This window comes from Bos mutus, chromosome 14 (assembly GCF_027580195.1).
Source record: "Bos mutus isolate GX-2022 chromosome 14, NWIPB_WYAK_1.1, whole genome shotgun sequence".
NCBI lineage: Eukaryota > Metazoa > Chordata > Mammalia > Artiodactyla > Bovidae > Bos > Bos mutus.
Window position 1 is genome coordinate 37309409 of NC_091630.1, and position 72089 is coordinate 37381497.

General features: G+C 41.8%; 1 protein-coding gene across 1 annotated transcript; it reads left to right on the top strand.

Annotated features, from left to right (window-relative positions):
* Nucleotides 1-41870: 41870 nt before the first annotated feature.
* FABP12 (fatty acid binding protein 12) lies at nucleotides 41871-49706 on the top strand. Its single transcript, XM_005897259.3, has 4 exons — nucleotides 41871-41943; nucleotides 43777-43949; nucleotides 47393-47494; nucleotides 49632-49706. The coding sequence occupies exons 1-4, from the start codon at nucleotides 41871-41873 to the stop codon at nucleotides 49704-49706; spliced, it is 423 nt and encodes a 140-aa protein (XP_005897321.1).
* The last annotated feature ends 22383 nt before the right edge of the window (nucleotides 49707-72089 follow it).

Consider the following 72089-nt stretch of genomic DNA (forward strand, 5'->3'; position numbering starts at 1 on the left):
GCCATATCTTTTTCTTTCCTAATGGTGTGTATTTCCTTAACATCACCACCCTCCTCCATATGTGTCATACTTACTCTAGCCTCTATTTATCCCCCAGTAACAACCACTTTTCACCTGCCAATGTTGTTGTTGTTCAGTTGATAAGTTGGGTCCAATTCTTTGTGACCCCATGGACTGGCAGCATGTCAGACTTCTGTCCTTCACTATCTCCTGGAGTTTGCTCAAATTCATGTCCATTGAGTCAGTGATGCCATCCGATCATCTCATCCTATGTCATCCCCTTCTCTTTTGCCTTCAATCTTTCCCAGAATCAAGGTCTTTTCCAACGAGTCAGCTCTTGGCATCAGGTGGACAAAGTATTGGAGCTTCAGCTTCAGCTTCAGCATCAGTTCTTCCAATGAATATTCAGGGTTGATTTTCTTTAGGATTGACTAGTTTGATCTCCTTACTGTCCAAGGGGCTCTCAAGGGTCTTCTTCAGCAGCATAATTTCAATTCAGTGCCAAGTATCAGTTCTTGAGCATTCAGCCTTCTTTATGGTCCAACTCTCACATCCGTACATGACTACTGGAAAGTCCTCCCAGTTTCCACCTTCTTAGTCCAATGATTCTAAATGGTGTTAAGACAGAAGAGAAGGGAGCATGGCACAAACTTTAAAAGAATCACACAGCCTGAAGACATTATATAAAATGATTAGAACCAAATAGGTTCTAGAACCATTAGGTCCAAGATGGCAGATGAGTCAATTTCCACCAGACTTCGCGCCTCAGTATACTCTCATTGTAACATATTAACAGGCTATGTGACACACCCGCCAGTACCACCACAGTTCTGAGGCCACCATCAAAGACCAAAAAGTGGGCAGTGGCCCAATTCCTGGGAATCTCTGCTCCTTCCCCAAAACAGTTGGAATAATCCTTCCACTCATTAATCTATGAGATTACCCAGCCCATAAAAACTAACCACATCATATTTCAAGGCTGCTCTTGCCTTCCATGATGGTCCACACTCTGTCTATGGAGTGTGTTTCTTTCTAAATAATCCACTTCTTACCTATAACTTTGCCTCTCACTGAACTCTTTCTGCAGTTAGACACCAAGAACCTGAGCTTCACTGAGTCCTGAAACCAGGTGTGTGATCTCAGTTAAAAGACCATAGGTTCAAGTCCCATCTGAGTTGCACCATTTCTGTGTTGCCTATCAGAATCACTAGAAGCAGGCAAAGAATAGAATGGCTCAAACTTGTGGAAGTAAGATAACCTTGAGTATATGCACTTTACTGAATTCCACAGATTGTTTTGTTACACACCCAAGTTTGAGAACTGGACTAGAGTTTTGACTCTAGGCAAAAGCATACACTGCCTTCAAGTGCTTTTTTCTTAACTCCCTTCATTTGAGAAATTATACTTCCATGAACCCATGGGTATTAGTTTGCTAGGCTACCCTAAAAAATTCCACAGGCTGGGTGTCTTAAACAATGGAAATTAATTTTCTCCATAGTTCTGGAGGCCAGATGTCCAAGATCAAGGGGTCTGCAGAGTTGATTTCTCCAGATCACTTCAGTTCAGTTCAGTCGCTCAGTCGTGTCCAGAGGCCTCTCTTATTGGCTTGTGGATGGCTGCTTTCTTGCTGTGTCCTTGCATGGTCTCACCTCTGTGTTTGTATCTCTGTTTCTCTGTGTGCCCAAATGTCTTCTTTTTATAAAGACACTATTCAGATTGGACTAGAGTCCACCCTAATGACCTCATTTTAACTTAATTACCTCATTAAAAGCCCTATCTCCCAATACACCCACATTCTCAGATAGTGGGGTTTGAATTTTAAAATATGAGTTGGGGGGGTGCAATTTTGTGCATAACACCATCCCAACTCTAAAAGTAATTGTGTCTTTCATGAATTCCTTTACTTTAAATATGTATGATGTAATTTTAAATTTGCTTATGCATTACCTCAAAATTGTTTTCCAAGTGAGTTATATTTTTATACATTTATCTGTAACTTCTGTACAGTGTAAATTTTTTGAGGGTGGTGACCTCATATTCAGCATAAGCTAATAAATGAAAGATTCTCCATACTGGACTCACTCTTGAAATACTTGGTGAATTTTAAAGTATTTAAACTTGAGTTTTACTTCCAGAAATTACCAGGAGTAGACATTGGTTGCAGAGAGTCATATATGGCTGAGCCACTAACCCCCACACAGACACACACACACAGACACTGGTGCAGGTGTGTTTTAGAAGCTCTCCAGATGATCCTAGTGTGTTCTCAACCAGGGTTGAAGGCCACTGTTACAGTGGAAAGTGGTAGCAGGGAAGGACTTTTGTCTGTTTTGTATCATGATATATCCCAGGTAGTGCCAGACACTTGGTAAGTGGTACATAAATCTTTGATGGAAAAGGTGAATCTGGTTTTCATCACCTTTTAGCTGTATGAGCTCTGTGAAAGCTCTTTTATTTCTCTAAATGTGTTTGCCATCTTTAGAAAATGGGGATAATAATAACCATGGTTTTAGAGAATAAATTAAATGACAAAGTAAGTTATTGGGCCCAGAATAGCTGCTTGTCAATCAACGGTTAACGTTCTTCTCTTGAAAAGTTTGTGTTCTCACCTTGTTTCTGACACTGACAGAAATGCTACGAGCACAAGAACACAGTGCATGTGAAATATGTATTCAGTGAATGAGTGACACGTGGAAAACCAAATGACAGATACAGTACTGAGCGATTTAAACAGGGTCTCATTTCAAATGAGTCATGATGTCTCATTTGAGTTGTCCCACTCTGGGCAGAGATAAAATAGTAAGTGTTAATATCAGTATGTGTTGCAATTATTTATGCTCACTACTAAGTCACTTCAGTCGTGTACAGCTCTTGGTGACCCCATGGACTGTCAGATTCCTCTGTAAATGGGATTCTCCAGGCAAGAATAACGGAGCGGGTTACTATGCCCTTCCCCAGGGGATCTTCCTGACCCAGGGATTGAATCCAGGTCTCTTTTGTCTCCTGCAGGTAGGTTTTTTACCACTAGCACCACCACACTGTATTATTTCTGCTGAATGGAAAAATAGAGCAGTTATAATTTATGTGTATTTCCTCTCATTATAATTTATCCATAGTAATTAGGAAACTGGAATGTGATCAAATGAACTCATCTGTTCTGAAACCTTACTTGCAACAACATGTTTGATTTTCACTGAATCCCAGTGATCTTTGAGGTCACTGTGTAGTGGGAAGGCTGATGGAGGACAGGAGAAAGGAGGGAGGGGAGAGAGAAACACTTTTTTATCTGGTGGACATGGATTTTTTTTTTAATTGAGGTACGGTTGATTTACAAATTTATGTAAGTTTCAGGAATACAACACAATGGTTTACAATTTTTAAAGGTTATATTCCATTTAAAGTTATTATAAAATATTGGCTGTATTCCCTGTGCTGTACAATATATCCTTGCAACTTTTATTTTACACATAGGTAGTTTGCACTTCTTAAATTGTCCCTTCAGCGATCTATGGTGTGTATATGTGTGTGCGTGTGCATGCATGTTCACACACACACGCTTTGGTAACATGCTCTTCCCTGTTCACCAAGTTAAATTAGACCTGGTCCAGGAATCAGGACTTTGTGAGCCAGCAAAGGATGCCTTCTTTTCTAAATTGTTGCTAATTTTTCAAAGTCCACTTTTCTTCTCTCTAAATAGAAAGCATGGGAAGCCTGATTGTTTTTTTTCCTCTCCACATTTCTCAGCAAATCCGCCTAAAGGGAACAAGTGAGGTTTTGCAGATCACTCTTGTAAATCTGCTTGAGCAAGTAAAAATAGCGTCTAGAAAACGGCTGTATTCCAAAGGCCTCACTTCAAAAGAAATCTGAGCGTTCTGTGAGTCAATGAGGGCATGTGAAGACAGGCAGCAGTCCCTGTTAGGCTGGTCTGGTTCAGTAAGAGCTAAGAAGTGGAAGCAAATCACAGAGAAGAAAATATGTAAAGTTTACTTGTTGAAATTTTCTCATAGAAGTTAGCTTAGATGAAAAATCTGAGCTGGATTTTTGATACAAGAAAATCTGTGTACAGTGCCACTATATACATTACGCCTTAAGCTTTAGCCCTACTGGGAAATTTGTTTCAAGTTGTTAAAATTCAAGAACTCTTCTTGTGAGGAGAGTTTTTTCCCTGGATTACTTTGACATTTTATTTAAAATTTTCACTATAGATAGAAATGATTCTAGTTTGCTGGAAAATTGTCTCTCCCCGCCCCCAAAACACACACTCAAACACACACACACACACACACACCTCTGATCTGTGTATACTTTCTCTTGACAGGAGAGCAAGTTGATGTTGAATTCCTCAAATGCAGCTTTCACCCTGGACTCATTATAAGTGCAAAATGACATATTAAAAACATTAGGTCTTGAACTCAGAAATACCTGGTTCTGAGGTTTATCAAACCTGAGAAAGGTAAGATGAGACATGTTGTATTATGGGAACAATATCTTATAATCAAATCCAGTGTTTCTTCAGCAAAATGTGTTTATTCACTGTAAAGTGTGAATATTAAAAATGTCCTCCTGTTACTGAAGCGACTTAGCAGCAGCAGCAGCAGCATGTTAACTCAGGTTGGGCTCACCACCAAGTGACGTGCACCAGACTGTTGAGATTTGAAATCTCATGTGAGGGATTGTGAACTCTGTTTTCCCATGTCCCTTCTCGGCTTTCACTTCCTTTCAGCGGTGTTGCTCCTCGTCCATGTTCCCAAGCTGACGAGCCCAGAGATCATCATTGCTTCTGGCCTCTACTACAGTCCTCTTCCCTGTATCCCACGTGTTGCCCATTCCCACTGCTGTCCTGCTTTTTTATTTATTTATTTATTTATTTTTTGCCACACCACGCAGCATCTGGGATCCTAGTTCCCAGACTAAGAATTTAACTTGTGCCCCCCCCCTATTGGAAACACAGAGTCTTAACCACTGGATCATCAGGGAGGTCCTTCTAACCTTTATCTTTGGAAACCTGTGCTCAAAGTAGATCAATCTAAAGGCACAGAGCCCTAGGTGATTCTTTAAATTCTATGGTAACTAGCAGTCTTTTTTCTTTCCCCACACTGGACTCCCTTTAATGTTCCAGCTCTTGATTAGAGAGGGACACAAAAGTAAGGATAAAAGTCTGTGCACAGTCTCAGCACAAATTCTTGTTTACTCAGGCCATACCCTCTAGGGTCATCCAAACTTTCTTTCTCTAAACACTCCATAAGAACTTCCCAGCCTCCAAGCCACTGGTCATGAAGCCTCTTTCTGGAATTAAGCCTCCTCCTCAGCATTTTTTTTTTTTTTGGCCAGTTTCCATTTACACTCTTTGATTCTACAGAAAATTGCTTTTACCTCTAACTGGGCCTCCATCACTTTGAACATTTTTCTATTGTAGCACATAAACAGTGCAATCCAATTATTCTGAGAACACGCTGCTTTCCCACTGGCCTTCATAAAGTCTGGGATTGGACCTCATTCATCTTTGTATTTACACTGGAGAAGACAATGCCAAATGCATTTGGGGAAAGGTGTGTTACACAAAATTAAGCAGGTTTTTTTTTTTTTTCCCTAAGTGTAGGACTTATTGACTGACTCATACAAACAGATCCTTTTCCCCATAGTTTTTTTTTTTTTTTAATTCATTTTGCTGAAGTATAGTAAGTCCCCTACAGATGAATGTGTTCCATTTAGAGAGCTCGTTTGTAAGTTCAGTGTTTGTAAGTCCAACAAAGTTAGCTGAGGTAAATAACTAAAATAATCAGCTGTGTAATACTGTATTCTAATAGGCTTACAGTATTTCTCACACAAATAAAACACAAAAAATAAAGAAGACAATTTCTTTTAATCTTATGATATAGTATCTTGGAAAGTACAGTAGTTCAGTATGACAGCTGGAATACAGTGAGTGGGTAAGGGGCATCTAGTGAACAGGTAAGAGTTACCAACTGGAGGCGGGAGAGGAGGTGGGAGATGGTAGAGCTGAAGGGTCATTAGTAATAGGAGATGGAGGGCAAGCAGAGATTTCACTCATGCCTGACACTGATGGCACTGGTTCTGGGTCCCTGCTAGATTTAATTCTACCTACCTTAGAAATATCAATAACCTCAGATATGCAGATGACACCACCCTTATGGCAGAAAGTGAAGAGGAACTCAAAAGCCTCTTGATGAAAGTGAAAGTGGAGAGTGAAAAAGTTGGCTTAAAGCTCAACATTCAGAAAACGAAGATCATGGCATCTGGTCCCATCACTTCATGGCAAATAGATGGGGAAACAGTGGAAACAGTGACAGACTTTATCTTTTAGGGCTCCAAAATCACTGCAGATGGTGACTGAAGCCATGAAATTAAAAGATGCTTGCTCCTTGGAAGAAAAGCTATGACCAACCTAGACAGCATATTCAAAAGCAGAGACATTACTTGGCCAGGAAAGGTCCGTCTAGTCAAGGCTATGGTTTTTCCTGTGGTCATGTATGGATGTGAGAGTTGGACTGTGAAGAAAGCTGAGCACCAGAGAATTGATGCTTTTGGACTGTGGTGTTGGAGAAGACTCTTGAGAGTCCCTTGGACTGCAAGGAGATCCAACCAGTCCATTCTGAAGGAGATCAGCCCTGGGATTTCTTTGGAAGGAATGATGCTGAAGCTGAAACTCCAGTACTTTGAGAAGTACTGGCCATCTCATGAGAAGAGTTGACTCACTGGAAAAGACTCTGATGCTGGGAGGGATTGGGGGCAGGAGGAGAAGAGGATGACAGAGGATAAGATGGCTGGATGGCATCACTGACTCGATGGACGTTGAGTCTGAGTGAACTCCGGGATTTGGTGATGGACAGGGAGGCCTGGCGTGCTGCGATTCATGGGGTCGCAAAGAGTCAGACATGACTGAGCGACTGAACTGACTGACCCTCCTGAAAACATGATCCAGTGATGTCTGGGTAGTAGCTCTTCTGTCATAGATGATGCAGTAACACTGAATTGCCTTCTGAATGGCTGCTGCAACCTTTGTGTACTGTTCTACATTCAGGTTCTATGCTTCAAAAATTAACAACAATGAATGATGGTACTCAGTCGCTCAGTCGTTTCTTTTTGAGATCCCATGGACTGTAGCCCACCCGGTTCTCTAACCGTGGGATTTCCCAGGCAAGAATACTGCAGTGGGTTGCCATTTCCTTCTCCATGGGATCTTCCCAACCCTGAGATTGAGCCCATGTCTCTTGTGTATCCTACATTGGCAGGCGAATTCTTTAAACAGTGCCTCCTCAAATAAAGAAAATCCCCTTGCCATTGCCTGCATCATGAATCGCTTTGCTTCTTCAGCTACTTCTTCTTGTCTCTCTTTGTCCTTTCTCTGGGCATGCTCACATCTTTGAAAGCTCTAAACCTGAAAGTTCATATATACGGACTGTAGGGAAAGAGCAAACCAGCAAAGATGGTATGGTCAGGCTTTCTTGCCCCACGGCCTCTTACCCCATGTTTTATAAATAATGATTATGTAACAGCTGAGATCACTTACAGCACTGGGTATGTGCCTCACGAGGTACTTGTTTCATTACAGGCTACTTTGTGCAGTACGCCTATATAAGCACCATCTGAGGCTTTGCGGTGACCCTGAGGTTGTGTTATGATCACTGCTATGGCTGCTGCACCAGCCAGAAGAGAATAAACATGTCTGCAGTTTCTATGGCTCCTTGAGGTTTCCTCTACCGTCTTAGCTTACACCTTGTCTACCATGGTTTCAGCGAATAGTCCACACAATGAGGAACAGCGAGACAGTTGGTGCTATGAGCAGGATCTGCCAGATAGTGACTTACTGTGTAGTTAATTTGCGATGTGTTCATTTCTGCTGTACAACAAAGTGATTCAGTTTTATATATCTACATATATATATATTATTCTTCATATTCTTTTCCACTGTGGTTTGTCATCACAGGGCACTGAATATAGTTACTGTGCTATAAAGTAGGCCTGTTGTTTATCTACTCTAAATACAATAGTTTTCATCTGCTAATCTCTAAATCCCAACTCATCCTTCCCCACCCCCAAAGTTCTTATAATTTCCTGACCTTATTCATATAGTGGGTTGAATGGTAACTCCCCAAAAGATATCCACATCCTAACCCCTGGAACCAGGGGATGTAATATTATGTGGTAAAGGGGATTTTGCACATATAGTCAGGAATTTTTTGAGGTGAGATCAGCCTAGCTTATGAAGGTGAGCTCTAGATTAATGACAAATTTCCTTTGAAGAGATAGAAGAGGAAAAGGCACACACACAGAAGAAAAGGCAGTGTGAAGACAGAGGCAGAGATTGGAGTGACGCAGTCACTGGAGTGATGCAGTCACAAGTCACGAAATGCATAGAGACACCAGGAGTTTGAAGAAACAAGGAGTTTTTGCCAGAACCATTGGAGGGAGCATGTTCCAGCGACACCTGGATTTCAGATTTCAGGCCTTTAGAACTACGAGAGAATACATTTCTGTTGTTATAAGCTGCCTAGTTTGTGGTAATTTGTTACGGCAGCCCTAAGAAATAAGTACACTCCCTTTTTCTCAGTTACCCCACACACTGGTTGTTGTTACATGTTCATTTTTCATCTAGCCTGCATTTATCTTATTTTTTGTTCTAATCTAGGGTGAAAGTTACCCCACCCACTTCAGATCACTGCGTTTTCTTTTTTTCTTTCTAATCCAGATCTTTATGTCCTTTGCTCTAGATCTGTGTATCCAACTTTCTAAGGCAAACTTTAGACTGGTTTAGACACTGGCTCCTTAAGTTGAATTCATATCTTGTATCTCTTTTTCTTCTGCAAAACTGCTTCCCTTCCCGTACGCCCAACTTCTTGCATGGTGCCAGCATCAGGCAGGCACTTTGGGCTCATTTCTGACCTTAACTCCCATATCTTGACAGTGTCCCAAGTCCTTGTTGAATATACTTCATTTAAACATTTTAATCTTTTCATCATTGTTATTTTTACATATGGTCCTGTATTGTATTGTTCATTTTTAAAAAATGGTTTTATTTTTGACTACACTGCGTCTCCATTGCTGCACAATGTCTTTCTATAGCTGTGGTGAGCCAGGGCTACTCTTCCTTGTGGTATGTGGGCTTCTCATTGCTGTAGCATCTCTTGTTGCAGAGCACAGGCTTCCATAGTTGCAGACCATGGGCTTAGCTGCCCTGAGGCATGTGGGATCTTCCCCTGCCCCCTGCACTGGCAGGAGGATTCCTACCCTCTGGACCACTAGGGAGGTCCTGTACTATTCATTTTACTTTTTTTTTTAAGTTAAAAATTTTAAAGTAAAATTAAAATTTACCATTTTAATGGTAAATTATACATGTTTAAGTGTATAGGTCAGTGGTGTTTTGTATATTAACACTGCTGTGCACAGATCTCTAGATCTTTCTATCTTTGATGTTATGACACTGAAACTACCCCCTTCCCCTCCCCACAGCCCCTGAAAACTACCTTCCTACTTCCTGTTTCTATGATTTGACCACTTCAGATACTTCATATAAGTAGAATTATATATTATTCATATCATCATATCATGTAATCATATCTTTATTTGTCCTTTTGTTCTGTAATTTTTGAAAGGAATTTATTCTTTTAATTATTGAACAATTTCAGACAAACTGATATTATTGAGAAATGGGAAGAAATAGGTTAATTCCCATTGTCCTATCATTGAAGACACTCACTTTTAACTTAGTGCATCTCATTCCAGACATTTTACTATGATTTTTTTCTCATGCTTTTGATCAGAATATAAATAACTGTATATCTACAGATGAATGAATGGATCTCATTGCTTTTCAAAATTATTGGTGTTTTTTTTAAACATCCCTGAAGCTAATTTCTCATCTGTTATCAACAAAACCCTAAATTAATTTCAATATAGTATCTGCTTTTCAGCTTCACTTTGACTTCAGACACAGCCCAGAAACTAAACTCATTTTCCCCCTTATGGTCCTTCCCAGTGGAGCCATCATCATTAAAATAGCGTGAGATGATGTATTCCCTTATGACAGCCACTCTAAGTTGCCTGAACTTGCTGAAGAAGAATCATATGCAATTGTCCTTGGAATGTCATCATTCACTTTAGATTTCACAGGTGATATTAATGTGAGAAGAAAAAAATGACTCACATACTGCCTAGCCTACAGCTAATTGGTTTTGTAATGCAACTTAGGATCCCAAAGCCAAAGGAGTAAACCTCCTTCCTTCTATGACAATGTTTTTTCTTATTGGGTGTTTCATTGCAATTCTTAGATTCCAAGTGTCAAAATTTTAAACTTGAATATCTTAAATGGAGATGATGTTAAATTGTTCCAAAAGAGTGGAATTTCTTCCTAACGTTGATACGAAAGTCCACACTGTTCATCTCAGGGTGAGTTTGCCTCCTCCACTGCAGCCAGGGGTCAATGCCCTCAGGTAGCCTGGCTCCTTTCTTCCCCAGGTCTCCTGTTTCTCTGGATTGTGAAACTACTCTAGTCACTTATATTATGAAAGATAATACAAGTCTCCTGTCTATCCTGATCAAAATGTGAGAAAAATCTCTTCTCCCCTTAGTTGTTCAGCAGCAAGATTAGAGTTTTTCAAATGTTTAAATTAAAAGAAATTACACAAAAAGGTTGGAAATCGGTGCATTTGTGGGGTGGGATGTGTTGGTTCAAATGGGTATCTCCAGGTCACTGCAAACTGAGCACACTCAGTGCACCAGAGAGTTGCAAACTGGATGCTCATGAGCTATCTACCCGCTGCCGGCACATGGGCACTCCCACCCCAGTCCAGAGCTCTTCCACTGCTCAGACAGGTGTGGAATCCCGTGAGCCTCTCCCATGCCCCATTCACCAGGTTGGTGCTAACTTTAAGGTCGTTGCATGGTAGCCTCATCTGCTCTCAAGTTACTTGGCTACTGGTGCAACTCTTCCCTGCAGAGTTGGTCCAATTCACACAATATTTCCTGAGGATGATGCTTGCCAAGATGCCCCAAGACAGGGGCCCAGTGTTTCCCTGCAAAAACAAGAAGCCTGGTCTTCTTCTGGGTAGACTGGGCCAGGCATCTTTTCAAGGAGTCATTTCTCTTAACTTTTAAACTTCAGGAATTCACTGCAATCCTTTCCTCCAAGAGAAGAAAGTTAATGCTAACATGTTCAGGAAAAGTGTCCATGCTCACCATTCTGGCTGGATTTTACAATATCCATAAAAGCAAACTATCTTTATAAAATCAGTAGGTTCTTATTTCTGAGATTCAATGACACCAAAAGAAAAAATCTGGACGCAGAGAAAATTGTTTACCTCTCCGGTTTCATTCCTAGGCCTCTAGCTTTTATCTCAAATCCCAGATCCTGTTGAACCCAGTTTTAAACATTGGAATTTCTGGAAATCTTCCTCTTTTTGTTGAGCTATTTGATGGAGAAGCAAGCTCTGCACATGCCATCCTATCTCTAGATATTTACAGGCCTGGTTGAATCTGCAAATAGAGTATAACATCTGATGTTTTAGTGACAATAAGTGCAAATCCCAGTGCTATCAGCTCAAGAGGTGCATGGAACACTATGACCGGGTGCTTCGAGGAGGCAGCACCTAAAATACGAGCCATGTCAGCAAGAAGGAAGTCTGTAGCAGGCCCCAGGCAGGCTTAGGGATCAAAGGCAAGACTCCCACCTTTTAAGGAAGGAAATATCTCATAAATAAAAGGTAGGATCTGAGCCTTTGGGGAATGTTATAACACATAAGGACTGAGCCCCAAGGAGTAGCACAGAGCTTATTGATCTCAATCAGGTTGAAACAGAGCTTGGGTTTTAATAAATAGGCAGTGGCTCAAAATAGAAACTAGTATGTGTTTCAAGCTCAGACAAGGTTGAGCTGATGCTAAATCCCAGGCTTGTGGTAAAGAGCAGGGTTTTTCAACTTTTACTGTACATTGAATGATTGACCTGAGGATCTTCTGAAAAAAATGCACACTCTGATTCAGCCAGTCTGGAATGGGTTCTGATCATCTTCACTACTAACAAGCTTTCAAGTGGTGTAGATGCTGCTGATCTGTGGACCACACTTTTTTCCTCTATTTTTATGTTTTTGTTGACTTTTAAAAATATTTTTTGGCATACTCTTAGATTTACAGAGAAGTTCCAAAACATGCAAAGCGTTCCCATATACTGTTCGTCCCATTTCCTTAATGTCAGTATCTTACTTCATGGGATACATTTGTCAAAATTAAGAAATGAATGCTGGTGCAATACTAGTAACTAAACTTCAGACCTTATTCACATTTTTCTCCACTTTTCCCACTATTGTCCTTTTCTGTTCCAGGATGCAATTCAGGATCCTACATTTTATTCAATTGTCATGTCTCCTTAGTTTTCTCCAGTCTGACAGTTTCTCAGTTTTTCCTTGCTATTCAAGACCTTGATAGTCTTGAAGAGTATTTTGTAGAATATTCTTCAGTGCTTCTTCACATGTCTGGTCTTTCCTAATGATTAGATTTGGATTATGGTTCTGTAGGAAGAAGACCACGAGGGTGAAGGACATCATATCAGGAGGCACATGACACCAGCAAGATTTAACACGAAGGGTGTTAAACCTGGTCACCTGATTAAAGTGATGCTCACCAGGTTTTCGGAATTACTATTTTCCCCTTATCCAGACTTGGTTCTTTGGAAGTGAGTCTAAGTATGAGCAATGGTTCTCAAATTTGAGCCCTCATAGGAATCACCTGAAAGGCTTGTTAAACCACAGATAATTGGACTCCTTTCCCATTTCTGATTCAGCAAGCCTGAGATGGGGCCCAGGAATTTGCATTTCTAACAAGTTCCCGAGGGATGGTGATGATGCTGATTCAGGGACCACACTTAGAGAACTACTGGTCTAGCTTGTTTGTCCATCATCACTGAGTCATGCACTGGCATAGAATCACCTGGAGGAAATCTAAATTCATATTGCCAGGTCTGGGCCTGATAATTTGGATTGAGAAAATCTAGAGCAACACACATGAGTTGGCATTTTTACAAATGCATCTGAAGCTTGAGAACCACTGGGGTTTAGGCTGCTTTACGGGTGAATGTGGAACTGTGGCCTCAGGGCAATGCTAAGGCAGCAGGTGGGGTTCAAACAGCTCTGACTATGGGAAGAGAAGGGCAGGAGAGCCTGGGAACCCAGCAGGATCTGAATCATAGGCCTTCTGCCTGCCTGGTTCTGACCTGTCTCAATTCATCTCCACAGGAAGACTCTCCAGTGTTTTGATTTGTCCAACTCACATGATCACTCTGAAGTGGACAGCACTCAACCCAAAGTTAGCAGTCTGCTAAAATTCTGACAAAGGATAGTAACAACATAGTTCTCTTTTCTAAGATCAAGTAACTTATTTTGTTGTCTAAATCTTTTTAGACAACATGACCTTTTCCTCTGTCTCTGCATCTCAAATCTCTCTCTCTTTCCATTATGAAGACATCTGTCATTGGATTTAGGGTACACCCCAAATCCAGAATGATCTCATCTTGAAATCTTTAGTTTAAGGTTTAGATTTATTGTTTAAATCTTAAATCTTTCAGTGTTCCCCAAAAGAAGTCTTATGCTTCTGAATATTTCAAAAGAAAACTGGCAGGAGAGGGGAAGAGGATAAAAGACTAGAGAAATAAGAAAAATGTTTTGCTTCAGTTGAGTTGAGTTCAGTAGCTCAGTCGTGTCTGACTCTTTGCGACCCCGTGAATCGCAGCATGCCAGGCCTCCCTGTCCATCGCCAACTCCTGGAGTTCACTCAAATTCATGTCCATTGAGTCGGTGATACCATCCACCCATCTCATCCTCTGTCATCCCCTTCTCCTCCTGCCCCCAATCCCTCCCAGCATCAGAGTCTTTTCCAGTGAGTCAACGCTTCTCATGAGGTGGCCAAAGTACTGGAGTTTCAGCTTTAGCATCATTCCTTCCAAAGAATACCCAGGACTGATCTCCTTTAGAATGGACTGGTTGGATCTCCTTGCAGTCCAAGGGACTCTCAAGAGTCTTCTCCAATACCACAGTTCAAAAGCATCAATTCTTGGCGCTCAGCTTTCTTCCCAGTCCAACTCTCACATCCATACATGACCACTGGAAAAACCATAGCCTTGACTAGACGGACCTTTGTTGGCAAAGTAATGTCTCTGCTTTTCAGTATCTATGTTGGTCATAACTTTCCTTCCAAGGAGTAAATGTCTTTTAATTTCATGACTGCAATCACCATCTGCAGTGATTTTGGAGCCCCAGAAAATAAAGTCTGACACTTTCCACTGTTTCCCCATCTATTTCCCATGAAGTGATGGGACCAGATGCCAAGATCTTCATTTTCTGAATGTTGAGCTTTTTTTTTTTTTAATATTAGTCTACCCCCAGGCATCCCTTTAATTTTAACTTTCCTTTCTAGATCTAATGTCTTTTTTTTTTTTTTACATGTGTTCCCCATCCTGAACCCTCCTCCCTCCTCCCTCCCCATACCATCCCTCTGGGTCGTCCCAGTGCACCAGCCCCAAGCATCCAGCATCGTGCATTGAACCTGGACTGGCATCTCGTTTCATACATGACATTTCACATGTTTCAATGCCATTCTCCCAAATCTTTCCACCCTCTCCCTCTCCCACAGAGTCCATGAGCCTGTTCTATACATCAGTGTCTCTTTTGCTGTCTCGTATACAGGGTTATCGTTACCATCTTTCTAAATTCCATATATATGCGTTAGTATACTGTATTGGTGTTTTTCCTTCTGGCTTACTTCACTCTGTATAATAGGCTCCAGTTTCATCCACCTCATTAGAACTGATTCAAATGTATTCTTTTTAATGGCTGAGTAATACTCCATTGTGTATATGTACCACAGCTTTCTTATCCATTCATCTGCTGATGGACATCTAGGTTGCTTCCATGTCCTGGCTATTATAAACAGTGCTGCGATGAACATTGGGGTACACGTGTCTCTTTCCCTTCTGGTTTCCTCAGTGTGTATGCCCAGCAGTGGGATTTAAGCCAACTTTTTCACTCTCCACTTTCACTTTCATCAAGAGGCTTTTTAGTTCCTCTTCACTTTCTGCCATAAGGGTGGTGTCATCTGTATATCTGAGGTTATTGTTATTTCTCCCAGAAATCTTGATTACTTGAACTTAAAAGAAATAATTTATATAATTTTATTATATAATTATACCATTATTAATTACTTGTATTTAGCCTTTTATTCTATTTCAAAATTACACATGTGCTCAGTCTCGCAGTCATATCCAATACTTTTGTGACCCCATGGACTGTAGTCTTTTAGGCTCCTCTGTCCTTGGGATTTTCCAGGCAAGAATACTGGAGTGGGTTGCCATTTCCTTCTTCAGGAGATCTTCCCAACCCGGGGATCAAACCCATGTCTCCTGTATTGTAGGTGGCTTCTTTACCACTGAGCCACCAGGGAAGCCCCTATTTCAAAATTACCTAATAGTTATTATTATTTATATAAACTGACATCTCTCCTTGGTAAATATAACTTTAAATTGACCGAAAAACAAAATCCAATGAGATAGAGACAATTACTAATAATTTTAAATGTCTAATTTAAAATTAATTAATTTAATTTTAAATGAAATCCTTATTTTAAACATAAAGCATCTAAGACCTTTAAAAATTAGTTTCTCCCTTTACTAGTGTCCTGGGCTGCCATAACAAATCCTCACAAGCTGGTGGCTTAAAATGACAGAAATTTATTCTCTTACAGTTTTGAAGACCAGAAGTATGAAGTTAAGGGATTGACAGCATCCAGAGGCCCTAAGGAAGAATCCGCACCAGACCTCTCTCCCAGCTTCCTGTGGCTCCTCCGGGTAGTGCTCGGCTCATGGCTGTCTTCCAATTTCTGCCTCAGTTGATCTTTCCCCTGTCTCTGGGTCTCAAATCTATCTCTTCTTCCTTTATAAAGACATGTGTCCTTGGATTTAGGGCACACCCAAAACCTCAGCATGATCTCATCTTGAAGTCCTTAGTTTAAATGCAACGGCAAAGACCCTATTTTTAAACAAGTTCACATTCACAAGTACCAGGGTTAGGACTTAGACACACCTTTTTTTGGCAGGGGGGTGGGGGGGTACTTAATTCAACTCACTACACTTCTCAACCCTACTAAAAAATATTCTTCAGTGTGTGAAGAATACTGGCATGGAAGGGTGCCATTTGATTGCTTTCTTGGGTGTCCATGTGCTTTATTCCATTCAGTTCTGTCTGCTAGTCACTTTCATCTACTCTTCTGTACAGTATGAACATGAAGAAACACCTTTCTTCTTCTGTTGTCCTTGAGTAGTACACACTGAGGGGGTGACCAAAGAGGGCTGTGTTCCTGAGTTCCATTCAGTTCAGTTCAATTCAGTCGCTCAGTCGTGTCCAACTCTTTGCGACCCCATGAATTGCAGCACACCAGGCCTCCCTGTCCATCACCAACTCCCGGAGTTCACCCAAATTCATATGCATTGAGTCAACACCCCAATAAAGCCCAACTAATATGGAAATACAACTCTTTAGATCACCACTTTCTGTTTGCCACAAAACCTAAACTTTTGAAACAGACTTTCCCTATTGTCAATACGTTCTTCTTTGAAAATTATTAAAGATATTTTTCTTATTATACAGTTTTAACCTAAGGATCTTAGAAATGCATGAAAAATCTGAAGTCTCAACATTACTAAGGTCACTAAAAGGGTGGGGTATTCAGGGTTATTTCTGCAGAAAGCTTTCAAATTTAACAAAACCTTAGTTACTTCAGGTTAGACTTGGGGAGGCAGACAGCAGGAGTTTTTTATACTGTTATTTTTTCCTAATCAAAGAATTTTAAATACGTGTGTCCTTCTGTCCCATACCATTCAAAGCAATTTTTAAAATATTTTATTTGTATTTACTGATAACCATCTCTGTCTCACATGACTTTTGTAAAATGCCAGAGCTTGAATTCTTATATTAAATTGTCTATTGGCCTTATCTGTGACATAGTTATAAAAATGTGTTTTCTTGATGAAAAGGCTGTGGAAGGCAAATATTATCCACTATTCTTGTATCTCAAGCAATGAAATCTTCAGTCAGTTCAGTAGCTCAGTTGCAAATGACTCTTTGAGACCCCATGGACTGTAGCATGCCAGGCTTCCCTGTCCATCACCAACTCCCTGAGCTTGCTCAAACTCATGTCCATTGAGTTGATGATGCCATTCAAACATCTCATCCTTTATTCCTTTCTTCTCCTGCCTTCAATCTTTCCCAGCATCAGGCTCTTTTCTAAGGAGTCAGTCTTCACATCAGGTGGCCAAAGTATTGGAGTTTCAACTTCAGCATCTGTCCTTCCAGTGAATATTCACTACTGATTTGTTTTAGGATTGACTGGTTGGATCTCCTTGCAGTCCAAGGGACTCTCAAGAGTCTTCTCCAATACCACAGTTCAAAAGTATCAATGCTTCGGTACTCAGCTTTCTTTATAGTCCAACCTTCACATCCATACATGACTATTGGAAAAAGCATAGCTTTGACTAAATGGACCTTTGTTGGCAAACTAATGTCTCTGCTTTTTAATATGCTGTCTAGGTTGGTCATAGTTTTTCTGCCAAGGAGTAGCATCTTTTAATTTCATGGCTGCAATCACCATCTGTAGTGATTTTTCAGCCCCCCAAAATAGTGTTTCACAGTTTCCATTGTTCCACTATCTATTTGCCATGAAGTGATGGGACCAGACACCATGATCTTCATTTTTGAATGTTGAGTTTTAAGCCCACTTTTTCACTCTCCTCTTTCACTTTCATCAAGAGGCTCTTTAGTTCTTCTTCACTTTCTGCCATCAGGGTGGTATCATCTGCATATCTGAGGTTATTGATATTTCTCCTGGCAATGCTGATTCCAGCTTGTTTCATCCAGCCTGGGATTTCACATGACATACTCTGCATATAAGTTAAATAAGCAGGATGACAATATACAGCCTTGACATATTCCTTTCCCAAGTTAGAACCAGTCTCTTGTTCCCTGTCTGGTTCTAACTATTCCTTCTTGACCTGCATACAGATTTCTCAGGAGGTACATACAATGGTCTGGTGTTCCCATCTCTTGAAGAATTTCCCACAGTTTGTTGTGATAAACACAGCCAAAGGCTTTCACATAGTCAATAAAACAGAAATAGATATTTTCTGGAACTCTCTTGCTTTTTGATGATCCAACTGATGTTGGCAATTTGATCTCTGGTTCCTCTGCCTTTTCTAAAGCCAGCTTGAACATCTGGAAGTTTATGGTTCACATATTGCTGAAGCCTGGCTTGGAGAATTTTGAGCATTACTTTGCTAACGTGTGAGATGAGTGCAACTATGCGGTAGTTTGAGCATTCTTTGGCATTGCCTTTCTTTGGGATTGGAATGAAAACGGACTTTTTCCAGTCCTGTGGCCACTGCTGAGTTTTCCAAATTGGCTGGTATATTGAGTGAAGCACTTTCACAGCATCATCTTTCAGGATTTGAAATAGCTCAACTGGAATTCCATCACCTCCACTAGCTGTATTTGTAGTGATGCTTCCTAAGGCCCACTTGACTTCACATTCCAGGTAGTCTGGCTATAGGTGAGTGATCACACCATCGTGGTTATCTGGGTCATGAAGATCTTTTTTGTACAAGTCTGTGTATTCTTTCCACCTCTTCTTAATATCTTCTCCTTCTGTTAGATCTATACCATTTCTGTCCTTTATTACACCCATCTTTGCAAGATATGTTCCCTTGGTATCTCTAATTTCTTGAAGAGATCTCTAGTCTTTCCCATTCTATTGTTTTCCTCTATTTCTTTGCATTGATCACTGAGGAAGATTTTCTTATCTCTCCTTGCTAATCTTTGGAACTCTGCATTCAAATGGGTATATCTTTCCTTTTCTCCTTTGCTTTTCGCTTCTCTTCTTTTCACAGCTGTTTGTAAGGCCTCCTCAGACAGCCATTTTGCTTTTTTGCATTTCTTTTTCTTGGGAATGATCTTGATCACTGCCTCCTGTACAATGTCATGAACCTCTGTCCATAGTTCTTTAGGTACTCTGTCTATCAGATCTAATCCCTTGAATCTATTTGTCACTTCCACTGTATAATCATAAAGGATTTGATTAGGTCATACCTGAATGGTCTAGTGGTTTTCCCTGCTTTCTTCAATTTAAGTCTGAATTCGGCAATAAGGAGTTCATGATCTGAGCCACAGTCAGCTCCCGGTCTTGTTTTTGCTGACTGTATAGAGCTTCTCCATTTTGGCTGCAAAGAATATAATCAATCTGATTTCGGTGTTGACCATCTGGTGATGTCCATGTGTAGAGTCTTCTCTTGTGTTGTTGGAAGAGGGTGTTTGCTATGACCAGTGCGTTCTCTTGGCAAACTCTATTAGCCTTTGCCTTGCTTCATTCTGCACTCCAAGGCCAAATTTGCCTGTTACTCCAGGTATCTCTTGACTTCCTACTTTTGCATTCCAGTCTCCTATAATGAAAAGGACATCTTTTTTGGGTGTTAGTTCTAAGAATTCTTGTGGGTCTTCATAGAACAATTCAACTTCAGCTTCTTCAGCATTACTAGTTGGGTATAGACTTGGATTACTGTGATATTGAATGGCTTGCCTTGAAAATGAACAGAGATCATTTTTGAAACTGCACCCAAGTAATGCATTTCAGACTCTTTTGTTGTCTATGAGGGCTGCTCCATTTCTTCTAAGGGATTCTTGCCCACAATAGTAGATATAATGGTCATCTTAATTAAATTCACCCATTCAGTCCATTTTAGTTCGCTGATTCCTAGAATGTCGACATTCACTCTTTCCATCTCCTGTTTAATCACTTCTAATTTACCTTGATTCACGGACCTAACATTCCAGGTTCCTATGCAATATTTCTCTTTAAGCATTGAACTTTACTTCCATCACCAGTCACATCCATGATGGGGTGTTGTTTTCACTTTGGCTCCATCTCTTCATTCTTTCTGGAGTTATTTTTCCACTCTTCTCCAGTAGCATATTGGGTACATACCTACCTGGGGAGTTCATTTTTCAATGTCATATATTTTGCCTTTTCATACTGTTCATGGGGTTCTCCAGGCAAGAATACTTTAGTGGTTTGCCATTCCCTTCTCCAGTGGACCACGTTTTGTCAGAACTCTCCACCATGACCCATCCATCTTAGGTGACCCTACATGGCATGGCTCATAGTTTCATTGAGTTAGACAAAGCTGTGGTCCATGTGGTCAGTTTGATTAGTGTCATGCGAGTGTATGTTCCTCGATTCTTTGTCTCATCACAACAAAGATTTGGAGCGATAGACATTAAAGCCCTCAGTGTGTCACAGCTCTCAGGTCTTGGACAAACCGTGTTATAGCTCTTAGGCAAATCAGTGTTACAGCTCTATTTTATTTAGAAGATAGCAGGAGAGAGAGAGTGAGTGAGAAAGAGAGAGAGAGTGCTCGCACGTGGGAGAGAGAGAGTCCGTCAGAAAGCACTTTGGCTCCTCCTTTTATATGTTTTTTCCTCCACCTGGGCCTGCCCTATGCAAATTGGGCTTAGCCAGGAGTGTTGTTTGTTCTGCCTGAAGTCTTCACTCTGGTCCTCGGGCCTTCCTTTGACCTTCTTGTCTTTTAGCCACCGCCATTTTGGACTCCTTTTCCCTATTCTACCTACCTAACATTCCCCCCTCAAGAGATGGGAGGCCCAATTCTTTGGGAATAGGGGCGTCGAGGTCCTTCTGGCTACTTCCTGCTGAACTGGGATGGCGAGGGTATTGGGCCTCCCCTTTGCTAGTCTCAATCCTCAGAGTCCTTATAGTGGTGTCCAAGGGTGTGTGACAATTTCCTTGGTCGGCTGTAGTTTTATATCTTTGTTGAACCGGCACTGCATGTTGTAGCTGGTTGACCTGGGCAGAGACAAAACAGGTTAGATAATTGACAGTACATGGAATAATCATAAGCATCATCAATGTAGCATAACAAGGACTAGAAGGGACATTGGTCAATTTTAAATTCACATGGCCAGGATGGCTCAAGTCCCTCCTTGTTCAGGAATCAGAAGATCTATTTCCTGTCTGTCTTGGAGTACAGTCTCTGTCAAGCTGTGTTGGCTCCTTAGAGTTATCCTGAGAAATCTTATCCCCAGAAACCAGATTTTTGGGGTGTTCATTAGAATGGCACTCATTGGTAGTTCTGAATAGGTATCTGAGATCTCCCAGGGGCTCACAGGTATATCGAGTGTCCTCTTCTGTTTTCTTCCACAGCTTGACTCGTGAGTAGTGAATCCAGGAGTCATGTCCTGGTACCTTGACTGCTCTGGGGGTAGAAAGTATTACAGGGTAGGGGCCCTTCCATGTGGGCTGGAGTTGAGCCTTTGGGGACCCATTTTTCCAGACTTTAATTAGGACTTGAGTCCCTGGAGCATATCGTGGTGACTCTTTAGAATCTTTTGGGTCCTGGTTCATACCCCACAAGCGTATATCCTTTGGAATTGCCCAATGGCCATGGTATAAGACTGGAGGGTCTGAACCTCTGGATCTAGGAAGAGGTCATTGACATAAACAAAAGGTCTCCCATATAGCATCTCATAAGGACTAAGACCAACCTGTTCCTTAGGGGCAATGCAGGTGCGGAGGAGAGCTCTTGGTAAAGCCTCCTTCCATCCCAGGGAGGTCTCCTGGGTTATCTTTTTATTGCTGATTTTAATAATTGATTGGCTCTTTCTACTTTTCCTGAAGATTGAGGCCTCCAGGCACAATGGAGATAATAAGTAATGCCCAGTGCTTTCGGGACCCCTTGGGTGACCTTAGAAGTAAATGATGTCCCATTGTCACTTTGTAATGACCTGGCCAGACCAAATCTTGGAATGATTTCATGGAGCAGTTTTTTTACCACCTCCTCAGCCTTCTCAGTCCAGGTGGGAAAGCCTTCAATCCATCCTGTGAATGTATCTATCATAACTAATAAGTATTTATACCCATGAGAAACTGGCATCTGGGTGAAGTCCATCTGCCAGTCCTCTCCTGGGTAGGCTCCACGCCGTTGACGGGCTGGGCCAGCTGGGGTCTTCGAGCTCCTTGGGGGTTGTTTCATTGGCAAGTGGGACAAGAGAAGACCACCTGTCTTATAGTTGTTTGGAAGCCTGTTCCTCTGAAGGACCTTTCTAGTAATCTTTGGAGGGCCTTTTCTCCTAAATGAGTAGTGGCACATAAGGAGTTAACCAGCTTCCATTGGAGGTTCCCAGGCAGAAAAAGGAGCCCCTCCCTTTGGAACCACCCCATATGATCTTCTTGAAAGCCCTCACTCTTAGCTTTAAGAGTCTCACCTTCAGTATATGAAGGAGTTTCTGGCAAATTAGTCTGTGGAACTAAGGTGGCAATCCCTATTATGTTATGGTTCTGTAATGCTGCTCTCTTAGCTGCCTGATCAGCTGCTTGGTTCCCTTGTGCCACTTCCGTGTTCCCTTTTTGGTGTCCTTTACAGTGGGAGACTGAAACCTCAGTAGGCAGATGGACTGCCTCCAAGAGTCAAAGAATCTGATCACCATATTTGACTGGGGACCCTCGGGTGGTCAAGTGGCCCCTTTCTTTCCAAACAGCCGCATGTGCATGTAGCACCAGAAAGGCATACTTGGAGTCAGTGTAAATGGCTATTCTTTTTCCTTTTCCCAGCTCTACAGCTCGAGTTAGGGCTATGAGCTCAGCTAATTGGGCTGAAGCACCTGGTGGCAGAGGCTTAGCCTCTATGGTCTCAAAATTGGAGACTACTGCATACCCGGCTCTTCTTTTTCCATCCAAGACAAAGCTGCTTCCATCAGTATACCAGATTTCCTCAGGATTGGTCAGAGGATCTTCTGACAATCCCTCTCGGGGTTTTGTCCAGTGGTCCAAGGATTCTAGACAAGAGTGAAAGGGGAGGGAGCCCTCGGGGGGTAGGTAGGAGGGTGGCTGGGTTAAGAACCTCACAAGGGGATATAGTGAGGCCTGGATTTTCCATCAGCATTACTTGATATCTGAGGATTCTTTGATCAGACATCCATAAATGGCCTCTCCCATTTAGGAGTTGTTTTACTTGGTGGCTGGTAAAAATAGTTTGCTTCCAAAGAGAGTTTTAAAGCATCTTCTATCATGACTGCAATAGCTGCAAGATTTCAAAGGCAGGGGGGCCAACCTTGGGTAGTTGGATCGAGCCTCTTGGATAAGTAAGCTACAGGCTAGGGCTCAGATCCCAACCTTTGAGTTAACACTCCCAAGGCTATTCCCTCTCTTTCATGGACATAAAGTTGGAATGCTTTTTATGGGTCTGGCAACCTCAAGGCAGGTGCCTGAGTTAAGGCCTGTTTTAGTGTAGCCTCTGCCTTCTTTTGAGGAGTTCCCCACATCAGTGGGATTGAATCCTCTCATCCCTTTAAGCTTTCATATAAGGGCTGGGCAATTAGACCATAATTGGGTATCCAGATTCTACAATAACCAGTTAGCCCCAGGAAAGCTCGCAATTGTTTTTGAGTCGTGGGGGAGGGCAACTGGAGGATTCCTTGTACCTGATCAGAGGACAGCCTCCTGGGCCCGTGTGTAATCTGAACTCCCAGGTAAGTGACCTTTGTCTCGACCATCTGTGCCTTAGCACGGGAGACTTTATATCCCCTTTCTGCCAAGAAGTTTAGAACCTGAATTGCATGTTGTTGGGCACTTTTCTCATCTGGAGAGCAGGTTAGTAGGTCATCTACGTATTGTAATATTTTCCCATTAGGTCCCAGGTCCAGATCTAGGAGATCCTGGCTAAGGGCCTGTCCAAACAGGTGGGGGCTATCTCTGAACCCCTGAGATAATACTGTCCAAGTCATCTGTTGGTGTTTTTCTCCTGGGGCCTCCCACTCAAAGGCAAAAAGGTATTGGGATTCTTTAGCCAGTGGTATGCAAAAAAATGCATCTTTGAGATCCAAGACGTAAACCACTTGGCACTGGGTGGGATTTCTCCCAAGATTACATAGGGATTGGGTACTGTGGGATGGAGGGGGACTACAGCTTCATTTATGATCTAGAGATCTTGAACCATTCACCAGGTTCCGTCTTTTTTCTTTACTGAGAGGATTAGGGTGTTACATGGCGAACTGGTGGGGACCAATAGTCCACAAGCAAGGAATTTATTTATTAAAGGCTGTAGTCCCTCCCGAGCCTCTCTTTTGAGAGGGTATCGTTTCCGGTTAGGAAACCGAGTGGGATCTCGGAGGACAATGATGACCGGTTCAGCTTGGTGGGCTCGTCCAGGGATCCCCTGGTCCCACACCTGGGGGTTAATTTTGTCTTCCCACAGTTTTTGGTCCTTCTCTATTGAAGGTGTAATGGGTTCTTCAGTAGTAATCAGGAGCTGTAGAGCTCTAGGGGCTGAAAAACTTCCCATCACAAGGGTGGTCCCCAGTTTAGTGAGTATATCTCTCCCCAATAAGGGGGTAGGACACTCAGGGACGACCAGAAACTGGTGGGAAAATATTTGTCCATCCCAGCAACAAAGAAGTGCTCGGGTGAATCTTTTAGTAGTTGCTTTTCCTGTAGCACCCAAAATGGTACAGGTTTGGGAGGAGAAGGCTCCGGAGTAGGAGATCAAGACAGAGTAGGTAGCCCCTGTGTCAACCAAGAAATTCTCGGACCTACCTGCCACATCCAGTTGCACCCTTGGCTCCAGCCCCGTGATGGTTATCCATGACAGGCGGGCTGGCTGGAGCGGGCCACTTCAGTCCTCTTGAACCATTGTGAGGATAGGCTTGGCGCTTGACCTTGAGGCTCTTGGGTCCCAAGGGCAGAGTGCCGCCCAATGTCCCAGTTGATGGCATTTGTAGCAAGCCGTTCTAGGAGACTTGTCACGGTTTGGACTCTCTTTGGCCCAATGCCCCGCCTGTTTACAGATCAGGCATTTGTCTGGTGCCTTGTCCTTCAAGGACTTGGGGTTTGCCATAGGGCTTCTCTGGAGGGCGGCCAGCATCTGGGCATGCCTTGTCTCTTTCTTTCTCGCTCTTCTCCTGGGCCTTGGCCTCCTTCTCCTGTTCTCTGTTATAAAAGGTATTGGTGGCTGTCTGGACCATTTCATCTAAAGAGGCAGCAGGGTCCTGCTGTTGTAGCTGCTGTAACTTAATTCTGATATCTGATGCACATTGGGACAGGAATTTGTCCTTTAAAATCACCCATCCCTCATAAGAGTCTAAGTCCAGGTTGGTAAACTTTTGAGTGCTTCTTTTAGCCCTCTCCAGAAAGGCAATGGGGTTCTCATTGGGCTCCTGAGTTATTGCTGAGACTGGGTACAGTCCCACAAATAATAGGCTTCTTTATGTTTCCATGGGTGGACTTCCTTAGGGTGATTCTTTCTGAAGCTTATCCTACCCAGAACTGTTGCAACCTGAGAGCCAGGCGTCCCCAGGTCAGGGTGCAGATCCCCAGGCAGGTCGAGGCATGACGGCCTCCTGAGAATTGGGTCCCTGGGCAGGTTGAGGTGTGACGACCTCCTGGGACCCCTGGGACTGGAGTTTGGGCATCCCTAAGATCTCCAGTGTGACCAGTGCTGGGTGCAATAAAAGGTTTGTAACTCATTGCTAGTTTGCCCACTGTGGACGGGAATAGATATGATGTAAGTTCATCCTACCTAGTACTGTTGCAACCTGAGAGCCAGGCGTCCCTGGGTCAGGGTGCAGATCCCCAGGCAGCCTGAGGCGTGACAGCTTCCTAGAGATCGAATCCCCGGGCAGGTCAAGGCATGACGGCCTCCCAAGAATTGGGTCCCTGGGCAGGTAGAGGCGTGATGACCTCCTGGGACCCCGGGACTAGAGGATCCCCAAGCAGGTTGAGGTGTGACAACCTTTGAAGACCAATCCTAGGCAGGTCAGGCGTGATGACCTCCTGGGACTCCCGGACTGGAGTTTGGGCATCCCCAAGATCTCTAGTGTGACCAGTATTGGGTAGGATTAGGGGGTTGGATATTATAGAGTATTTCCCTCCCAAGGCCAGCTATTTTCTGGTTGTCTCTCCAGAAGATTGTACAGGCAATTGTGGGTCTGGATGGGGCTCAGGAAAAGAGCATGAAACAGGAGGGAAGGGGGCAGAGCACAACCTTTGAAAGAATGACATAGCACAATGGTATAATGTAAACCAATTAAAATCAATTGGGTCCAAGATGATTCAAGTAAACCTTAATCCCCAGTCTATAAGCCAACAGACACACCCAGAGGTGGCAGGACAGCTCCAAGGCACAAGGTCAGAAGAGGGAGGAGTGGGTGGTTCCCCAATGGCTGGGATGATCCTCTCACTCATTAGCATATGAATTCCACCCCCTCATAAAACCTATCCGGGCCTAATACCATGGCCCCAGCACACCCTGACCAGTGGCTTCTCTCTGGATCCTAACAAATCCACCTCTTATCGCTTTGTCTCTCAATGAATTTTTGCAATGAGACATCAGAGCCTGAGTTTCATTAGTTTTGGTGGGGCTTGAGTCCCGGGAGAGAGCTGAAGGACAGGAGGGAAAAGCAGTGGGGAAAACGTGCCAAGGAATCACCTTCATAGCCCGCCAGAAAATTTGCTAAATATCTGACCGGTGCTCACAGTTTCATTGGTCTGATCTTTGGCACAGAGAAGAGAAAGGACAGAAGAACTCCCACTGGCTTGTGTAACAGCTACTGGGGCTCAGCAGATAGCGCCTCTGGGACATGCTGAGGAGTAGCCTCTCCAGAGTCCCTCAGTTGTGCCCCTGCCACCCGCCTGTTCGCGGGAGGTTCGAGGAAACAAGAAACAAGAGATTGTAAAGGTCCCTCCAGCCATAGGAGCGAGGACCTCTTACCTTAACCGGAGGTCTTCTGGAATCTGAGACTGGGCCACGTGAGCTTTCTGCTGAGTTCATTTTTCGCTGTCCCGTTTTCCAGCATGATGGGCCTTCCCCTGCGTTGGGTTTCTTTGCCTTCTGCTTCTAGCACGGGAGCTTCACTGAGTTGGGCTCCTGCTGTGCTTGGCCTCTTCCGTGCGGAGGTTGTTTCAGCCAGGTTAAATCCGAGTCACAGCACCATAGATGTCATGCGAGTGTATGTTCCTCGGTTCTTTGTCTCATCACAACAAAGATTTGGAGTGACGGACATTAAAGCCCTCAGCGTGTCACAGCTCTCGGGTCTTGGACAAATCGTGTTATAGTTCTTGGGAAAATCAGTGTTCAGTCAGTTCAGTTCAGTTCAGTTGCTCAGTTGTGTCCGACTCTTTGCGACCCCATGAATCGCAGCACGCCAGGCCTCCCTGTCCATCACCAACTCCCAGAGTTCACTCAGACTTAACGTCCATCGAGTCAGTGATGCCATCCAGCCATCTCATCTCTGTCCCCCTTCTCCTTCTGCCCCCAATCCCTCCCAGCATCAGAGTCTTTTCCAATGAGTCAACTCTTCCCATGAGGTGGCCAAAGTACTGGAGTTTCAGCTTTAGCATCATTCCTTCAAAAAAATCCCAGGGCTGATCTCCTTCAGGATGGACTGGTTGGATCTCCTTGCAGTCCAAGGGACTCTCAAGAGTCTTCTCCAACACCACAGTTCAAAAGCATCAATTCTTTGGCGATCAGCCTTCTTCACAGTCCAACTCTCACATCCATACATGACCACTGAAAACCATAGCCTTGACTAGCCAGATCTTTATTGGCAAAAGTAATGTCTCTGCTTTTGAATATGCTATCTAGGCTGGACATAACTTTCCTTCCAAGGAGTAAGCGTCTTTTAATTTCATGGCTGCAGTCACCATCTGCAGTGATTTTGAGCCCCCAAAAAATAAAGTCTGACACTGTTTCCACTGTTTCCATCTATTTCCCATGAAGTGATGGGACGGATGCCATGATCTTCGTTTTCTGAATCAGTGTTACAACTCTATTTTATTTAGAAGATAGCAGGAGAGAGAGAGTGAGTGAGAGAGAGAGAGAGTGCACACACACAGGAGAAAGAGAGTCCGTCAGAAAGCACTTTGGCTCCTCCTTTTATATGTTTTTTCCTCCACCTGGGCCTGCCCTATGCAAATTGGGCTTAGCCAGGAGTGTTGTTTGTTCTGCCTGAAGTCTTCACTCTGGTCCTCGGGCCTTCCTTTGACCTTCTTGTCTTTTAGCCACCGCCATTTTGGACTCCTTTTCCCTATTCTACCTACCTAACATTCCCCCCTCAAGAGATGGGAGGCCCAATTCTTTGGGAATAGGGGCGTCGAGGTCCTTCTGGCTACTTCCTGCTGAACTGGGATGGCGAGGGGTATTGGGCCTCCCCCTTTTGCTAGTCTCAATCCTCAGAGTCCTTATAGTGGTGTCCAAGGGTGTGTGACAATTTCCTTGGTCGGCTGTAGTTTTATATCTTTGTTGAACCGGCACTGCATGTTGTAGCTGGTTGACCTGGGCAGAGACAAAACAGGTTAGATAATTGACAGTACATGGAATAATCATAAGCATCATCAATGTAGCATAACAAGGACTAGAAGGGACATTGGTCAATTTTAAATTCACATGGCCAGGATGGCTCAAGTCCCTCCTTGTTCAGGAATCAGAAGATCTATTTCCTGTCTGTCTTGGAGTACAGTCTCTGTCAAGCTGTGTTGGCTCCTTAGAGTTATCCTGAGAAATCTTATCCCCAGAAACCAGATTTTTGGGGTGTTCATTAGAATGGCACTCATTGGTAGTTCTGAATAGGTATCTGAGATCTCCCAGGGGCTCACAGGTATATCAGTGTCCTCTTCTGTTTTTCTTCCACAGCTTGACTCGTGAGTAGTGAATCCAGGAGTCATGTCCTGGTACCTTGACTGCTCTGGGGTAGAAAGTATTACAGGGTAGGGGCCCTTCCATGTGGGGCTGGAGTTGAGCCTTTGGGGACCCATTTTTCCAGACTTTAATTGGGACTTGAGTCCCTGGAGCATATCGTGGTGACTCTTTAGAATATTTTGGGTCCTGGTTCATACCCCACAGCGTATATCCTTTGGAATTGCCCAATGGCCATGGTATAAGACTGGAGGGTCTGAACCTCTGGATCTAGGAAGAGGTCATTGACATAAACAAAAGGTCTCCCATATAGCATCTCATAAGGACTAAGACCAACCTGTTCCTTAGGGGCAATGCAGGTGCGGAGGAGAGCTCTTGGTAAAGCCTCCTTCCATCCCAGGGAGGTCTCCTGGGTTATCTTTTTATTGCTGATTTTAATAATTGATTGGCTCTTTCTACTTTTCCTGAAGATTGAGGCCTCCAGGCACAATGGAGATAATAAGTAATGCCCAGTGCTTTCGGGACCCCTTGGGTGACCTTAGAAGTAAATGATGTCCCATTGTCACTTTGTAATGACCTGGCCAGACCAAATCTTGGAATGATTTCATGGAGCAGTTTTTTTTACCACCTCCTCAGCCTTCTCAGTCCAGGTGGGAAAGCCTTCAATCCATCCTGTGAATGTATCTATCATAACTAATAAGTATTTATACCCATGAGAAACTGGCATCTGGGTGAAGTCCATCTGCCAGTCCTCTCCTGGGTAGGCTCCACGCCGTTGGACGGGCTGGGCCAGCTGGGGTCTTCGAGCTCCTTGGGGGTTGTTTCATTGGCAAGTGGGACAAGAGGAGACCACCTGTCTTATAGTTGTTTGGAAGCCTGTTCCTCTGAAGGACCTTTCTAGTAATCTTTGGAGGGCCTTTTCTCCTAAATGAGTAGTGGCACATAAGGAGTTAACCAGCTTCCATTGGAGGTTCCCAGGCAGAAAAAGGAGCCCCTCCCTTTGGAACCACCCCATATGATCTTCTTGAAAGCCCTCACTCTTAGCTTTAAGAGTCTCACCTTCAGTATATGAAGGAGTTTCTGGCAAATTAGTCTGTGGAACTAAGGTGGCAATCCCTATTATGTTATGGTTCTGTAATGCTGCTCTCTTAGCTGCCTGATCAGCTGCTTGGTTCCCTTGTGCCACTTCCGTGTTCCCTTTGGTGTCCTTTACAGTGGGAGACTGAAACCTCAGTAGGCAGATGGACTGCCTCCAAGAGTCAAAGAATCTGATCACCATATTTGACTGGGGACCCTCGGGTGGTCAAGTGGCCCCTTTCTTTCCAAACAGCCGCATGTGCATGTAGCACCAGAAAGGCATACTTGGAGTCAGTGTAAATGGCTATTCTTTTTCCTTTTCCCAGCTCTACAGCTCGAGTTAGGGCTATGAGCTCAGCTAATTGGGCTGAAGCACCTGGTGGCAGAGGCTTAGCCTCTATGGTCTCAAAATTGGAGACTACTGCATACCCGGCTCTTCTTTTTCCATCCAAGGCAAAGCTGCTTCCATCAGTGTGCCAGATTTCCTCAGGATTGGTCAGAGGATCTTCTGACAATCCCTCTCGGGGTTTTGTCCAGTGGTCCAAGGATTCTAGACAAGAGTGAAAGGGGAGGGAGCCCTCGGGGGTAGGTAGGAGGGTGGCTGGGTTAAGAACCTCACAAGGGGATATAGTGAGGCCTGGATTTTCCATCAGCATTACTTGATATCTGAGGATTCTTTGATCAGACATCCATAAATGGCCTCTCCCATTTAGGAGTTGTTTTACTTGGTGGCTGGTAAAAATAGTTTGCTTCCAAAGAGAGTTTTAAAGCATCTTCTATCATGACTGCAATAGCTGCAAGATTTCAAAGGCAGGGGGGCCAACCTTGGGTAGTTGGATCGAGCCTCTTGGATAAGTAAGCTACAGGCTAGGGCTCAGATCCCAACCTTTGAGTTAACACTCCCAAGGCTATTCCCTCTCTTTCATGGACATAAAGTTGGAATGCTTTTTATGGGTCTGGCAACCTCAAGGCAGGTGCCTGAGTTAAGGCCTGTTTAGTGTAGCCTCTGCCTTCTTTTGAGGAGTTCCCCACATCAGTGGGATTGAATCCTCTCATCCCTTTAAGCTTTCATATAAGGGCTGGGCAATTAGACCATAATTGGGTATCCAGATTCTACAATAACCAGTTAGCCCCAGGAAAGCTCGCAATTGTTTTTGAGTCGTGGGGGAGGGCAACTGGAGGATTCCTTGTACCTGATCAGAGGACAGCCTCCTGGGCCCGTGTGTAATCTGAACTCCCAGGTAAGTGACCTTTGTCTCGACCATCTGTGCCTTAGCACGGGAGACTTTATATCCCCTTTCTGCCAAGAAGTTTAGAACCTGAATTGCATGTTGTTGGGCACTTTTCTCATCTGGAGAGCAGGTTAGTAGGTCATCTACGTATTGTAATATTTTCCCATTAGGTCCCAGGTCCAGATCTAGGAGATCCTGGCTAAGGGCCTGTCCAAACAGGTGGGGGCTATCTCTGAACCCCTGAGATAATACTGTCCAAGTCATCTGTTGGTGTTTTTCTCCTGGGGCCTCCCACTCAAAGGCAAAAAGGTATTGGGATTCTTTAGCCAGTGGTATGCAAAAAAATGCATCTTTGAGATCCAAGACGTAAACCACTTGGCACTGGGTGGGATTTCTCCCAAGATTACATAGGGATTGGGTACTGTGGGATGGAGGGGGACTACAGCTTCATTTATGATCTAGAGATCTTGAACCATTCACCAGGTTCCGTCTTTTTTCTTTACTGAGAGGATTAGGGTGTTACATGGCGAACTGGTGGGGACCAATAGTCCACAAGCAAGGAATTTATTTATTAAAGGCTGTAGTCCCTCCCGAGCCTCTCTTTTGAGAGGGTATCGTTTCCGGTTAGGAAACCGAGTGGGATCTCGGAGGACAATGATGACGGTTCAGCTTGGTGGGCTCGTCCAGGGATCCCCTGGTCCCACACCTGGGGTTAATTTTGTCTTCCCACAGTTTTGGTCCTTCTCTATTGAAGGTGTAATGGGTTCTTCAGTAGTAATCAGGAGCTGTAGAGCTCTAGGGGCTGAAAAACTTCCCATCACAAGGGTGGTCCCCAGTTTAGTGAGTATATCTCTCCCCAATAAGGGGGTAGGACACTCAGGACGACCAGAAACTGGTGGGAAAATATTTGTCCATCCCAGCAACAAAGAAGTGCTCGGGTGAATCTTTTAGTAGTTGCTTTTCCTGTAGCACCCAAAATGGTACAGGTTTGGGAGGAGAAGGCTCCGGAGTAGGAGATCAAGACAGAGTAGGTAGCCCCTGTGTCAACCAAGAAATTCTCGGACCTACCTGCCACATCCAGTTGCACCCTTGGCTCCAGCCCCGTGATGGTTATCCATGACAGGCGGGCTGGCTGGAGCGGGCCACTTCAGTCCTCTTGAACCATTGTGAGGATAGGCTTGGCGCTTGACCTTGAGGCTCTTGGGTCCCAAGGGCAGAGTGCCGCCCAATGTCCCAGTTGATGGCATTTGTAGCAAGCCGTTCTAGGAGACTTGTCACGGTTTGGACTTTCTTTGGCCCAATGCCCCGCCTGTTTACAGATCAGGCATTTGTCTGGTGCCTTGTCCTTCAAGGACTTGGGGTTTGCCATAGGGCTTCTCTGGAGGGCGGCCAGCATCTGGGCATGCCTTGTCTCTTTCTTTCTCGCCTTCTCCTGGGCCTTGGCCTCCTTCTCCTGTTCTCTGTTATAAAAGGTATTGGTGGCTGTCTGGACCATTTCATCTAAAGAGGCAGCAGGGTCCTGCTGTTGTAGCTGCTGTAACTTAATTCTGATATCTGATGCACATTGGGACAGGAATTTGTCCTTTAAAATCACCCATCCCTCATAAGAGTCTAAGTCCAGGTTGGTAAACTTTTGGAGTGCTTCTTTTAGCCTCTCCAGAAAGGCAATGGGGTTCTCATTGGGCTCCTGAGTTATTGCTGAGACTGGGTACAGTCCCACAAATAATAGGCTTCTTTATGTTTCCATGGGTGGACTTCCTTAGGGGTGATTCTTTCTGAAGCTTATCCTACCCAGAACTGTTGCAACCTGAGAGCCAGGCGTCCCCAGGTCAGGGTGCAGATCCCCAGGCAGGTCGAGGCATGACGGCCTCCTGAGAATTGGGTCCCTGGGCAGGTTGAGGTGTGACGACCTCCTGGGACCCCTGGGACTGGAGTTTGGGCATCCCTAAGATCTCCAGTGTGACCAGTGCTGGGTACAATTAAAAGGTTTGTAACTCATTGCTAGTTTGCCCACTGTGGACGGGAATAGATATGATGTAAGTTCATCCTACCTAGTACTGTTGCAACCTGAGAGCCAGGCGTCCCTGGGTCAGGGTGCAGATCCCCAGGCAGCCTGAGGCGTGACAGCTTCCTAGAGATCGAATCCCCGGGCAGGTCAAGGCATGACGGCCTCCCAAGAATTGGGTCCCTGGGCAGGTAGAGGCGTGATGACCTCCTGGGACCCCGGGACTAGAGGATCCCCAAGCAGGTTGAGGTGTGACAACCTTTTGAAGACCAATCCCTAGGCAGGTCAAGGCGTGATGACCTCCTGGGACTCCCCGGACTGGAGTTTGGGCATCCCCAAGATCTCTAGTGTGACCAGTATTGGGTAGGATTAGGGGGTTGGATATTATAGAGTATTTCCCTCCCAAGGCCAGCTATTTTCTGGTTGTCTCTCCAGAAGATTGTACAGGCAATTGTGGGTCTGGATGGGGCTCAGGAAAAGAGCATGAAACAGGAGGGAAGGGGGCAGAGCACAACCTTTGAAAGAATGACATAGCACAATGGTATAATGTAAACCAATTAAAATCAATTGGGTCCAAGATGATTCAAGTAAACCTTAATCCCCAGTCTATAAGCCAACAGACACACCCAGAGGTGGCAGGACAGCTCCAAGGCACAAGGTCAGAAGAGGGAGGAGTGGGTGGTTCCCCAATGGCTGGGATGATCCTCTCACTCATTAGCATATGAATTCCACCCCCTCATAAAACCTATCCGGGCCTAATACCATGGCCCCAGCACACCCTGACCAGTGGCTTCTCTCTGGATCCTAACAAATCCACCTCTTATCGCTTTGTCTCTCAATGAATTTTTGCAATGAGACATCAGAGCCTGAGTTTCATTAGTTTTGGTGGGGCTTGAGTCCCGGGAGAGAGCTGAAGGACAGGAGGGAAAAGCAGTGGGGAAAACGTGCCAAGGAATCACCTTCATAGCCCGCCAGAAAATTTGCTAAATATCTGACCGGTGCTCACAGTTTCATTGGTCTGATCTTTGGCACAGAGAAGAGAAAGGACAGAAGAACTCCCACTGGCTTGTGTAACAGCTACTGGGGCTCAGCAGATAGCGCCTCTGGGACATGCTGAGGAGTAGCCTCTCCAGAGTCCCTCAGTTGTGCCCCTGCCACCCGCCTGTTCGCGGGAGGTTCGAGGAAACAAGAAACAAGAGATTGTAAAGGTCCCTCCAGCCATAGGAGCGAGGACCTCTTACCTTAACCGGAGGTCTTCTGGAATCTGAGACTGGGCCACGTGAGCTTTCTGCTGAGTTCATTTTTCGCTGTCCCGTTTTCCAGCATGATGGGCCTTCCCCTGCGTTGGGTTTCTTTGCCTTCTGCTTCTAGCACGGGAGCTTCACTGAGTTGGGCTCCTGCTGTGCTTGGCCTCTTCCGTGCGGAGGTTGTTTCAGCCAGGTTAAATCCGAGTCACAGCACCATAGATGTCATGCGAGTGTATGTTCCTCGGTTCTTTGTCTCATCACAACAAAGATTTGGAGTGACGGACATTAAAGCCCTCAGCGTGTCACAGCTCTCGGGTCTTGGACAAATCGTGTTATAGTTCTTGGGAAAATCAGTGTTCAGTCAGTTCAGTTCAGTTCAGTTGCTCAGTTGTGTCCGACTCTTTGCGACCCCATGAATCGCAGCACGCCAGGCCTCCCTGTCCATCACCAACTCCCAGAGTTCACTCAGACTTAACGTCCATCGAGTCAGTGATGCCATCCAGCCATCTCATCCTCTGTCGTCCCCTTCTCCTTCTGCCCCCAATCCCTCCCAGCATCAGAGTCTTTTCCAATGAGTCAACTCTTCCCATGAGGTGGCCAAAGTACTGGAGTTTCAGCTTTAGCATCATTCCTTCCAAAAAAATCCCAGGGCTGATCTCCTTCAGGATGGACTGGTTGGATCTCCTTGCAGTCCAAGGGACTCTCAAGAGTCTTCTCCAACACCACAGTTCAAAAGCATCAATTCTTTGGCGATCAGCCTTCTTCACAGTCCAACTCTCACATCCATACATGACCACTGGAAAAACCATAGCCTTGACTAGCCAGATCTTTATTGGCAAAGTAATGTCTCTGCTTTTGAATATGCTATCTAGGCTGGACATAACTTTCCTTCCAAGGAGTAAGCGTCTTTTAATTTCATGGCTGCAGTCACCATCTGCAGTGATTTTGGAGCCCCCAAAAATAAAGTCTGACACTGTTTCCACTGTTTCCCCATCTATTTCCCATGAAGTGATGGGACCGGATGCCATGATCTTCGTTTTCTGAATCAGTGTTACAACTCTATTTTATTTAGAAGATAGCAGGAGAGAGAGAGTGAGTGAGAGAGAGAGAGCGCACACACACAGGAGAAAGAGAGTCCATCAGAAAGCACTTTGGCTCCTCCTTTTATATATTTTTTCCTCCACCTGGGCCTGCCCTATGAAAATTGGGCTTAGCCAGGAGTGCTGTTTGTTCTGCCTGAAGTCTTCACTCTGGTCCTCGGGCCTTCCTTTGACCTTCCTTGTCTTTTAGCCACTGCTATTTTGGACTCCTTTTGCCTATTCCACCTACCTAACAAAAGTGAAAAGTGAGAGTGAAAGTCGCTCAGTCCTGTCTGGTTCTTTGTGACCCCATGGACTATATATAGTCCATGGAATTCTCCATGCCAGAATACTGGAGTGAATAGTTTTGCCCTTCTTCAGGTGATCTGCCCAACCCAGGGATTGAACCCAGATCTCCCACATTGCAGGCAAATTCTTTACCAGCTGAGCCACCATGGAAGCCCAATAATACTGGAGTGGATAGTCTATACCTTTTCCAGTGGGTCTTCCTGACCCAGGAATCAAACGGGGGTCTCCTGCATTGCAGGTAGATTCTTTACCGACTGAGTTATCAGGGAAGCCCCAACTATGCTGGAGGTAATGAAAATAATGGACCTCCTTCAAAAGGCCTGATGCAGGCACTGCCGTACTCAGTGCCCTGACCCTGCATCAGGCCACTGCTGACCCACACCTCTGACGAACACCCCTGGACACTCATAGGCAAGTCTAGGTCAGTCTCTTGTGGAGTTACTGCTCCTTTCTCCTGGGTCCTGGTGCACACAGGTTTTGTTTGTGCCCTCCAATAGTCTGGTTCCCCAGTCCTGTGTAAGTTCTGTAATCAAATCCCACTGGCCTCCAAAGTCAAATTCCCCAGGGGTTCTCAGTCCCTTTGCCAAATCCCCAGGTTGGGAAATCTGTTGTGGGTCCTAGAACTTTATAAACAGTGAAGGAATTTCTTTGGTATAATTGTTCTGAAGTTTATGGGTGGGTCGTCTGCTCAGCGGCTCTATGGTCGGGTTAAAGGTGACCTCCTCCAAGATGGCTTATGCCACAGGCTATGTGACCAGGTCTCCTGCACTCAGAGCTTCTGCCCCAGTTGCAGGCCACTGCAGATCAGTACCTCCACAGGAGACACTCAAACACAGTTCTGGCTCAGTCTTTTTTGGGTCTCTTGGTCCTGGTGTGCACAAAGTTTTGTTTGAGCCCTCTGAGCATCTCTGATGCATATGAGGTTTGATTCTAAAAAGTGAAAATCTCTCAGTCATGTCCAACTCTTTGCGACCCCATGGACTCTATAGTCTGAATTCTTCAGGCCAGAATACTGGACTGGGTAACTGTTTCCTTCTCCAGTAGATCGTTCCAACCCAAGGATCGACCCCAGGTCTCCCGCACAGCAGGCAGATTCTTTACCAGCTGAGCCACAAGGAAAGCCCAAAGAAAGCCCACACACACAGTAATTGTTATGATCCCGAGTTTTAAATATTAATTTAAGTCAGACCTAAGATTCTAAAGGGCTTCCCTGGTGACTCAGATGGTAAAGAATACGCCTACAATGCGGGAGATCCCTGGTGGCGAAGATCCCCTGGAAGAGGAAATGAAAGCCCTCTCTATTATTCTACAATTCCATGGACAAAGGAGCCTGATGGGCTACTGTCCGTGGCGTTGCAACAAGCTGGACACGACTGAGCAACTATCACGTAGATACATACAAGACTCTAAAATGGGGATTGGCAAGCATTTTTCTGTAAAGGGCCAGACAGTAAATATTTGAGGCTTTGCAAGCCATGTGGTGTCTGTCCCAAATACCCTGTTCTTCTACTGTAGCCTGAAAGCAGCCACAGATAATAAGTGTGGCTGTGCTCTAATAAATCTTTACCTATAGGTGGTAGCTGGATTTAGGACGTAGATCATAGCTTGCCAATCTTTGCTCTAAAAAAGGAATTGTTTCTCCCTGCTTATATTGTACAGATAGATCTCCATATGGAAACATTGAGGAATTTAGCATCATTTCATATTCTCTTTCATAATATTGGAAACATTTTGCACATCTCTTTCATTCATCATTATACACCTCATGCCCAGCACTGGGGTCTTTCATTTAACAGGGACTCAAAGTTTATTTTGAGAGTCTTTTGGACAACAAGGGAATCAAACCAGTTGATCCTACAGGAAATCAACCCCAAATATTCATTACAAGGACTGGTACTGAAAAGCTCCAATACTTTGGCCACTTGATGAGAAGAGGTGCCTCATTGGGAAAAAAAAAAAAAAAAAAACCCTGATGCTGGGAAAGATTGAAGGCAAAAGGAGAAGGGGATGACAGAGGATAAGATGATTAGATAGAATCACCAACTCAATGGACATACATTTGAGCAAACTCTGGGAGATGGTGAAGGACAGAGGAGCCTGGCATGCTGCAGTCCATCAGGTTGCAGAGTCAGACACGACTTAGTGACTAAATAAAAGAAAATAACAGCAACAAAGATTTATTGAATGAATAGCAAATGAGTGAAGCCTGAGTTTTCCTAGCATGCCAGTCTCTGCGGAGTATGCACAATGCCTTGTCCAGCTCCAATGCACTTCAAATTGCTTAGCTGAAATAACTCAAGTTCAATATACCAAAGCACTGGCAACTCTTATATTGTGGGGCTCTCATCTCTCCTTCTCTACAGGAAAATAAAAAGAGCTGTACTTCTGGTATGGATCAATATAGTTATTATACCTTTCTTTAAAAAGAGAAAAAGATATTTATAGCTATATGTGTATCCATATTAATTCCATATCAATCAGTCAGTTTGCTCATTGATAGCAATAGGGAAATGGGAAGCAATAGGGACTGGGTGGCAGCACTTTCCTGCCAGAAGCCAGGGGGTTGTAGCTAAAAGGGCTTGACCTGGAGGGAATTGTGGAGATGCTTAATAGAACATGGCACCCCTAGAGGCAAAGTAGATGAATAACTAATGGGGATACTGCTTAATCAATACAATCAAAAGACAAGAATGTATGAGCAGCAGGCTAAGGGTCATCATGCCAATAGAAATTCATGATCCTTTGCCCAGATCTCAAACTTCAGGCAGTTTTCAAACCCGGAAAACAGTGGCTAAAGAGGTTACCAAGTCCACAAGAGGAAGAATCTTAAAATGCCATGGGGAAAATACAGTGTGTTTACCTCCTCCATTTTCCTCAAAAGAGATAAACTGTAATTCAGCTGAGAAAATAAATTCTGGGAAAAGAGGGATATCCAAACATTATAAGGGTAGTGGATCTGAATTAACATTGACTCACAGAGTTCCAAAGCAGCATGTTAGAGAGGAGATGTACTAGAGCCAGGTAATAATCAACATTCTGGTTCTCAGTGTATCCAGTAAGTCTGTGGACCCAACCAGTGATGACCTCCCCTGTCCTTAACTATATAACTGGGACTGATATAGGTGGCCATTGGAGTAGCCTCCATCTTGAATTCTTCCCATTCCAACCAAATGAGCTATCGTAGTGAGAAGGCGATATGGAATCTTTTGAAACTGTACTTCTACATTCCGTTCTCCTCTCTATCCCAGCCCCTGGTCAATCCTGGCGAAGATGGTGAATCTAACAATACTGCATTTGGAAGTGGTGATGAAGAGGAATGGTAGAAATTAATGCTACTCTAAACAATATTGAGAATGCAGGGGACAGAGGTTCATATCATAGCTCCATTTAATTCACCAGTCTGGTCCCTGTAGAAACCAATGAATTAGAGAATGACTGTAGGCCACAGCCAGCTCAAATAATAGCCCCGATTGCGGCTGCTGCGCTATGTGTTACTTTTGCAAGAGCAGATGAATATGGCCTCAGGTACACAGTATCCATGTGATTTGGCACTTTTTTTTCTCCCAATCTGGAAAGATCAGAAACTGCTTGCATTTACATGAAACGGTTGACTATATACATGTACAGGTCTGTTTGAGGCTTCATTATCTTCTATTCTCTGTCATAATACACATTCAGATAAGATCTGGGTTGTCTGGACATCCTACACAACATTGCATTGATCAGGAGGGTGAGCAAGAAGTGGCTCGCATGCTGGAGGCACTGGTAAGACACAGGCATGGCAAAGCATGAGTGTTAAAGTGGGTGACAACTAGGAAACTTCTAGGGTTATAAAGTGTTTAGTGATCCGGGTGGGTCAAGGGAAGGTGAAGACATCTCTAAGACAATTTGCTACATCTTACCTTTCTACTTGAAAGAAGGAAACAGACTCCACATCCATAAACATGTTCCAGCCCATATACTGGGTGACAAGTGAATATCTCTGCCTTGAGTGAGGCCTGAAGCAGGAAGTCAGGGCTGCAATACAAGTAGCTCTGCTACTTGGGTCAGATGATCTGGTAAACTCTATGCTGTTGGAGGTGTTAGTGTTGGGAAAAGACCCAGCGTAACACATAGGTAAAGCAGGGTAGGAGCTACACAACACAGACCTCCGACACTGGGGAACAAGGCCACGCCATCTGCAATGGGAACTTATATGCTTTTTGCAAAGAGTTCTTGTTGTGTTACAGGGACTGAGCATAGACGGAATTCTTGATTAGAGGATGCCAAGTAACCATGTGTCTGGAACTGTCCATTATGAGCTGGATTCTGTCAGACCCACAGAGTCATAAACTCAGGCAGCCCCAGCAGCAGGCCCAAGTAAAATCAAAGTTGTGCATCTGGGATCAAGGCTGGGTAAGACCAGGAGATGTGAGGTAACTGTGAGCAGGTAGCCCAGACCATGTCCCCACTGCTTGAGTACCCACCCCCTCAGATCATTCCTAGGACTATGGGTGGGTCCTAGTGATCAGCCGAAGGAGTAGAAGAAGCCTGGACATGAGTTGTGGAGAGGTCAGCTCAGTGTATGGATGTGGGTTGAATGAGCAGTGGTTTAATTACACTCAGGGTAGTAGGACAGTGACTGCAGCCATGAAATTAAAAGATGCTTGCTCCTTGGATGAAAAGCTATGACAAACCTAAATAGTGTATTAAAAAGCAGAGGCATTACTTTGTTGACAAAGATCCATGTAGTCAAAGCTATGGTTATTCTAGTAGTCACAGATGTGAGAGTTGGATTGTAAAGAAGACTGAATGCTGAAGAACTGATGCTTTCAAATTGTGGGGCTGGAGAAGACTCTTGAGAGTCCCTTGCATAAAAACAAGATCAAACAAGTCAACCCTAAATCAACTGGAATATTCACTGGAAAGATTTCATCATAGTTGCTGTATTTCCTTCCTTTTCTTTATGCTCCATTCTCTTGCTCAATATGTACATGACTTAAAATGGTTGTTCTAGCACTGACTAAACTTAACATTTTGGTTCAAATGCCATCTATGGAGTCTCTCTGGTTTTTAGTTCAAAGTATCAATAGATGGGGAAACAGTGGAAACAGTGGCTGACTTTATTTTTGGGGGCTCCTAAATCACTGTAGATGGTGATTGCAGCCATGAAATTAAAATACACTTACTCCTTGGAAGGAAAGTTATGACCAACCTAGACAGCATATTAAAAAGCAGAGACATTACTTTGCCAGCAAAGGTCCATCTAGTCAAGGCTATGGTTTTTCCAGTGGTCATGTATGGATGTGACAGTTGGACTATAAAGAAAGCTGAGCGCTGAAGAACTGATGCTTTTGAACTGTGGTGCTGGAGAAGACTCTTGAGAGTCCCTTGGACTGCAAGGAGATCCAACCAGTCCATCCTAAAGGAGACCAGTCCTGAGTGTTCATTGGAAGGACTGATGCTGATGCTGAAACTCCAGTACTTTGGCCACCTGATGCAAAGAGCTGACTCATCTGAAAAGTCCCTGATGCTGGGAAAGATTGAAGGCAGGAGGAGAAGGGGACGACAGAGGATGAGATGGTTGGATGGCATCACTGACTCAATGGACACGAGTCTGAGTGAACTCTGGGAGTTGGTGATGGACAGGGAGGCCTGGCAAGCTGTAGTCCATGGGGTCGCAAAGAGTCGGGCATGACTGAACTACTGAATTGAACTGAACTGATCAAAAATGAAAATATTACAAGCTCTCTATACAGCTAAGACATTGGCTTTTTTTCTAGATCATCCTTGACTAGAGAAACAGAGAGAGAGACCTGGAATTTAGACATAAGACACAGCTGTCTCAGTTTGCACTTGCTTCACTCATTGCTGTGTGTAGCGTTCTTATGGAAGGAAACAGAAAAGAATTTGTAACATTAGTTTTGACCCTAAATTAGAGTTGGAAAAATTACATCTAGTCCTGCTAAAATCTGTACCATGTTCCATTTTCATCTTGACTTCCTTACATTTGAGAGAGCTTTCCTGCTTTGGGTGGTTTGATGGGACAATGACAAAGATTAGAGTACCTTATTATTTTTTTTTCCCTGACTCTTCTGCACTATCAACCAGAATTGTATTGAAAACAGGTTCCAACATATTTCAAGGAACATACTTATTTATATGATGCAATTTTTCCTTAAAGTCAACTTAGGCAGAATGGTTGATCTGTTCCAGGGAACATGGAAATCCATTTCTTGTGAAAATTTTGAAGCATATATGAAAGAACTGGGTGAGCCATATTTACTTGCATATCACAGCCAGTAAAAGTGGGAGCTTTGACAGCACAGAACTTGCTCTGTGTGAACCTCTTCCTTCAGTTTTTCACATAGAAACAATAAATATTGATTTAGCACCTAGATACAGTTCTGTGCAAAACTAGTTGAAGTTGACATAATCCCTGCTCTCACGTAATTTACCCTTGATTTGCACATGTGCCATATACTAAATAGTAAATGATTTCAATAAATGATTTAAAACAAAAAAATCACATTTAAAAATTAATTAATTTTTAATTGGTGTATATATACTCCAATATAAAATTGGAGTATTACTTTTAATTGGAGTATAAACTTTGTGTTAGTTTTTGCTGTACAACAATGTGAATCAGCTATATGTACCCATATATGCCCTCCATCTTGGGCCTCCCTCCCACCTCCCCTAACTCACGCCTCTAGGTCATCGCAGAGCGCTGAGGTAAACTTCCTTTGCTATACGGCAGTTTCCCACCACCTATCTATTTTACACGTGGTAGTGTATATATTGGGCTTCCCAGGTGGTGCTCCTGGTAGAGAACCTGACTGCCAATGCAGGAGATGCAAGAGACACGTTCAACCCTCGAGTCAGAAAGATCCCCTGGAGAAGGCATGACAATCCACTCCATTTTTGCCTGGAAAATCCCATGGACAGAGGAGCCTAGCGGGCTACAGTCCATCCAGTCGCAAAGAGTCAGATACGACTGAGAGATTGTATATACATCAATGCTATTCTCTCAGTTTGTCCCACCCTCTCCTTCCCGACCTGTGTCCACAAATCCGTTCATTATTATCTTGAAAAATGCTCATTTTGCAAACATTTGCTCTGTGCCTTTTGAGGATAGATCTTGTGTTCCAGCTTCTGATGACTGCTGGCATTCCTTAGCATGTGGCCATGGCACATCACTCTTTGCTCCTAAGTCACATTTTCTCCTAGAGTCTAATATCCCTCTTCCTCTTCTTATAAGGGAAATTTCTTCGACATTTCATGTGGACATTTGTGACTATATTTGGGGTCCACCTGCAACCCAGGATACTCTCCCTATTTCAAGATCCTTAAATTAGGCATCAATAGGGCATAAATAACTAAATATCAGAATGTACATACTATGAAATATTATGTAGCTATGACAAAATCTGTGCTTATATGTACTGACATGGAAACTCTCCAAAACATACAGATATAGGGGAAAATCAAGTTGAATAACAATTGTTATAACAAAACATTTGTATTTTTAAAAATTCTATATATAGTGGTGATGGTTGCATAACATTGTTTATGTACTTACTGACACTTAATTGTACTTAAATTGCACTTACATGTACTGCCATTTAAAATGGTTAAAATGATAAATTTTATGTTATGTATATTTCACAACAGTAAAAATACATAATAGATAAAAACAAACCCTATACATGTGAACATAAAAGAATGTAAGAGAATGAATAAAGATCTGGAAGAATTCATGCCAAAGGGTTTAGTCTCTATGTAAATGAGTGCATTTTTAAAATAAGAAGAAGGTTGATATCTTTAAGAAAATTTTCAGAAGGGTCCATGAAACAATAGGATTAATAGCTACTGGACCAGAAAACATGACAGCTGTTAGATCAAAACTGGAGATAGATTTTTTTTTTCTGTAAAAAATACCCTATTTTAACATATAATGGTGGTGCTACTAGCTTAGAAGTTTGAATTCAAGCAGAGTCAAATCTGTTTAGCTCTAAAACCTCCTAATTAGCATATACAGCTAATGAGAGTCTTGGGAGACAACAACAGATTTAATCACTGTGTCCTTTTATCTGTTTTCCAGGAATAGGAAGAGCCAGCAGGAAACTAGGCTGTCTGGCAAAGCCCACTGTGACCATCATGACAAAGGAAGATCTGATCATTATAAAAACCAAAAGCATCTTTAAAAATAATGACATCTCCTTTAAACTGGGAGAAGAATTTGAGGAAACCACACCAGGTGGCCATAAAACCAAGGTGAGGCCTTCAACATTTTCAGATAAATTTAATTACGAATGTTAATTTTGAAATCTTCCCAGGTAAGTAAGCAATTATGGTGAACATATCTAAAGTGTGTTAGATAAACTTTTGGCTTAAGCCTTGGTCTGAGGAACTCAAATTTTAATATACATACAAATCTCACGGCATGTTAGTAAAAAATGCCTACTTCCAGATTCCATCACCAGAGGCTGTGGTATCTGGGACCAGAACTGAAAATGGTGTTTTTAACAATTCTTACGCAAATATTGAACAGAAAACACTTTCAGAATCATTTTTAGACCTCAGACACAAAACTCTGCCTTTCCATTTTGTAGCAGTTTTCCATACATGGATTTATAATGAATAAAAAACTTGTGTTAGTTGGCATGCATGCGTGTGTATGTGTGTGCATGCTCAGTCAAGTCTGACTCTTTGCAACTCCGTGGACTGTAGCCCACCAGGCTCCTGTGTTCATGGGATTCTCCAGGCAAGAATACTGGATTGGGTTGCCATTTCCTTCTTCAGGGGATCTTCCCGACCCATAGATCAAATCCATCAAATCCAAGTCTCTTGTGTCTTTTGCATTAGCAGGCAGATTCTTTACCACTGTGCCACATGGGAAGCCCATTAGCAGGTATGGGTGAGGTTATGTCACAGTAACAAATTATCCACAAGCTCTCAGTGCTTACACAATCGGAGTTCTAACTCATAGTACATATTCAGTGTTATGGTGGAGTTGGAGAAGTTTCTTTGTGGAGGAGGAGGCTGGAGATGGGGGCGTAGAGTATCTGTCCCTCTTAATTTCTCCAGGGACCAGGCTAAAGGAGATTCAACTAACCTGTAGCTGGACCATCTGAAGTTTGTGATCTAAGTCAACAAAATAGGGAAAGAGACACTAGGCTTTTTATTGTCTACACCTGGAGTTGAAACACACTTTCACTCATGGGCTCCAACTTCAATATACAATTTACCTATATTACACAATTTATTTATATTTTTTGTTTATTGACTGTTCCTCCACACTAGAATATAAGCTCTTCCAAGAAAGGATGTCTTGTCTGTTCTGTTTCACAGAACCTAGTGATATTACATAATATTAATATTTGCTCAATAAATATGTATCATTTGAATGAAAGCACTCAATAGATTGTTAAACAATATGGATAGTGAAGTCCTAATAAAAGGAACTGAATACCACATTATCAGATTTCTGTTAAATAATATGAGACTTCACATTCCTGTATAATATCAAATGGAAGAATTTTGACCAAAAATGTTTAATAAAGATGTCTATACTAAATTAAAAAAAAAAAAACTACCAAAACAAAAAGACTGGAAAGTATAGAAGTGCAGAAAGGAAATTTGGTAACTATCATTATCTCTATCACAGGACAGACTGTAAATAATTCTGGTAGAAAACCCAGCTCAGTGGATGCATAAACTCTGAGGTGTAAGCTTTTCCAGTAGCCATGTATGGCTGTGATAGTCAGACCATAAAGAAAGCTGGGTGTCAAAGAATGGATGCTTTTGAACTGTGGTCTTGGAAAAGACTCTTGAGAGTGTCTTGGACAGCAAGGAGATCAAATCAGTCAATGCTAAAGGAAATCAGTCCTGAATATTCACTGGAAGGACTGATATTGAAGCCGAAGCACCAATACTTTGGCCACCTGATACGAAGAACTGACTCATTGGAAAAGACCCTGATGCTGGGAAAGATTGAAGGCAGGAGGAGAAGGGGATGACAGAGGATGAGATGGTTGGATGGCATCACCAACTCAATGGACATGAGTTTGAGCAAGCTCTGGAAGTTGGTGATGGACAGGGAAGGCTGGCATGCTGCAAGCTATCCATGGGGTCGCAAAGAGTTGGACACAACTGAGCAACTGAACTGAACTGCAATAGAGTTTAACAGGCTTATCTCTAAACTTTGAGGAGCAGGCTGCAAACTCTGGCTCAGGATTGTGTGGGTGTAAATCCCACCTCTGCCACCAATCATTCAATCAACCGTGTGACTATGAGCAAGTCACAGACTCATGGTGACTCAGCCATTTCATTTGCAAAAGGGGATAATTATAGAGTGTGTGTGTACTCAGTCATGCCCAACTCTTTGTGACCCAGTGGACTATAGCCCTCCAGGTTCCTCTGTCCATGGGATTATCTCGGCAAGAACACTGGAGTGGGTTCTCATTTCCTCCTCTGGGGTATCTTCCCAACTCAGGAATAGAACCCGCACCTCCTGTGCCTCCTGCATTGGCAGGTGGATTCTTTATCACTGAGCCACTTGGGAAGCCCAATAATTATAGTACTTACGTCGTAAGGTTGATGTGAGAATTACATGAATATGTTAATACTCTTGAAGAATGCCTCACACACAATAAATAGTGCTACCAAAGTGCTAGCTACTGTTGTTGTTACAATTACTATCATTTCTATTTATTATTTATTTTACTATTATTATTATTGCTTTACTCTCTATTGCCATTTTATTATAAAGCATACAACTCAGGAACAACAAAAGGGAAGAAATGCATAAGACAAGGTATGTGGGAAATGGTTTGAAGTTTCCATACCCCTCCAGGTACACAACCTTCCCAGCACACTAATATGTTCATCAGGGCTTCCCTGGTGGATCAGTGGATCAGTGGTAAAGAATCCACCTGCTATTGTAGGGAACATGAGTTCAATCCCTGGTCCAGGAAGATCCCACATGCTGAGGAGCAGCTAAGTCTGTGCTCCACAATTATTGCACCTGTGCCCTAGAGCCCAGCAACCACAACTACTGAGCCCACACACTCTAGAGCTTGTGTTCCACACAAGAGAAGCCAGCACAGTGAGAAGCCCTCACCTCACAACTAGAGAGTAATCCCTGCTTGTTGCAACTAGAGAAAAGCCTGAGCAAAGCAGTGAAGACCCAGCACAGCCAAAGATAAAGAAGTAAATAGATAAACTTATTAAAAAAAAATAATATGTTCATCAACTGGAAGCTCTACAAATCCCATCATTTTTTCACTGTAATACGTGCCACACCATTTTATATTCCCACAACACTATAATTATTTTTATATTGTTGGAGTAAGAAGAGGAAATGGGATCTTACATTGGGAGTTTGAATCAGCTTCACATATGTTTTTAAACTTGAAACTCACTTGTGATTCTTTACACAAAAAGATAATACTTGGCGTGTACAATAAATATATTTTGTAAAAACTTTACTTACTCCTGAAGGTAATATTTAGTTTTTACTCTTTTAAAACCTTTTCCCCCAGAAGAATCAGCCAACAAATTTACTGTTGATGAAGTCTCAGAATAAATGGAATTGTAAACACCATTCAAAAACTACCTGAGAATATCACAACAGCTGAAAAGAATTTGTCTCCTGATAAAATTTTAGAGTTCATATGTCACAGTCTGAGCTGAATTTGGTCTTGTCTGTGTTTCAGAGTACGGTAATCTTAGATGATGACTCCTTGGTTCAGGTTCAGGACTGGGATGGCAAAGAGATCACCATAAGGAGGAAGCTGGTGGATGAGAAAATGGTCGTGGTGAGTGAACTGTTTATCATTTTTTCTATCTAACACCTATATATTGGAGAAGGCAATGGCACCCCACTCCAGTACTCTTGCCTGGAAAATCCATGGACGAAGGAGCCTGGTAGGCTGCAGTCCATGGGGTCGCGAAGAGTCAGACACAACTGAGCGACTTCACTTTCACTTTTCTCTTTCATGCATTGGAGAAGGAAATGGCAATCCACTCCAGTATTCTTGCCTGGAGAATCCCAGGGACAGCGGAGCCTGGAGGGCTGCCATCTATGGGGTCGCACAGAGTCGGACACGACTGAAGCGACTTAGCAGCAGCAACACCAAAATATGGGCTTCCCAGGTGGCTCAGTGGGTAAAGAATCCACCTGTAATGCAGGAGATGCAGGATATGCAGGTTTGATTCCTGGGTCGAGAAAATTGCCTGGATGAGGGCATGGAAACCCACTCCAGTATTCTTGCCTGGAGAATCCCAAGGAGAGAGGAGCCTGATGGACTACAGTCCATAGAGTCTCAAAGAGTTGGACATGAGTGAAGCGATTGAGCATGCACGCAATAACTGTATATAAAATCACGCAGCTTGTTCTAAAACAATAGGAATGAATGTAGTTTTTCTTTTTCCTCTTGCTTTATAAGAATGGGAGTGGGGGATATTGGCAGATAAATATATGATCATGAAGATTAGAAAATGTGCAAGGATTGAGAAACTAAAAACCTAGAGAGAATTTATAAAATTGTCTTGCCTCATATTTGGATTGGTGTGGAAGCCAAAACAAGCACGTATTTGTGCAAGAAAGATTTCAGTAGGGATTGAGAATTGTTGCTGACCCTTTGCTCCACACCAGGGTGAATTTCTCAGTTTTCCAGATCAACACCAAGTGAAAGCATGAAAAGGAAATTTAAACGAGAGAGGCAAAGCTTAAGTACTGTCTGGCTGATGTCTAGATCAATTGACACAAGTAAAAACTAACACTTAATGGCTACCATGTCCCCATGTTTTCATGTACTATTTAACCAATCTTCACAATACTCCTGTGAAATAAGATTACTTAATCCATTTAATGGGTGGGGAAACTGAGAATCAGACACTGACTTACCTGAGGATATTTGGCTGTGAAAATGTGGTGGTGCTGGGGTTAAAATCCAGGTTGGCTTAATTCCAACATCTACATTTTTTTAGTCTATCCTGTGCCTCTCAGGATGGCTTCCCCAATCATCTTTTTCGTTTGTACAGAATGGAGGGAAACATGTTCATGATTCTCCTCTTCTCAAACCCTACCTCCACTAAAATGAATAAAATGGTAGTTCTGGGCACAGTATAAAATAGTTCTTTCAAAGGAAATATAAAAAATCTATCCTCATTTCTTAATGTAAGGATATTTTTTTTCAACAATGGAGTACATCCCCTTATAAAATAGGAAGTGGAAGACTAAGGATGATTGATTTTATTGCTTTCTATAAAGACCTTAATCACTAAACAGATAGGTTTAAATAGTTCATTAGAAAAAATATTAGATTCAGAATCTGAAGACATGGATTTCCATCTCTATGTTCAGTTCTTATGTGACTTTGGAAAAGCCATTCATCCTCTCCAAGATTCAGTTTTCTTGCCTTCAAAATGTAGGAAAAAAAATTTTGGATAGAATTAAATACCATCATGTGTATATCAGTGCTCTGAAAATCATGAAATACTGTATTGATGTATATTATTATTTGAAAAATATAGAGTATCTATAAAAATGCTTCAATGTAGGCATTTGAAAATGTTTTAATAAAGATTTCAAGTTCATATAAATAAACTTTTTCTGTATATATATCTGTATATGCATATACGCATATATTTACACATTGTGTCATATATATCATATGTAATTGTGGTTTATATGTGTATGTACATATATACTCTTACTTTAAGTAGAATATTACTTTATCACAAGTGAAATATTCTGTTTTATTGGTGCCAAATCTTATATATGTATACATGGCAAAATCACTTCGTAAATAGTTTTGATTTATAGTTGTCTATAGATTTCTTTTCCAAATTTTTAAGGAATGTATGTATGCATAGCAATTAGTTTGCCTTTTTCTAAATGTCAGTTTCACCAGCAGTACTGAAATATCTTGTCCTTTGTTTGTCTTCAAGGAAAGTGTGGTGAACAATGTTACCTGCACACGAACATATGAGAGAGTACAAACAAACCCAGTCTCAAACTCTTAGGCACTCTCAAACTGTGATCCAAACTGCCAAGGCTGTTTAAATAAAAATATTATGACAACTAATATGAGAGAACCTTTGCAAAAATGCCAACAGCTTTGGATGCCATGCTGAATACGCCTGTACAATAGAGTACTTTTTATACTGTTCATGGGGTTCGCAAAGCAAGAATACTCAAGTGGTTTGCCATTCCCTTCTCCAGTGGACCATGTTTTGTCATGACCCATCCATCTTGGGTGACCCTACCCGGCATGGCTCATAGTTTCTTTGAGTTAGACAGGGCTGTGATCCATGTGATCAGCTTGATTCAGTTCAGATCAGTCGCTCAGTCATGTCTGACTCTTTGCGACCCCATGAATCGCAGCATGCCAGGCCTCCCTGTCCATCACCAACTCCCGGAGTTCACTCAGACTCACGTCCATCGAGTCAGTGATGCCATCTAGCCATTTTATCCTGTCGTCCCCTTCTCCTCCTGCCCCCAATCCCTCCCAGCATCAGAGTCTTTTCCAATGAGTCAACTCTACGCATGAGGTGGCCAAAGTACTGGAGTTCAGTTTGATTAGTTTTCTGTAATTGTGGTTTTCATTCTGTCCTGCTCTCTGATGGATAAGGATAAGAAGCTTATGGAAGCTTCCTGATGGGAGAGACTGACTGTGAGGGAAACTGGGTTTAGTTCTGATGGGCTGGGCCATGCTCAGGAAATCTTTAATCCAATTTTCTGTCAATGGGTGGGGCTGTGTTCCCTCCCTGTTGATTGGCCTGAGACCAAATTATGGTGGAGGTAATGAAGATAATGGTGACCTCCTTCAAAAGGTCTCATGCACACACTGCTGCATTCAGTGCCCTCGATCCTGCAGCAAGCCACTGACAACCCACATCTCTGGTGGGGACTCTTGGATACTCACAGGCAAGTCTGGGTCAGCCTCTTGTTGGATCACTGCTCCTTCCTCCTGGGTCCTGGTGAGCACAGGTTTTGTTTGAAAGAAAAAAAGGTTTTGTTTAAAGAAAGGTGAGCACCAAAGAATTGATGCTTTTGAACTGTGGTGTTGGAGAAGACTCTCGAGAATCCCTTGGACTGCAAGGAAATCAAACCAGTCCATCCTAAAGGAAATCAGTCCTGAATATTCACTGGAAGGCCTGATGCTAAAGCTAAAACTCCAATACTTTGGCCACCTGATATGAAGAACTGACTCCTTGGAAAAGACCCTGATACTGGGAAAGATTGAAGGCTGGAGGAGAAGGGGATGACAGAGGATGAGAAGGTTGGATGGCATCACCGACTTGATGGACATGAGTTTGAGCAAGCTCTGGGGGTTAGTGATGGACAGGGAAGTCTGGCATGCTGCAGTCCATGGAGTCCCAAAGAGTCGGACATGCCTGAGCGACTGAAGTAAACTGATAGAGTACCTTGGCATTGGCTTCTATGAGAAACTGGAACGATACATCCTGTTTAAGTCAGAATTGCTATAATATATTCGGGGAGGCGGATTCATGTTAACTTTTCTCTTGTGGGCATATTGTGTCCATCTTTTAATTTCAACATGAACATGAACTGCAAAATATTGGGAAAATAATTCAAATTTTAAATAAACTAATCGGGACAGAGAATAACTCACAGGTTATATCTCAGCTGTATGTGAGAGGGAAATAAATAGGTTTGGAAGGAGTGCAATAGCTGATCATCTAAGTTATCACTGAAAACCAATACAAAGGAAAATACATTGTTTTATTTGCATCAAATGTGGACTCATCACTTTATCTTGTAGGTCAGATCAGCAAACAGATCAAGACTGGCAAACTGTACATGTCAATATCACCCCAATGGTTTCAGGAAGAATTGGAAACTGGAATCCATATTTCCTAATTATTTACCCCACAGTCGTAACAAAGGGAATCTAGGTAGAAACAGGTTCACAGTATATAGCATGAATCAAATATAACACTACATCAAACTAAGGAACACACAAGCTTTTCTTCATCTTAAAACATGTGGTGGGGCGCTACAACTTTGTCCAGGTGAGAACATGGAGTTTGACCATTTGAACTCATGGCATGTCATTGCTTATTTGCCTGCATTGGTCTATAAGGGGTCTTGGCGCTCCGGAGAAGTGAGAGGAGTGCTTGCTTTGGGCATATTGGAACAATGCAGAAGACAATGGAAGGCATAGGAAAACATCCTCTGGACTTCTTGGAGTTGACAGAGGAAAGAGTCTAGGCAGAGGCTGAAGGAGCAGTTTCTCTGGGACCTGGTGTAGGCTGTAGATGTGGGAGGCTCTGCAGCAGAGCCCAGGTAACAGCTTGCTGCATCGAGACAGAAAAGACCCTTCTCCCGCATTGGAACTGAACCCAGCACCGTTTTGACACCACGGGTCAGTGGCTGTGGGACCTTCCCTAACAGTGCTTCTGTCTTTGGTATGAGGGGTTCTTGTCTGCATTGGTAAGGGGTAGTCTTGTGGGCCGGAGAAGGCAATGGCACCCCACCCCAGTACTCTTTCTTGGAAACTCCCATGGACAGAGAAGCCTGGTAGGCTGCAGTCCATGGAGTCGCAAAGAGTCAGACATGACTGAGCGACTTCACTTTCACTTTTCACTTTCATGCATTGGAGAAGGAAATGGCAACCCACTCCAGTGTTCTTGCCTGGAGAATCCCAGGGACGGCGGAGCCTGGTGGGCTGCCGTCTATGGGGTCGCACAGAGTCAGACACGACTGAAGCAACTTAGCAGCAGCAGCAGCAGCAGTCTTGTGGGCAGTGGGAGCCAGTGCAGGAAGCCTTGTGGTAAAGGGATAGGTATCAGTTCCAGCAGAACACAGGACCCCCCGATGACTCCTGGGCGTTTGAATATTGATGTTAATATGATTTTGTCAACAATCTGATCAAGTCTAGAGACTTTAGAGTATTCCAAAACATACACTCACAAATACAACTGCAGCAAGCAAAAGTTTTCCAAGAGGGAGAGTGAACAGCTTACCTTCTTCTCACCCCTTCACCTGATTGAAAATTACTAAAGTAAAAGGTCACCCACTCTGGCTGATGGATGTGGAATATCCCTCAAGTATCCATTTAAAATTGGCAATCCATCTATAACCAAATCCATCAAGACTACCACTGCTTTAAAGTGATGCTGTGATTCAGGATTCACTGTACATTCAATATGTACCAGGTGCCGTGTGAGAACTGGCGATGGAAGGAGAGCTAAGTTGTGTTCACTGTCCTGGATTGACTCAGAAGAGAAGGGATCAGTTGGAAAGTACCACATCAGTATGCTAATCTCAAGGAATCTATAAATACAGACAAGACCCAACATATGACAGTTCCAAGCAAGATTTTCCACCTTTGCACTGGTGTAAATGAGATACGTATTCAGTAGAAACATACTTCAAATTTTGAATTTTGATCTGTTTCCCCAGTCTGGTGGTGGTGGTCTAGTTGCTAAGCCATGTCTGACTCTTGTGATCCCATAGACTATAGCCTGCCAGGCTCCTCTGTCTGTGGAATCTTCCAGGCAAGAATATTGGAGTAGGTTGTCATTTCCTGCTTCAGTATTCTTGCCATATATTTCCTAAAATATATACATATACTTATAAAATTATAAAATATATAAAAAGTATATATAATTATAAAACGGGCTTCGTGTTAGATGATTTTGCCTGTCTGTAGGCTAATATAAGTGTTCTGAGCACATTTAAGGTAGGTTAGGCTAAGCTATAATGTCTGGTAGGGTAGATGTTTTCAACGCATGTTTTGACATGATGTTTTTGACTTAGGATGAGTTTATCAGCGTGTAACCCCATTGTGAGTCGAGGAAGATCTGTAGCAGATTTTAAAACAAATGTTTCCACCTGGAAAGGAAGGTCTAATACCACTTTCTTGGTGAATAACTGTCTAGCTCAGGAGGAAAGAATATTAACAATCAGGGTGGCGGGAGCAGCAAGGATGAGGACAGCAGTCATGGTGGCAGGAGAACAGGTGGACCCTGTGTCCTTCCCATCTGTCCTAGGGACGCAGCCTTCTGGGCTGCAGCCTCCGTGTGGACTGCACCAACACAGTTCAAGTCAATGATCATCATTCAGGATACTTAGGGAACGTGGAGGCATTCCTAGAAAGACATGACCTGACCTGTATTTCCTAAGCTGGGAAAGTTTTTGACTTCTCTGGTGGTCCAGTGGCTAAGACTCCCTGGTCCCAATGCAGGGAGTTCAATTCCTGGTCGGGGAACTATTAACAGATCCCACATGCCCAATGCTGCAACTACCGCAACAAAGTTGAAGATTCCATATGCTTCAACTAAGATCTGGCACGGTCAAAATATAAATATTAAAAATGTTTAAAGTATTTTTATTGTTTTTTAAAAATTATATTCTTTGATTCAGATTTGGCCAAAGTATTACTAGAATAAAAATCAGAAAACCACTGACTACAGAAAGGAAGGATATTTGGGTTTTATTAAACAGTGGAATTAAAAATGCTGAGCATTTTCTTTCTGGTAAACACATTTGGAAAAATGATGTTCCATTTGAGTAATTCAGTTGACAATTTGAGGTGGAAAATAAAATAATAATATTAATAGCAGACTGCTTTTTGAGTAGTTATTAAGGGCCAGGCACTGTGTTTACCACTGTTTGTGCAAACTTTATCTTCTTTCTCTTCTGTAAAGTATTAACAAAGGTATAAACTAAAACCCAGGGAGGTTAATTTTTTTTGCTTGAAGTTCCTCAGGTCATCAATATCATGGTCAATGTTCATAGCAAGGTCCCTGTGATTCCAAGTCTATATTCTTTAACCCTGATGCCAGAATGCCTCTCCCAAAAATCAAGATTAGAGTTTCTTTGAGAGTCTTTCTGTGTAATAATAATACAAATAAATGCATAGTTAAAACCATTAATCTGAACGTGTAAAGCCTGAGAAACCTGCCCTACCTAAACTCTCATGCCCTAAACTGTTCAGAAAGATCACCTGAAGATTTAAGAAGCAAAAGCAGCCAAACAATGACTAATCTATCCTTGTGTGAGACAGATTTGTCAGGAAATCCTTGCTTAGTGTACAATCAAAAGGAATAAAATCTAAGATTCAGGGACTGGAGGAGCTGACTAAGAGAAACAGAAAGTCAAGTAAGTTTTAGCTTAGCATTTGTAGATGAGAATTATGTATAAGAATCAGTGGAAGAATACAGTTGCATGCTATGAATCTGGGGAATTTTCACCTTGACACAGATTTCCTGGTGGCTCAGATGGTAAAGAGACTACCTGCAATGCAGGAGACCCAGGTTCAATCCTTGGGTTGGAAAGATCCCCTGAAGAAGGAAATGGCAACCCACTCCAGTATTCTTGCCTGTAGAATCCCATAGACAGAAGAGCCTGGAGGGCTATAGCCCATAGCGTCACAAAGAGTCAGACATGACTGAGCAACTTCACTTTTGCTTTCTTTCTGTGTGGAGAAGACACAGAAAGATGCTGTTAGCACGAGACAGGGCTCTGAGGCTCATAAAATAGAATTTCTCATTCAAGAGGTTGGAGAACTGAGGTGCCCTTGAGGACGAAGGTGCGAGGTCTTGTCTGTGGTTGTCCAAGTTCTGACTGCTCTCTGGCGTCTAGTGTAGATCTGTTCTTGGCAATTGCTAGAGACCATTTGGAATCCTATAGACAAAACGAAAGGAAAACTAAAGCCACTAGTCTAAACCTAGTTTGAGCAGAATTGTTGATGATCTTTGACATTTAACAAAATGAATATACTGAATCCAGTCTAGCACCAGATACATACATGACTTTAGCTGATAGAAACAGACTCATTTAAGCCTTATGGCAAAGAATTACACATGCCTTATTTTGTGATCTAAGCACTTCTTTGCATAAGCTGCAAAACTTATTGACCTGATTTTGGTCACAGGCAGTTTTCAACATCTTTTTTTTTTCAATTAATTGACAGTTGTGCCAAATAAATTATATGCAGAGCCTTAATGTATAAAACAGATGAATGCAGAACGCTTCTGTTTGTGCAGGACGTCCCAAAATCCCATGCATGATTCCATCGGCTTTTCCCATGTTCTAGCAAGGTTCTAGAGCAGGAGTCTCCAATACCCAGCAGAGGACCAGTACTGGTCTCAGCCTGTTAGGAACCAGGATGTACAACAGGAGGTGAGCAGGTGGCAAGAGAGCAAAGTTTCCCCTGCCTCTCCTCATTGTTCCCCATTGCTCACACTGGTATTAGCACCTGAACCACCCTTTCCCATCCCTGCACCCCACCTCCACTGCCCATCTGTGGAAAAATTGTCTTCCATGAAACCGGTCCCTGTTGCCAAAGATGTTGGGGACCCGTGTTCTATAGGACACCTTTTACTCACTTCCCGTCTGCTGAGAGCGACCTTCATGAGAGACCGGTGGGGTTGAGACCCAGATTTCTGAGAAGGAGACTCCATATGAGTGGGGCTGGTTCCTCTGCTGGGATGCCATGGTTCTGAGAGAGTTGGAAAACTAAACTGAAATCAAATGCAGCTACTGCAACCTACTGAAGACCTGCTGGCAGTCTGAAGTATTGCTGGGTCATGCTGGTAGGAACAAAGAATATGACATTTGAGTAAAGCTAGGAGCGAGTTCCCAGGTGGCACTAGGGTGAAGAATCCACCTGCCAATTTAAGAGATGTAAGAGATAGTTTCAGTCCCTGGATTGGGAAGAGCCCCTGGAAGAGCATGTAGAAACCCACTCCAGTATTCTTGCCATAGACAGAGGAGCCTGGTGGGCTACAGTCCATAGCGTCGCAAAGAGTCAGACATGACTGAAGCGACGTGGCACATAAGGGAGTTGGGAAATGAGCCTGTCATTTAAGCAGATCAATCAGGAAGTTGAAACAATAATCCAGGTATGTTGATGATGTGACTTGCAATAGAGATGGCAGTGGGGATAGCAAGAGGTCATGGAATTTGGAATACAGTTCTAAATTAGAGTTAACAGAATTTACAGATAGATTGAATTTGAAAGAAGGAGAGTGCTAAGCATGATTTAAAATGTTTGGTCTTAGATTTTAGAGAGTTGTGTTATTAAGTAACTTTGCCTCAAAGCTATGCCATATAATGTCTGATTTCATAAGTTCACTGGAAAACTAAACAGGACATGAAAACCAGCTAAACTGATTGCCCAAAGTGGCTAATTTATTTACTTAGAAAATACTAGAGAGTTGCTTCCTGGCCATGATCCAGTAGTAGGGGTCAAATTTACTTCCCACCTGAAACAACAGAAAAACACACCCATTCTATGAAACACTGGTTTGTAAGACACAGGACTTCAGAAAAATTAGAACAGGAGTCCCTGAGAGAAGGGAAACAAATGAGATAAGCTCATTCACTAACCCAGTCTCTTCACATACTCAGGGGATACCAGCACCAGCTTGGCAGTGTGCCTTCTACTCTGAAGTCTGAGTCCCAGCATATGGGAGGCTTCCTCCAAGCTATTAAAGTCTAAAACCCCATTCCTCTTCCTTTGCTCCTGCAACGCATAGTGTTAGTAGCTGAATTCTGCTGCTTACTCTCTCTCTCTGTTATCTCTGTGACATTTTTAGTTCTCTAATACCAGCTTCAACAATTTCTTATATTAAAAACTCTTTGCTGTGTGGTTTCTACTTATTCTGACTGGTATAGACTGTCTACTGTGTGTTAAGACATGTACTAGGTCACTGAAGTTAAATAATACCCAAGCTTATGGAGATACTAATGACACATCCAGGATCCCAGGCTATCACATTATAAAGCTTTTGCCCTCAGTCACTAAGTAACATTGCAGTCAGGTAGAAGGCTTTGAAAGAAAAGTAGGTCTTTCAGCTTTATTTCTGAGATTATGCTTAAAGCCAGGATTATTTCTAATTGTGTGTTACATTTTACTTTAAAAGATATTGAAGGCTAGCAAAGGATGGAGAAGGAACGGAAGAGTAATTTAACCTCCAGAATTCTATTACTATTATTTCAGTGCCTGTAGTACAGTGTGGCTGTCCTTGGTGGCTCAGATGATAAAGAATTTGCCTGCAGTGTGGGAGACCTGGGTTCGATCCCTGGTTTGGAAAGATGCCCTGGAGGAGGGCATGGCAACCCACTCCAGTATTCTTGCCTGGAGAATCCTCATGGACAGAGGAGCCTGGTGGGCTACAGTCCATGGGTTCACAAAGAGTCAGACATGACTGAGCGACTAAGCACACACATGGTAAAGTATTGGGACTTTGTGTTTATTTTTTTGGTAATAGTGACCCATGAATACCAAGCACAGATTTATCACATGTGAAACATAGGAATGCAAGATGTAACATCTTGTGTTTGGCAATCTTTATTTTGTCTTTTCCCTTGAGGAGAGTCTAAAATGTGTTTCAAAATTATAAAGTCCTGGAAAGCCCACAGTTTGCAATAGAACAGTTCAGGTCAGCATAGTCTTCAATCTAGATTCCAGTTCCTTTCTTCTCTTGTAGTACTACACTTCATTTTTTGTTTGTTTGTTTGTTTCCCTAGAGAGTTACCATCTCCTGAACAGATGTAGGCATTCAAAGAGGCAGTATGTTGTACTGATGGGTATTAACCTCTCAAGTCTCTATTGTCAGCACCCACCTCCATTCCCACTACTCCATTAAGGATGGACAAAGAGGAAAAGCTATGTCTTCTCCTGCACTAGGACTTCAGATACATGTTTCTAATGAATTCTAATCTCATAAAGCTGGCTACATGCTTTACTGAAGTGAGCATCTATACTCATTAGTATAAGTGTGCATGTGTGCTAAGTGGCTTCACTTGTGTCTGATTCTTGGCGACCCTATGGACTGTAGCCCATCAGGCTTCTCTGTCCATGGGATTCTCCAGGATACTGGAGTGGGTTTCCATGTCCTTACTCACACTGTATTGCAAGTGCAGATGAAATCAAAAGAAAATTTGATCTAGCCATAATATACTGAAGAGGATTTGGACTTACCTTTGCACCAAAAATGGCTAGGATGCTGGACAAAGTATATGAAGCAGGCATTTTTAGATAATGAATTTACAGGAAATATAGGATCATGATGTTTCAGAGAAGGGAAACATTTGAGGGGAAACCTCACCATTGTCCCAGCTTTCTGCCTGGGGACACCTGCCCAGTGGGAGTGCACAGAGGCGAATCACAAGAAGATACTAGGCTCACTGAGTTGAGAAGACAGAGATTAAAAGGGAGAGAGTTTGAGTCAGCTGAAAGATGCAGGGCAGGGCTCTGGTGAGGAAAGATTTACAGAAGAAAGAGCTCTAGAAAACTCTTAAAGGTCTTCCTCCATCTTGGCAAAATCCTCAGCTTATATTAGAATAAAACTTTAGAGACCATGGAGAGAATGACCAAAGGGCCGTAAACTAAACAACTCACAGTGCTCATACAGGGCAGCACCCACCTCCATTCCCACTACTCCATGAAGGATGGGCAAAGAGGAAAAGCTGTGTCTTCTCCTGCACTAGGACTTTGTGGAGCCCTTTGACATTCAATGACAGCATTCAGGAAGACCCCAGAACAGTGGTTTTTTGGTACTAGCACTAAACTATTCCTAGAGTAACGGTGAGGTCAGGCCACCTTTGTTATTGTTCAGTCATGGACTTGTTAAGACCCCATGGATTGCAGCATGCCTGGCTTCCTTGCCCTTCACTGTCTCCTGGAGTTTGCTCAGACTCATGTCCATTGAGTCAGTGATGCCATCCAACCATCTCATCCTCTGTCATTCCCTTATCCTCTTGCCCTCAATCTTTCCCAGCATCTGAGTCTTTTCCAGTGAGTTAGCTCTTTGCATCAGGTGGCCAAAGTACTGGAGCTTTAGCTTCAGCATCAGTCTTTCCATTGAATATTCAGGGTTGATTTCATTTAGGATTAACTAGTTTGATCTCCTTGCTGTCCAAGGGACCCATAAGAGTCTTCTCCAGTAGCACCTTAACAAACATTAAAAAAAAAAAAAAAAAAAGCCTTGGAAGGATTAAACTAATCTGCCAGGAACTTAAGTTCCTGTGACAATAAAGACCAATACTCTTTCAAGGAAGACAGCATTCAGATACTCACCAATGTTACATTCACTATGTGCAGGCACCCAAACAAAATAATTAAAGCACAACCAAAAAAAAAGGATAGAAAATAAGATATATAATGAGGGGGGAAATCTATCAATAGTAACAGACCCAGAGATGATGCAACTAGCAGACACAGACTTTAAAATTTCTTTAAAATATATCAGTACAGGCATACCTTGGAGATGTTGTGGGTGTGCTTCCAGACCACCACAATAAAGAAAATATCTCAAATAAAGTAAGTCATATATTTTTTTGTTTCCAGAAAGCATATAAAAGTTAAATTTACACTATATGGTAGTTCACAAAGTGTATAATAGCACTATATCTGAGAAAACAACCTTATATACCTTAATTTAAAAATTAATGCTATTGAAAAAAAGGTTCTGATCTAATAAATTTTCTTAATGCAGGGTTGCCATAAAACTTTAATTTTAAAAGAAAGGAAAAAAATACAGTATCTGCAAAAAGCAACAAGCTCAAGCACAATAAAATGGGGTATACCTATAAGCTGAAATGCCCAAGGATTTAATGAAAACCTGAGCATAATAAAATTAATGGAAAATAAAGCTTCAGGCAATGAAAAGTACAATATTTCCTTCAGGCCTGACTGGTTTGAGCTCCCTGAAGTCCAAGAGAGTCCTAAAAGTCTTCTCCAACACCACAATTCAAAAGCATCAATTCTTTGGCATTTAGCCTTTCTTTATGGTCCGGCTCTCAAATCCATACATGACCACTGGAAAAACCATAGCTTTGACTAAACAGACCTTTGTTGACAAAGTGACGTCTCTACTTTTTAATGCACTGTTTAGATTTTTCATAACTTTCCTTCTAAGGAGCAAACATCTTTTAATTTCATGGCTGCAGTCACCATCTGCAGTTATTTTGGAGCCCAAGAAAATAAAATCTGCCACTGCTTCCACTTTTTCCCCTTCTATTTGCCATGAAGTAATGGTACCAGATTCCATGACTTAGTTTTTTTGTGTGTGTGTGTTGAGCGTTAAGCCAGCTTGAAGAATCATTACAGGATGGAATCACAGCTGTAAGTCCAAATAAGCCTGCATCTCTGAAGATGGGATGGATGTGCGCCTCAGTCCTGAAAGAAGTATAGGACATATCTTTTATCTTTGTTTTCTTTCTCTTTTCCATAATTCTTTATTATTTTCTGAATGATATTTTTAAATCAACATTACAGCATCTCAACTCTCACTAAAAATGTAAGTAAAACGTTTTTTTAAAGTTCATCCCTACTTCCTGAATATATTTCTTTTGCTGGGTGCTATTTGTGCTGAATGTTCAGATTGGTCCTTCAGTCCCTCTCTTTGAATCGCTACGTCTTTTCACAACATCAGCAGGTTTTTGCCCTTGTTGATGATGTTTGTAGTTGGTTTGCTTTGGACAGTCCATTGGTGATCAGTAAATCATTATGCCTTCTTCCAAAAGTGAATGAGGGCAATCAGCACTAGGGTTTAAAAATCAGAATTAGCTTCACCTACAAATGAATACCTTTTATTTTAAACAATCCTAGAATTGACTATGGAGTGGTACCAAAAAACCCTCTGATTTACCCAAATCCCTATGTGAGAAAACTACTTAAAAATGTACAGTGGTTTTTTATGTTTATTTTTCATACAAAGGCTTCCTCTGAAATCTTAAAGTGCATATTTTTTTAAATTTGTAAAATGAATTCACACATGGCCATGAATTGTTTAAAGCAAAGTTGTTTTCCTTGATAAATAAGCTCTAAGAAGGTGGGAATTGTTGTTGTTGTTGTTGTTATTTTTTATTTATTGTTGTATTCCAAGCACCTGGAATGATGCTGAATATACTTAGAAGTGCTGGTACATGGTAAATGAAGGTTGAATGAATCAGTAAATGAATTGGGCTCTATTACACATGAAGTGGGGCTTCCCTGGTGGCTCAGATGTTAAAGAATTTTGCCTGCAATGTGGGGTGGGAGACCCAGGTTCAATCCTTGGGTTGGGAAGATCCTCTGGAGAAAGGAATTGAAACCCACTCCAGTATTCTTGCCTGGAGAATTCCATGGACAGAGGAACCTGGAGGGCTACAGTCCATGGGGCCACAGAGTCAGACAAGACTGAGAGACGAACACTTTCTCGTCAACGTGAAATAGCATTTCCTGTGGTTTTCCTCTAGGTGGTGCTATGTACAGCATAAGAGGTAACTTAAGCCAGGGGTCCCCCACCTCTGAGATCTAAGGCCTGCTGATCTAAGGTGGAGCTGAAATAATAATAATAGAAATAAAGTGCACAATAAATGTAATGTTCTTGAATCATGCCAAAACTGTTATTGCCCCCCCACAGTCCATGGATAAATTGTCTTCCATGAAACTAGTCCCTGGTGACACGAAGGTTGGGGACAGCTGACTTGAGCAACATTATTTTTTTTTCTAATATTGCCTTGATAGCTGATTGATTTCCTTTATGTATTTTTTTAAACCTTTTCATCTTTTTAAACTCTCAATCTTTTAGATTTATTTTCTTTACTGGAAGAGGCTTTACAAGATTATCAGATGTGTTGGCTTTCTTGTCTTTTCAGCCCACCATTTATCTCTACCTAACTGCACAAGCACATCTTCCTTTGAACAGTTCTTGAAAGATATTACATATGCTGCTTCATTTCTTCCTACTATGTCTATTATTTATCATAGAAGGATTTATCTGAAAGACTTTGATACATTCAATGCTAAGTTTTTTATTTTTCTAGTCCCTTACTTTTTCTAGGTATTTGCTGTCCATATGTTTTGCTGGTTCAATTTTAAGCTAACTATTCTTTTTAAAAGTAATAGTTTTATTGAGATGTAATTGGCTTAGAGTAGCTGCACATATTAAATTATGCGATTTGATATGCTTTGAAAGGTACATACACCTGTGAAACCATCACCGCAGTAGAGAGAATGAACATATCCAGTTCTCTCGTTTCCTTGTTTTCCTTAACAAACCCTCCCCACTCTCTCCCTCTCTTCTCACCTCACCATCAGAAGGCAATTACTAACCTGCTTTCTGTCACTATAATTTAGTTTTTATTTTCTAGAGTTTTAAGTAAAATGGAATCATATGCTATTTACTCTTTGTTGTTCTGGCTTCTTTCATCACAAATATGTGTATCGATCATTTATTTCTTTTTACTCTTGCATAGTATTTCATTGGGCTTCCCTGATGGCTCAGATGGTAAAGAATCTGCCTGCAATGCAGGAGACCCAGGTTTGATCCATGGGTCAGGAAGATCCCCTGGAGTAGGGAATGGCAACCCACTCCAGTATTCTTGCCTAGAGAATTCCATGGACAGAGGAGTCTGGTGGACTACAATCTGTGTGTCACAGACATACAACAATTGGTTTAGACACTCATTTTTAATGTACTCTGGGGTTCTTTTGAGCTTTTGACTATTATATTAAAAAAAAAAGCTGCTGTAAACATTCATGACATAGATTTTGGATGGAATGCAAACAAAAAGAACCATGGTAAATGAATGCTTACCTTTTAAAGAAGCTGTCAAACTCTTTTCCAAAGTGGATGTACTATTTAACATTCTTATCAGTAGTATGTGAGAGTTTCAGTGTCTTCACATCCTTGCCAACACTTGGTATTGTCTGTCTTTTTAATTTAGCTATTCCCATATATGTATAATGATGACTGATCACTTTTCAACATCAATTTCCTATTTTTAGATACATGTTTAGTTTTTATGAATTCCATAAAATCTTATATAGACTGACGTAAATTATTAGACATAAAAGAGAAAATGTATGAATGAAGAAAACTATGCCTGTTTAGATATGGAAAGAGTATGGTTAGTTATTAAAAAGATTGACTAGATTTGACCGGATCTATGTATTATTAGCCTTGAATATAGGAGAGACTAGTATAGCCTAGGAGGAATAACTTGAGAGGTGTCATGAAACCATTTCCTCATTCTCCTTCTACCTCTTTGATATCTCCTTTTATAAGGAGTCCTCAAATGACACCGTTTATTTTCTTTGGCTCTTTAAAGTTTTTCTGTCCTCAAGAGCCTCCTTTTAAAACCAAGTGTTGCTGAGAAAATGGCTCCTTCAAAGCCGCTCTCTCCTATCACTGGACAAGTTCACCTCTTAGGCGATCTTGTGGAGATGTAATATAGAAGCACCAGAAAGGGACTGATTTGTCCAGGGGCTGCAGGCTACCGATCTAACTCCCACTTGCAGAGGAATCTCTCTCCTCTTTGCTCTCTACAAAGCTGTAAAGGTTTCACCTTACTCATGTGTGAAGATACCACAAATGAGCTCTCAGAAGCGCAAAAAGGCACTAGGCCCACTCCACCTCTTTGTATTAATATACATTGGCTTAGCAAATATATTGTGACTTCTTCTTTCACAGTATTCATGCAAAATGTATATTCCAATCACACATTAATGCAAATATAAAGTGTTTCAATTAAACATAACAAATGTAAACTAATATTAGTAAGCTACATAAACATAGAGAATATACTAATTTATCTTTCTTCTCTCCCCCTTTCACTCTCCTTTCTCAATGCTTGGCATGTGGTATGTATGTGTCTGGGAGGGGGAGCAGATGGGTAACATCAAAACTAAAATCATTTAAAATGTACTGCATAATGTTTTGAAGTCAACAACATGAGGACCAATAATTTCATACAGTACAGCAATGGCTGCCATGCCATCTGGTTCACCTTGATCGAGTTATCAGAAATGTATGCGTCTTCATCTGTAAAAATGGTTCATGATTATGCCCAAATCCTAGAACTCATGAGAGGAGTAAATGATTTATTCTACATGAAGGTCTTAGAACATCTCTGGGCACATAGTAAACACTAGATAAGTATTAGCTGTAATAAAGGAGGTAGAATTCCAAAAATATTGCTTCTCAAAACTATTATACAGAGTGAATCTATTATACAGAGTGAAGTAAGTCAGAAAGAGAAACACCAATACAGTATAATAACGTATATATATGGTATTTAGAATGACAGTAAAGACGACCCTATATGCAAGACAGCAAGAGACACAGATGTAAAGAACAGACTTTTGGACTATGAGAGAAGGCAAGGGTGGGATGATATGAGAGAATAACATTGAAACATGTATTTACCATATGTAAAATAGATGACCAGTGCAAGTTCAATGCATGAATCAGGGCACTTAAAGCTGGTGCTCTGGGACAGCCCCAGAGGGATGGGGTAGGGGAGGGAGGTGGTTGGGAGATTCAGAATGGTGGAACATATGTGCAGCCATGGCTGATTCATGTCAATGTATGACAAAAACCACCACAATATTGTAAAGTAATTAGCCTCCAATTAAATATATTACTTTAAAAAAAAACTGAAGAAAATACAAGATAAAGGAATCAGTCAGTTCAGTTCAGTTCAGTCACTCAGTCGTGTCCGACTCTTTGCGACTCCATGAATCGCAGCACGCCAGGCCTCCCTGTCCATCACCAACTCCCGGAGTTCACTCAAACTCATGTCCATCGAGTCAGTGATGCCATCCAGCCATCTCATCCTCTGTCGCCTCCTTCTCCTCCTGCCCTCAATCCCTCCAAGCATCAGAGTCTTTTCCAGTGAGTCAACTCTTCTCATGAGGTGGCCAAAGTACTGGAGTTTCAGCTTTAGCATCAGTCCTTCCAATGAACACCCAGGGCTGATCTCCTTTAGGATGGACTGGTTGGATCTCCTTGCAGTCCAAGGGACTCTCAAGAGTCTTCTCCAACACCACAGTTTAAAAGCATCAATTCTTCGGCTCTCAGCCTTCTTCACAGTCCAACTGTCACATCCATACTTGACCACTGGAAAAACCATAGCCTTGACTAGACGGACCTTTGTCGGCAAAGTAATATCTCTGCTTTTGAATATGCTATCTAGGTTGGTCATAACTTTCCTTCCAAGGAGTAAGCGTCTTTTAATTTCATGGCTACAGTCACGATCTGCAGTGATTTTGGAGCCCCCAAAAATGAAGTCTGACACTGTTTCCACTGTTTCCCCATCTATTTCCCATGAAGTGATGGGACCAGATGCCATGATCTTAGTTTTCTGAATGTTAAGCTTTAAGCCATGGATATTCCAAACTCAAACTATTGATGAAATCAAAATCCTTTCTGTCTCAAAATTAATTTTAATCAGTATTAGTGGTTAATTTTGAGACAGGAAAGATTTTAATAACATCAATAATGTTCCCATTTTTTACTCCATTGATCTACAGTTCCATTAGCATTTATAACCTATTTCTTAAGAGCACTCTTCTGCCTATGTACTGTGACTTTATTATTGAACTAGATTTATGCCATTAGCCTTTTGCAATGATACAGTTAGATACCTCACTTTCTTCTCAACCTCTAATGCAAGTAATTCCTCCAACATAGATCTTTGTTAATTAGGACACAGATATGCTAGAACTCTTGCAAAATATAAACATTTATAAATCTATTATCTAAATTGATGTTTACTTCTCTGGGTTGTCTGTTAGAAATCAGAACCTTTGTAGTGGGTGAGGGCATGGATTGGGGCCTAGAACCTGCATTTTCAAAAGAATTGGCAATATAGATAGATATGTATAAGCACAGTGTTAAGTGAAATAACTTCTATTAATTAGGATTATGAATTTTTCTTGCTTTCACAGAATTTTAGCATTGGAAGAGGGCTTGAAATTTTTCTAGCCCTTTTTAATGTTTTTAACCTAGAGAAGGCATCAAAAGATATCTGACTCTTTGCAACGCTTTGGACTATAGCCCACCAAGCTCCTCTGTCCATGGGATTTTTCAGGCAAGAATACTGGAGTGAGTTGCTGTTTCCTTCTCCAGGGGATCTTCCTGACCCAGGGATTTAACCCACATCTCCTGTGTCTCCTGCATTGCAGGTGGATTCTTTACCCGCTGAACCACTGGGGAAGCCAGAAGTCAGGCTAAAGCAGCTGAATTCCCAACACTCTCTACAATATATCATATTCTGCCTGCCACTTTAATGTAATTTTGAGGTCATTTTCATTATTGTTAAATCAATGTATTTTGGGGAAAATTAATATTTTTATTTTATTACTTTTCACTCTTTTGGGGATAGGAATAACACTGTTAAGTAAAAAGCAGAGTCAATTAAATATATTGACCATAGGGAAGAAACTGAATTAAAATTCACATATTTGTATTCCTTTTTTTGGATGAACAAATATGTATAAGAATGCATAATAATCATTACAGTTATCATCATCACAATCATTATCACCAATTCTTGGTTAAATTACTAAATTTAATTAATTAATTAATCTCAATCTTTGAAAACCTTAACAAGTATCTAAGATCCATGAGAAATACAATTCCTGTCTAATGTCAAAAGAATATCAAACAAACTAGTTGAGTCAAAGGACATTGCAAAACAGCTTTAGTCTGGTACCATAAACACAACTTCCCAGTCCAGGTAATTACTTAAAATTCATCAAAAATCTGAGACTATCTATATGCTAGTTAGAAGGACTAATCCTGTAAGAAAGGCAGGTGTGTAGTCAAGCCACTATGGAGAACAATATGGAGGCTCCTTAAAAACTAAAAATAGATCGATCATCATATGATCCAGCTATCCCATCAACCCTCCTGTTAGGCCTATATCTGGAGAAACCATAATTTGAAAAGATACATGCACCTGAACATTCCCTGAAGCACGATTTATAGTAACGAAGAGATGACTGTCCATCGAAAGATGAATGGATAAAGAAGATGTGGTGTGTTTATACAATAGAATATTACTCAGCTGAAAAAAAGAACGAAATAATGCCATTTGCAGTGATATGGTTAGACCTAGAGATTATCTTACTAAGTGAATTGTCAGACAGAAACAAATATTTTATGATATCACTTATATGTGGAATCTTAAAAAAAAAGATACAAATGAACTTATTTACAAAGCAGAAAGAGACTCACAAACATAGCTATCTTTTTGATAATAGGCATTTGGACAGGGGTGAGGTGTCACTGAGGTTTTGATTTGCATTTCCCTGATAACTAGTGATGCTGAGCATATTTTTATGTGCCTGTTGGTCATCTGTATGTCTTCTTTGGAGAAATGTCTATTCAGATCCTCTTTCCCCTTTTAATTGTTTAACTGTTTTACTTGTTTGCTTGGGTTTTGTTGTTGTTGTTGTTTATGAGTTGTATGCCTTCTTTCTATATTTTTTATATAAACTCCTTATTGGATAGATTGTTTACAAATATCTTGTCCCACTGAGCAGATTGCTTTTTCATTTGGCTGATCGTTTCCTTCACTATGCAAAAGCTTTTTAGTTTGGTATAATCCCACTTATTTTTGCTTTTGGTTCCCTTACCTGTGTGTGTTAGTCATTCATTTGTGTCTGACTCTGTGACCACATGGTCTCTTTTGTCCATGGAATTCTCCAGACAAGATAACTGGAGTGGGTTGCCATTCCCTTGCCTGTGGAGACATCCAAAAAATATTGCTAATACTGATGTCAAAGAGTATACTTCCTATGTTTTCTTCTAGAAGATTTATGGCTTCTGATCTTTCACTTAAGTCTTTAATCCATTTTGAATTTATTTTTGTTTGTAATGTGAGAAAGTTGTCCAGTTTGATTCTTTTTCATCAAAACTGTCCAGTTTTCCCAAAACTACTTATTGAAGAGACTACTCCCTATTAGACATTCTTACATCCTCTGTTGTAGATTAATTCCCCATGTAAGTGTGAGTTCATTTCTGGGCTCTCCCATTCTGTTCCATTGACCTACATACATATCTGTGTCTGTGTCAGTGTCACACTGCTTAGATTACTGTATCTTAATAGTATAGTCTGAAATCAGGGAATGTGATACCTCCAACTTTGCTCTTCTTTCTCAAGATTATTTTGGATATTTGAGTCTTTTGCAGCTCCCTATCCACTCCAGTGTTCTTGCCTGGAGAATCCCAGGGACAGGGGAGCCTGGTGGGCTGCCGTCTATGGGGTCGCACAGAGTCGGACACGACTGAAGCGACTTAGCAGCAGCATACATTTTAGAATTCTTTGTTCTAGTCTGTGGAAAATGCCATTTGGTATTTTGATCAGAATTGCATTAAGCCTGCAGATTGCCTTGCAGAATATGGTCATTTTAATATATTAATTCTTCCAGTTCATGGTCATAGTATATCTTTCCATCTGTTTGTGTTGTCTTCAGTTAGCATCAACAGTGTCTTATAGTTTTCTGAGTACAGGTCTTTTACCTCCTTAGTAATAGGTTTATTTCCAAGTATTTTATTCTTTTTGATGCAGTTGTAAATGAGATTTCTTTCTTAATTTCTCTTTCTGATATATCATTAGTGTATAAAATACAGCCAACTTATGTATATTAATTTTACCTGGCAACTTTACTGGATTCATTGATTAGTTCTAGTAATTTTTCTATGGGGTCTTTATATTAGTCTATGTATAGAGTTTTGTCATTAGCAAACAGTGACAATTTTATTTCTTCTTTTCCAATTGGGATGTTTTCGTTTTTGTTGTTTTTTTTTTTTTTTCCCCATATAATTGTTGTGGCTAGGACTTCCAATACTCTGTTGAATTAAAGTGATGAAAGTGGGTATCCTTGCCCTGTTCCTGATCTTAGAAGAAATGCTTACAGCTTTTCCCCATTGAGTTTAATGTTGGCTGTGGGTATGTCATATAAGGTTTTTATTATGTTGAGGTATGTTCCCTCTATGCCCACTATCTGGTGAGTTTTTTGTCATAAATGGATGTTGAATTCTGCCAGAAGCTTTTCTGCATCTATTGAAATGATCATATTTTTTCCTTCAATTTATTAACGTGGTGTATCACATTGATAATTTTGAGGACATTGAAAAATCCTTGGAATAAATCCCCCTTGATTCTTTCAATTTATCATTGGATTTGGTTTGCTGATATTTTGTTGAGAATTTTTGTATCTGCATTCATCAGTGATATCAGCCTGTAATTTTCTTTCTTTCTTTTTTTTTTTTGTGGCATCTTTGTCTGGTACTGATATCAGGGTGATGTTGGCCTCTTAGAATGAGTTCAGAAGCTTTCCTTTCACTGCAATTTTTTGGAATAGCTTGAAAAGGATAGGTGTTAACTCTTCAAATGTTTGGTATGATTCATTTATAAAACTATCTGTTCCTGACTTTTGTAGGAGTTTTCCAACTGTGGATTGAGTTTCATGACTGGTAATTGGTCTGTAGGTATTTTCTATTTCTTCTTGGCTCAGTCTTGAAAAATTGTACATTTCTAATAATGTGTCTATTTCTTCTAAGTTATCCATTTTATTGAGATATGGTTTTTTATAGCAGCCTCATGATCCTTTGTATTTCTCTGATGTCAGTTGTAACTTCTTTTTCATTTATTTATTTGGCTCTATCTCACTTATATTTTTCTGGTTCTTTTTTTTTTTTTTTGGTGAATTTGAATGTTGCATCTTTTCAAAGAACTAGCTCTTAATTTCATTGATATGGTAGTCTATATTTTAGTCTATTTCACTTATCTCTGCTCTAATCTTAATGATTTCTTTCCTTCTACTAACTTTGGGTTCTGTTTTCTTTTTCTAGCTCCTTTAGGTATATGGCTAAGTTCCTCATTTGAGATTTTTTTCTTGTTTCTCAAGGTAGTCTTGTGTCATTATAAACATACCTTTAAGAACTGTTTTTGCTGCTCTTGAGTGAGGAATATAGCAAAGTGTAGAGAACTGCCAGAGAGCCACCAGGGCTCTTTCTGAAAATTCTGGTGCTCAAATATTGATTCCTCCTTGACATCACTAATATCCAATGGATTTCTTTACACAATTGCTTATTCAGGAGATTAGTTTTCTCTTTCTGATTTCAAACCCGATTTCCTGCAAAAGTTCAGATTTCAAATTTTCATACATTCTATTAACAAATATTCTTGAATTTTATATTTCTTTTATATGATATTATTATCTTAAATAAAGAGAATTTTTAAATTGTAAAAAAAATGTTCACATGAAAATAAAAGTATTCTTATTTTAAATAGTTAATTTAAGTAGAAACCTTAAAGCTGATAATTAGGTAACATATGAGCATTGTTTTATACCAACTCTACGACTAGGGGCTAATTGTTTATTGCAATCCTGCATTAAGAGAACTTTTAACTAGTGACTTCGGAAATTTTAGCAGATAGTCTTGGTTTAGATAGAGGTGTTGCTTTCAGGAAAAGTTGAATACTTCCTATTTCAATGTCAAAAATATAGTTTACTGTGTTCCCCATCAATTTGGGGGGGGGGGCACCTTGGGAAGAGAGAACTTTCTGATTATAATCCTCTTCACATGCTCCACAGTATCTTTCAAGCATATTTATCTGTCTTATAAGCCATAGACTGGTAATTTCAACTTAGCATCTTTTTATAGTCTAATTACAACCTCCTTGTTTTTGAGAAATACTTTATATTCATTCTGAATTGAAGAGTCTAGAGAACTAGACACTGGAGAATTAACTGCTTTTAGCTAATTTAAGTCAAACTCCTATGAGTTCAAATCTATTAAAGACTGAGCTTGAAGTCTGTGCATCAGAATTTTCAGGGCATCTATTTCATGATGCTTGAACATGCATCATGAAGTGATTATAAAACTTGTATATATTTAATCTATTACAAAGAGAAATGATAGTTTGTATAGTGTTGGTTAACATCATTATCATCAACAAGAACAGTCCTTATCTCAAGGTAAAGACTTAGAAAAGGTTGTCACCACAAGGCAATGGCATCCTCTGGCCGAATCAGCACTGGGACCACAAGTGATTTAGAGTTCAGAGAAGAGAGGGGAATAAACTCAGGGTGGGAGCATTTGGGAACACTTCCACAGAGGGGTGGATTGTAAATGAGAGAAGGATTTGGACAAGGGAATCTGGGCAAAGGCAGTGATGTAACCACGTGGAAACATGAATAAATGATCAGCAATGATTGATGAGAAAAATGAAAAATAAATCATTGAATGACAAGTTTTACAAACATGAGAGACAGGAAGACATACTCAGATCTAGCCTCCTAGCTTTAGGGAGGTAAGATCTTATTATACAGTTTTGCTGATTAAACAGCTGATGCTAAAACAGCTCTAGAGGTTAAATGAGGTCACTAAATCCTTAGTCCAGTGATTTTTTCAAACTTTAAAAAGAGATTTTTAAACATGTAGTTTTCTGGATTCAAATCTTAGTGAGTCTGACTTAGTAGGTGGGGGTGGAACCTAGGATCTCCATCTTTCACAAGATCTTCAGATGGTCCCCAAATGCAGAATTTGGGAGATTGTGCTTTGATATAAGGGGCAATCAGGGAATATCCTGTGCTATACTCTTATCTGAAAACTAATCCGGATAAACTTTCATCAACTCTGGGT

Bases quoted from the DNA above. Each gene is read 5' to 3' on its own strand.
- FABP12 (XM_005897259.3), top strand. From the start codon at position 41,871: ATGGTTGATCTGTTCCAGGGAACATGGAAATCCATTTCTTGTGAAAAT. The intron at 41,944-43,776 runs GTGAGCCATATT...TCTGTTTTCCAG, and splicing joins AGCATATATGAAAGAACTGG to GAATAGGAAGAGCCAGCAGG. The intron at 43,950-47,392 runs GTGAGGCCTTCA...TCTGTGTTTCAG, and splicing joins CAGGTGGCCATAAAACCAAG to AGTACGGTAATCTTAGATGA.